The sequence below is a fragment of the Triturus cristatus genome, chromosome 3_2 (genome assembly GCF_964204655.1).
Source record: "Triturus cristatus chromosome 3_2, aTriCri1.1, whole genome shotgun sequence".
Classification (NCBI taxonomy): domain Eukaryota; kingdom Metazoa; phylum Chordata; class Amphibia; order Caudata; family Salamandridae; genus Triturus; species Triturus cristatus.
In genome coordinates, this window is record NC_140584.1 from 432366333 (window position 1) to 432438421 (window position 72089).

The following is a 72089-nucleotide window of genomic DNA, read 5'->3' on the forward strand; positions in this document are numbered from 1 at the left end:
TGAGCTTCAACTCGGGCACCTGCTTTATTTATATCTGTAAGTGCTTCCTGTTGAGGTTTAATTTTTGTGACAGGAGCATCGTGCCAGAATGAATCCTGCCCTGCATATTTACCCACGAAGATGCCACCACCGTTTTGTGCAATACCTCTACTCAACTGGAGTACTTTCTACTGGCTAATCAGTAAGTGCTACCTCGTTGGGTAAATGTATAGTGCTTTTCCTACACTGTAACTGCGTAAAGGGCCAGAAGAGTTGTCTACAGTGACCATGTGTGTCTTTAACGTTGCCACAGCGCCGACGGGCCCCGGGGTTCCTCGAGTCAGCTGTCCATCATAGTGGGGGAAAGGGCGGGAAGACGATGCCCACCGCTGGTGTGTGGGGCGGGGCCAAACGGGCGGGGCTTCCATGTAGTTCACATGCCTCTTGTTTATAAAGGTCCAGAGACCGATCAGAGTAGCAGATGAGGAGACAGAACCTCCTGGTGTCAGGAACTACACGGGGATTGCGCTCGAGAAAGTCATGGATGCACAGAGCTCTATCTAGGATCACAGCTAATTTTTGACGGTAGATATGGGGAGAAAAGCACACCTGATGAGCCTCGACCTAGCTCCCGAATGTTTTGTGCTGATTAATGCAAGTGCTTCCTGTTGAGGTTTAATTTTTGTGACAGGAAAGGACTAGTCAAGGCGACAATTTCCGTTCCCTCGCGGATCGCGGAAATTTCGACATTTTCGCGTTCCACGCGGAAAGCGAAAATGTCGAATTGTCGCAATTTCCGCGAGCGGAACGGAAATTGTCGCCCACCCCTACAAAGCAAATATCATCACTACTAAAGGAAAGACCACAGACAGTTTGGATGATAGGCCATTCATATGTAAGGCGTCTGTCTAACCTTTTCTCTACAGGTGATTATAGGGACAGAGCACGGCAGGAAGGTTTTGAAATAGCATGCCATGGGAAAGGGGGGCTATGTTTTAATCAGTTCAGGGGTATCATACTGGACTTGTTAAAGAAAGGTGGTCCGCCCCCCAATATAATCATACTACACTTGGGGGGGAATGACCTAGCAAGACTGGGAAGAAGAGGGTTGGTGGAAACTATCGTCATTGAAATAGGCTGATTAGCCAAGACTTGTCAGGGCTGCACTATCGGGTGGTCTCAGATGATACCCCGATGGAGAGGGGGGGAATCTGTAAAGGCTTTGAATCACTCCGCAAGGAGAATAAATAACAAGATTGAGAGACTTTTCAGGGCTCCCCACTTACAGACCATCGCCCATGGATGCATTAGGGGTGAACCGTGCTTCCTAAAAGACGGCATTCACTTGTCCAAAGTAGGCAATGAGGTTTTCCTGGAGAATATGTTGGCATGGTTGGGGGGCCTTAGTCGCAGGGGATGACCTTTCTAGTGAGCACAGGGGGGGGCTAGATAGTCGGTCAACTATGCTAGCCTGTGGCGGTAAGGTCATGATTGGTGAGCAGTAAATTTAAGGTCCTTAGAGGGCAGCGCCATTCCCGAATGGTGTCGCCCAAGTGGGAGGGACAAGTGGTCTCTCCTAGAACTCCAGGGGCAGTTGGGTGCTGGGGAGGAGGGAGTCATGCTTTCTCTAGGCTGAGTGGCCATCCCGCACGTGCACAGCGGCTGCAAGGGACCCTTTATGGAGATCAGGTACAGAGCGTACGGGGGTAACCGGGGGGGGAAGTACCCTCATGGTGAACGGGCCCTCTGCGCATGCGCACTCTGGCTGGAGGGCGTGGTTAGAAATTGATAAGGATCTGACACCAGTTAGTGACCTTGCCGTAGGCTCTATTAGGTACGCAGAAAATAAAGATTGTAAAGATTATTAAAGATATGTTTAGATATGGATAGGAAACCTTTGTATTAGAGTTATGTTAAGGTTAGCCATCTGATATCTGTACTTATCAATTGTAATCAGTGTAAAGTATATTTTCTGCTATATTTTGTAATTATTGTAATTTTGATTAATGTTTATTAATTTTGTATAATAAATACGGCCTGTGGGTGTCACGCCCTCCGCATCCAAAAACTTCTCTCCTGTCACGGGTCTTGAGTGGGGAGGAGGGCGTGTAGGTAGTACCTGGCCATATAGAACGGCGGGGCCGGCACTGGCCACGCCAAAGGTATGGCGGTCGAGCCGGCCCCCTCCGCTACAACAGGGGGCGTGCATCTTGCGCACCTAGGTGACGCGGCAGGCGCGCCCCCTACCCCCATAGGTCCCGATCTTGAGCATGACCCGAAAGTGATTGGAATCACTTCCGGATCGCGCGGATTGGCAAACGTCCGGCCAGTATGTCTGGCCGGACCATCCAGGGTATAAAGGGCTGGGGAGCCCAAGAATCTGTCTCTTGGTTCCTGGCTCCCCAGCTTGACCCCCACGCCTGGCTAGGAGGCGTTAACTTTTGCTTTTCCCACCCACCATCCCCTAGAAGCAAAAAGGTTGTAAGGGTTTTGTTCAAGAAATATTTAAGCTATTCTTAGTTTTGGGAGGATAAGATAATTGTCAAAGTTGTGTAGAAGTGCCAATTTGTTTATCCACAGGTCTTCTATTGTCGTATTTATGATTTATTTTGGTCAGGCGGTAAGGTCATGATTGGTGAGCAGTAAATTTAAGGTCCTTAGAGGGCGGCGCCATTCTCGAATGGTGTCGCCCAAGTGGGAGGGACAAGTGGTCTCTCCTAGAACTCCAGGGGCAGTTGGGTGCGGGGGAGGAGGGAGTCACGCTTTATCTAGGCTGATTGGCCATCCCGCACGTGCACAACGGCTGCAAGGGCCCCTTTATGGAGATCAGGTACAGAGCGTACGGGGGTAACCGGGGGGGGAAGTACCCTCACGGTGAACGGGTCCTCTGCGCATGTGCACTCTGGCTGGAGGGCGTGGTTAGAAATTGATAAGTATCTGACACCAGTTAGTGACCTTGCCGTAGGCTCTATTAGGTACGCAGAAAATAAAGATTGTAAAGATTATTAAAGATATGTTTAGATATGGATAGGAATCCTTTGTATTAGAGTTATGTTAAGGTTAGCCATCTGATATCTGTACTTATCAATTGTAATCAGTGTAAAGTATATTTTCTGCTATATTTTGTAAATATTGTAATCCACAAACTTCTCTCCTGTCACGAGTTTTGAGTGGGGAGGAGGGGGTGTAGATTGTACCTGGCCATACTGCAAGCCTGTGCTTCAATGGCTAGCAAGTTCAATACTGCCTGCCTGCTATGAAGTACTCACGTGCACGCGCACGATCACAGAACACTTTTAAATGAACAGGTTGCTGAAGGAGTTGCGAAATGGCTCCTATTTACACTGTTCTATAAAAATATGGAAATCCATGAATATATGCGTGTGTAATGGGAATATGGGGGACAACGAGAGGTAATGCAGAAGAAGCATGTGGTAGGACTGGCATGCCTCACTCACTTCCCCAGGCATTAGCATATCTCCCGGGGTTACTCTTCCTGGCTCTTTGTTCATTTGGTTTATATTGTGCTTTGCGCCCACAAGGCTGTGCATTAGCGCAGCTCATACGCTCACAGATAAAGCTCGTTTTAATTTGCAGCTATTATCTGAGAAGATTCCAATCTCATTGACGCACCTTTGGAGAATGCATGCAATTTTAGCTTGGCATACATGGTTGGATGGCCCTCTGGCAGGTCAGGGGAGGACATGCAACCGGGACAATGCGGTCACCCGTTTACACCTGCTCAACCCTTTATCTATTGTCCTTGGAGTGTGTATCTGCTGCCATGGATAATTTTAGAGATGGCGCCTTTTTGTATGCTGGGTTTGCCTGGTTATTGGCCTGGAACTGGAAGGTCGCCCTCAGAGCTGTTGCTCATAATGATGGCAATCAGCAGCATATTTAAAAATATATGCGTACTGAGAGGTTAATCGAAGTAAACACTAAGTATGTCATATTACGAAGCATTGGGGTCATTTCATCATTGGCTCCTGTGGCTGCAGCACAGAGCCAAGCGCCTGTTTCCTCTAGATGACTACAGTGCGTAAGGTCAGTGGAGCTTATTTATGAACCCCTGCGTCACTTGTGCACCGCCGTAGCGTCACTTATTGTGGCGCAGCGGTGGCATAAAAAATGCGTCACATTGTGCCCTATTTACAAAGTGACACATCTAAGCATATGCGTCACTTTGTAAAGCCCTGCGCTACATTATACCTGTGTCAGGTATAATGTATGGGTATAATGTATGCAGGGTGGGCATTCCACCGCAAAAAGCCTTGTAGAAGTGGCGCTGTGACATCTATGAGATTTCACTGCGTCACTTCTAGGACGCTACTGCGTCAATATCTTACTAAGACTGACACAGGCCCTTTCACATGGTTGCATCTGTTTTCTGACACACCCCAGCAATGCGTCACTTTTGTGCTGACAGATACGTAATTAATACTAACATATCTGTCATTCCTTGCGATATGATGCATCATACAGTAAAGATGACACATCCATCATGTCACAAGGATGGCACAGTGAAAATTGTCGCAACGCTGTTTTCTCGCAGCGATGCAACAGTTTTCATAAATGAGGCCAATATGCTTAACCCAATATTTCTTCCAATTAATATATTATTTTAGTCCGCACAGCTCTGAAAGAGGTAAACGTTGACTTCACGGTACATAGGTGCATAAAGAGACAAGGACTGAGGCAGATCACCCCACCATGATACAGCCCCCGGACTTAAAAGAAGGTATTTGGGTTACAATTGGAAATGGCATGCAAAGCCTTTTTTGACCTTTGTGAAGGTCTATTGAACACTGCGCCAATTTTAACATTCACAAAGTGTTTCGCTTTGTCAGATCTACTTACATTTTGTGAATTTTTGCACTTTTTTTTATAAATTCTGTTCTCAATTAGCATTAAACAAAAGATTATGCATAAATATATTTTGCAGAAAACAGCTAGAGTTCTTCTGCCATCTGATGTCATTACAGGCAGACAAAGCTCAGCAAAATGTATATTTTCAGAGAAAAAAATCTGCATACAATTTCCAGCTGGGCTGGGTTTGATTAAACTGAAAAATATCCGCCTTTGAAGAGAAAAAATTTGCATGGGCAAAGGTGAACCGAGTAACTTATCCACCTTCCCAAAATGCAACCATGAGGAACTTTGCCAAACTTGTCAATTATAAATAGGCTTTCCTGTTTTCAGTTTCTATTTTGGTGGGGTTTTTTCTGTGTTTTCAAGTGATTTCAATACCTTTATAAAACAGTTGTTATCAGTGGTTACACATTTTCGCACCACTGAAAACAACAGAAAAAGTGTTTTTCCGGTTTTTATGGAATGTTTTACTTTTATTATTGCTTGCTTTCTACGCTGATAGAACATGGTATATAGACAGTGTACGTATAGTGTATCTGAGGTCCAAATAGATTTTTGCAAATTAAACTTATTGTAGTACACCATAAAATACTTCTTCAGTGAGTCTTTGGTCATGTGTGCTCGCTCTTTCCTTTCCATGTAAACTTCTGTGAAAAGGCCCTCTCAACGTTGGCACTTGAGACAGGCAACGCCAAAACAGCCAGTACACAATCTGTTAACTCTGGCCACTGACATATCTTTCCATGCCAATACTGGCGCACTTGCAAATTGCGATTCTCAGGGCAGGTTCTGCAACAATTGCATTGACCTGGGCGCTTATGCCCTCACAGTTATTGAAGCGGTCAAAAATTACGAAAGATCCTCACACTTCGTGCCTTTGGCATCATCACTCAGCAAAAATTCTGTAAACGGTTGCCACATGGATAATATAGAATTTATAGCCCCTTGGACTGAGAACCATCAGCTAAGGGACACAGTTGGGATGACTCTTTCTTTGATGCCATGCAAAGCATGAAATTCTAAATATTTGCGTTTTAGTTCCTGTGCATAAGAAATCAGTGCACCAGAATGGACTAAAAAGTCCATAGCATCCCTCACTAACTCTGAAGATTGTAAAGATGCTTTCAGCATACCATCTAACAAGTGGCAAGGATCTCCTACCGGGAATCACTTCAGCTCGGGTATCAATTTTGACAGGTCAATACACAACTTTTTCATTACATAGCTGAATCACTGCAAATACAAACAATATCACTCCAATCTTTGTTGAATTTGGAAAGAACCTTTTTTGCAGAGCATTCCAAGTGACACTACGTTCCATGTTATCCAAATGTTTGGTGCCATGTTTTCACCACTATCCCAGATGCTTGGTGATAGCACTCTTTATACATATACTTGTCACTATACCTTGCATTGAATGTTTATGAAGCCTGAGGTGTTGGCAATTCACTTACTATCAATACAGACCCACTAGAAACTGTGGGCTGATGTATTAAGGGTGTTTACCCATTCTCTGTGGGTAAATGTGACGACACATATTAGGAAAGAATCTTATGAAACCAGCCCTTTTACCTATCAGTGCAAGAATCAAATGCAGCCAAAATATCAAATATGATTTTGATATTTCCTGATTCTCTACAGTTTATAAAATGATTAAACGAGACCTAAAACATGCTTCTAAACCCTGCATCTTTAGACCAAAGACCACAAAACTGAAAAAAGCAAAAGGAAGAAGAAACAATATTTTAGTAGCATCCCTAAAAAACAAAACTCAAGCAGAATGATGTTAGCCCAGTCTTTCTTACTGCTAGCTTGTAAAACAAAGTTACATTGTATTGGCCCCTTCAGGAAGAAATAAATGAATCTTTCACTCTCTATTTCCTTTCTTTGAATGGCATTTAGTTTGTGGTTGTGCAGGTGTTTTTTCAGTGTTTATATGTCTTCACTGGTGAGGGTATTCCTCTTTCAGTGGGGTTTTATCAGTTATTATAGGTTTAAACCTAAAACCCCACAGCCTAATTATAAATGACGCTTTGCAGAATTAAGGCATTTCAACAAAAAACTTTCGAATGAAGATTTTTTTTTACTGACCAGAATAGTTTTAACTACTGTGACCTGTATTCACGGTACGAGACTTTAATCTGGGGGTCGAAGGAGGCAGAGGGGTCGGATTGATGGTGCAATGTTAAAGATATTTCTCTTCAGCTTTTTAAATCACATCCCCTCCACCCACTTTCTCCCAGGTGAGAATAATATTTTTCAGCTCTCCGTCATCATGTTATTGCTTATAGATTTCGCCATCCATAAGGAAGATGGCAACCTAGACTGCCATTGTTAGGTCGAAGCCTACCAGACAGCGCAGCTGTCTGGTGGCTAAAGACGTCTTGGGGACATTCTGAAAGGTGAACTAAGAATACATTTCACCCATTGCTTACCAGTGACTATATGGTTTGTAACTCACATTTGCTTGCTTTCTATTTGCTGACTTTATTTGTTATAGACTGTCTAGCATGTCTTTGTCCCTCCTGTGGAGCGTTGCCTATTTCTGATATTCTTCAATGAGTGCTTGCTTTCTGTAAACAGGACTTTACATTTTATTCTTATCTTATCACATTTGCAGGGCATTCAAAGACAGATGTCAAGTGTCAGGCTCTGTCTAACAAGGGAGCTTGGTGTTTACTTTTATTTCTCTGACTTCAAAGTGAGGCGATTTGTCTGGCAATCTAGGAGAGTGAAAGGAAAGGCTTTTTTTCTAGCAAGGGAAAGGGGAGAGAGTTGCAGGATGCTGTCACAAGGGCTGCAGGAAGTCCTAAAGTGACTACCCGGTTCCAGAGGCGAGGGGTAGGTGGTCCATTCAAGTATCACGGATTTGAGGGCACAAATATTTCAGAATTAGGAGAGCACAAATGAAGCATATTTTTTTTAATTTTGAAGTGTGCTGGAACCAAATATTTTATTATGATCAAAACAAATCAGTGCACTAGGTGATGCCATCTCCACACTTTATTGTTTGTGCACTACATAGTTTTTTTAGTAAAACTGGATGTTTGTGCAAATGTAATTATTATTTTAATTGAAAATTGGTTGTTTGTAATGGCAGTGCACTACCACACCATGCATAATCCACTCTCCACCACTCCAATCTACGCAAGTCTACTCCATGCCACTCTATGCAACTTCACTCTACGACACTCTACACCACCCCACTTCATTGTATGGAACGCTACACCGCTCTACTGTATGCACTCTACTCCACTCTATGCCACTCTACTCCAGTCTACTCCACTGTATGCCACTTTACGCCACTCCACTTTATGCCACACCACTCCACTCTACGCCGCTCCACTCTTTGACACTCCACTCCATGGCACACTACTCTACTCCACTTTTTGACACTCTATGACCCTCCACTCTAAGCCACTCCACACCACTCTAGGCCACTCTATGACACTTTGTGACTCTCCACTCTAAGACACTCCACTCTATCCCACTCCACTCTTGGACAGTATAACGCTCTAATCCACTCTAGACCACTCTACTCTGGCACTCTACTGCACTGCACTCCAATCTACAACACTCCATGTCACTTCACTCTATCACTCTATGCCACTCTACTACACTCAACTCTACAAAACTCCACTCTGTACCACTCCACTTTATGCCACTCTACAACACTCCACTCTACGACACTCTATGCCACTCTACACCACTGCAGTCCACTCCGCTCTATGAAAATACACTCTATGACATTCTATGCCACTCTACGATACTGTATGCCACTACACAAGGCTTCACTCCATGCTACTTTACGCCACTCTATGACACTCCAATCTGCAACACTCTATGCCACTACATTCCACACCACTCTACAACAATCCATTTTTTACGACACTGTGTCATTCAACAACACTCTCTGCCATTCAGCAACATTCACTCCACTCTACTACACTCCATGCTACATTACTCCACTCTATAACACTACACAATATGCCACTACACTCTATGACACTTTACTCCAGTCTATGCCATCCCACTCCACTACATCTTACTCCACTCTACCCCACTCTAGTCTTTGACACTTTACTCCACTCTATGCTGTGCTGCTCTACTACCCTCACCTTTATGCCAATCTACTTTACACCTCTCCACTCCAAGTCACTCCACTCCACTTCACTTCACTCCATTACACTTCACTCTACGGCACTCTACTCCACTCTATGGGCCCCATTCACAGAACTAACTTAAGACAAAATCCTAAACTTACTACCATTTTCGTATTCACAGAAGGCACTTACTCATTTTGGTATTCACAGAAGACACTTACTCATTTCGGTATTCACAGATGTTAGGAGTCCTAAGTTTAGGACTCCTAAATGCCTTCTGTGAATACCGAAAGTCTTAAAATAAGGATTTTTCTCAATTTAGTAGTAGTAAAGTTAGGACTCCTAAGTTTAGGACTCCTAAATGCCTTCTGTGAATACTGAAAGCCTTAATATTAGGATTTTTCTCAATTTAGTAGTAGTAAAGTTAGGACTCCTAACTTTAGGACTCCTAAACTGAGAAAAATCCTAATTTTAAGACTTTCGGTATTCACAGAAGGCATTTAGGAGTCCTAAACTTAGGACTCCTAACATCTGTGAATACCGAAATGAGTAAGTGTCTTCTGTGAATACCAAAATGAGTAAGTGCCTTCTGTGAATACGAAAATGGTAGTAAGTTTAGGATTTTGTCTTAAGTTAGTTCTGTGAATCGGGCCCTATGTCACTCTATGCAAATCCACTCTATGACACTTGACACCACTCTATAGCAATCTATACCACTTAACTCTAGGACACTTTACACCACTCCACTCTATGCTATTCCACTCTATGCCATGACACTCTGACTCTACTCCACTCTATGCCACTAAACTTTAAAACTCCATTCTGACACTCCTCTTTGACACTTCACTCTGACACTCTGCTCTACAACACTCCACTCTACAACACTCCACTCTACGACACTCTATGCAACTCCACTCTACACTACTTTACACTACTCTACACCACTCTAATCCACTCTAATCGACTCTATGACACTTTACTCCACTCTACATTATGCCATTCCCCTCTACTCTACAACACGTTACTCCATTCTACTCCCCTCCTATCTACAAGCCTCCGCTCTATGATAGTTCAATCTGTGCCACTTCATGCCACTCTATGACATCCTAAACCACTCTATACTTCTTCACTCTATTTCCCTCCATTCTACCCCCAGGCAATCTACGACACTCCACTCTATGCCCCTCCACTCTATTTATTTATTTATTTATGGAGCTTATAGAGCGCGCAGCTACCTCCAAAGGAGGTGTCCCGGCGCTAAGATTACATAACTGTCCCCATGAGGAGTAACCAAGATCAAATCTCACCGAGAAAATGGAAAACGGTGAGGAGTTGACAGTTCCAAGTCCTACCGCCTAGTGAACAGCCAGGTCTTGAGTTTGCGGCGAAAGGCTGGCTCAGATTCGCAGAACCTGAGGTCAAGGGGGAGGCTATTCCAGAGCTTGGCGGCAGTGACGGTGAAAGATCTGCCGCCAGTCCGAGAAAGCCTGAATCTAGGAACCAACAGAAGACGAAGGTTATTGGATCTGAGATGTCTGGCTGAAACAGAGATCTTGAGACGCTTTTTCAGATAAAGTGGGCCAGTACCATGGATAGCCCGAAATGTCAGGATCAGAATTTTAAAGTCTATGCGTCGTGAAATGGGAAGCCAATGAAGTTCTTCTCGGTAGGCTCTGACTGAAGTACGGGCAGGGATGTTACCGATAAGCCGGGCTGCCGCATTTTGGACTATTTGCAGGCGGTCAATAAGATAGTGCGGGGCACCTGCATATAGACTATTACCATAGTCTAGATGGGTGATGATAAGGGCCTGGACTACGGTTTTGCGTGAGGATAGAGGGAGGAAGGGGAAGATTTTTCTGATCATGCGAAGTTTAGAGAAACAGGCCCCTACCACTTTGTTAACTTGGGCATTTCCGGACAAAGAGTTGTCAAAAATGAAGCCCAGGTTACGAGCTGCCTTCACGGGAGAGGGTGGGGGATTCAGAATGGTAGGCCACCAGAGGGTTGCAGGGGGGGGGATTTTTTACTGAAAAAGAGAACCTCGGTTTTGTCGGTGTTAAGGGCAAGGTGATTGGCTGACATCCAGGAGCATATGTTACCAAGGCAGTTTCTAAAGTTGGAGAAGAGGGAGTCAGAATGGTCTCGGAAGGAGAAGATAAGCTGAGTATCGTCAGCGTAGGAGACCACCCTGACGCCCCAGGATTCAACTACCTTGGCCAGAGGAGCCACATAAGCATTAAACAGTAGAGGGCTCAAGGCAGAGCCCTGGGGCACTCCACACAGGAGGGGTTTGTCTTCGGATTCAAAAGGGTACATCGTGACCCTTTGGGAACGGCTAGACAGGAAAGAAATAATCCAGGCCAGCACTGTCCCACCGACCCCTAGCTGCTGTAGGCGGGAGGTAAGTATTTTGTGGGAGACAGTATCAAAAGCAGCGGATAGGTCGAGGAGGACCAACATGGCCTCCTCGCCCCTATCCACTGATTCCCTGATAATTTCAGAGACTTCAAGCAGCGCAGTCTCGGTGCTATAGCCGGATCTAAAACCGGACTGAGAGTCGTGTAGCAGCTGATTAGACTCTAAGTACAGTGCCACTTGTTTCTGTACCACCTTCTCCAGTATCTTGGCAGGTTTAGGCAGGAGAGAAATAGGTCGATAGTTGCCAAAAAGCAGAGGGTCTGCACCAGGTTTTTTTCAGTATGGGGACCAGCCTGGCCTGTTTCCAAACTGAGGGGAATAGACCTTGCGACAAAGAGGCATTCCAGATGGAAAGAAACGGGTTCACAAGGATAGGGGCGAGTTTACCCATGATTTTGGCAGGAACTGGGTCCAGGGGGGAACCAGACTTAACGTTGCGTAATAAAGCTAACGCGAGATCAGGAGTTAGCTCGCTAAAAGAGTTGAAAGAACAAGAGGGGAGGCCAGGGCAATCATCAGGGAAATCCGGAGCCATTGCTGCAAAGGAGGAGGAGAGTTTAACTATCTTCTCTTGAAAAAAATCAGACAATCCATTGCAGAGATCTTGAGTGGGAGTAAAGAGGGATTTCAAAGCAGGAGGATATACGAAGTCATTCACTATGGAAAAAAGAGTTTTGGAGGAATTCTGCGCCTGTTGAATCAAATTAAAAAAGTAAGCTCTTATGGACGAGCGTGTTAGTTTGTGGAGCTTACTCAGGGCAGATTTGTAGGCCAATTTGGCTACAGGATCATAGTTCAATCTCCATTTACGTTCCAACTGCTTACACTTGCTCTTTTCCTCACGTAACAGAGGGGAGAACCAAGGGGCAGAAGGACGGGATCTGGAGGAAGTGACGGGGACCAGAGGGGAAACCGAGTCAAGTGCATCCGAGAGGGCCGAATTGAATCTCAATGTTTCTAAATTGAGGTCATTTAGCTGGTTAAAATGAAAATGTAGATGAGCTTCCAGGGAGTTACATGTAACTTTGGACCATTTACGACCTTTAACTCGATTAAGGGGGATAGGGGGAGGAGGGGAGGGGGCTGTGAAAGAAAAAGGGATAAGATAATGATCGGTCCATGTCAAAGGAGTGGGGGGGAGAGTGGAGAGGGAAGGAAGATTGGAAAAAATGAGGTCAAGGGTATGGCCTGCTATATGGGTAGGACCTGTCACTAGTTGAGGCAAGGTGAGTCCTTGTAAGGTTTCTAACAGAGAGGAGGCTAGTGTGCAGGAGGGATTATCAATATGAATATTAAAATCTCCTAAAACAGTAAAATGGGAGTGTTTGAGAGAAAAATCGGCGATGGAGTGAATCAGAGTGATAAGGGAGGAAGAGGTGACGGCCGGGGGATTATAGACCAGTATGCCTGCACAGATGGAACAAGCAGGGTCCTCCACTCTACGCCCCTCCACTTTATGCCCTTCCACTCTATGCACCTCCACTCTGTGACCCTCCACTCTATGACACTACACCACTCCACTCCACTCTGACGTTTTATTCCACTCTTTGCCACCTTAAGCCACTCTATGCCCCTCTAAGACACTCTGATCCAGGCTACACCACTCTCTGTCACTCTACACCCACTCTATGCCCCTCTACTTGACTCCACTCTATGACACTTGACTCCACTCTACTCAATACCACTCGACTCGACTCAACTTTATGCTATGCCACTCCACTCTACGATGTTCTAGTCTGCTCTGCGACATCCACCCCACTCTATCTCACTCCACTCAACTCTATGCCACTACACTCTGCGGCACTCCAGTTCACTCCATAACACTCTGCTCTACCCAACTCTACTCCATTCTACCCCACTCCCCTCTATGCCACTCTACTGGACTCTGACACTCAACCCTACAACACTCAACTCTATGGCTCTCCACTCTATGGCACTCCATTCTACACTCTCCGCTCTACATCACTCCACTCTACCCCACTCCACTCTGTCCCATGCCAATCTTCCCCTCTCCACTCTATGACATTCCAGTCTATGACACTCTACAATACTATACTCTACGACACTCTACTCCATTCCACGAGACTGTACTCTACTCTACCCAACTCTCCTCCACTTTACGAGTTTACGTCACTCCAATCTATGCCACTGTACTCCACTTAACGACACACCACACCACTCATGCCACTCCACTCTACCACACTCTACTCCACTACATGCTACTCTATGCCACTATACCCTATGCTACTCTATTCTGACAATTTACAACACTCCACGCCACTCCATTCAATGATACTCTACTCCACTTCACTCCAGGCCACTCTACTCCACTCTACACCACTCCACTCTATGCCACTCAACTCTAAGGCACTCTACTCTACAATGCTCTATGGCACTTTACACCACTCCACTCTAGTACACTGTACTCCACTGCCTTTTTGGCCACTCTACTCCACTCTATCCCATTCCACTCTACGACACTCTATGCCACTCTACTCCACTCCAGTCTACACCACTCCAAGTTATAATAAGACACTCAAGTCTATGACACTCTATGCCACTCCACTCCACACCAGTCTACAACACTACACTCTACGACACTGTATGCCACTACATGATTGCCTATTTATGATACTCCACTCTATGACACTCTGCTCTATGATATTCTATACCACTCCACACCACTCTTTGACACTCTACTCCATGCCACTTTAGTAAACTCCACCCCACTTTACCCCACTCCACACAATGCCACTCCACTCTATGACACTTTTCTCCACACTACGGCACTATACGGCACTCTACTCCCAAGCCTGTCCTCTCTATGCCCCTCCACTCTGCATCACTACACTCTATAACACTCTACTCCACTCCACACCACTACACTCTAAGACACTGTACTTCACTCTATGCCACTCTATAGTACTCCACTCTTTGCCACTCTACAGCACTCAACGCCACTCTATGTCACTTAAATCTAGGACACTGTACTCCACTCTTCACCACTCCACACTATGCCATGTCAGCTCTACGACTCTGTACCACAAGTTTTGAAGCAACACAACTTGATGGTTAATGCGGGGAATGCACTGTCTTTGCTGAGGAAGATATATTATAGGTCCATTTGCAACTTTTCTATTGAGGCATAATTTTATTGCCAGTCTTGGCATGAAGGCGTGAACAAGGCTGTGCACTTGCATGAAAAATTATAATGAATTTACCCTACCTACAGCGCTCTGTTTATTCACTTAGCCATTTAGGCTTTCTTTGCTGTTTTAGGGGGATTTGGTGTGATGTTCTATGAATTGAATGAGCCTTGAAGATGCAGATTTTCCTTGAAACATGTGTTAGCAATTTCAGTGTTATGGCTACTCTCAATGTTGTATTTAACAACTTAACTTGTTGGGTTTTCAAAATTCATCAATGATTTATTATTCTCAAATGAAGAGTTTCCGTAAATTGAAATAGCCTTAAACTAAGGCATCTCGTCCAATATGTGAAACCTTTCAATGACTATGATGTAGGTTTTTAAATTCGTAAATACAACAATATTAGATTAATAATGTATTAGTGTTTCAAAATATTTGCATTCTGAATATTACTCCAGTACTCCCCATGATCCACTATTAAGTCTAGGCCACTTAACTCTATGCCACTTCACTCTATGCTACTACACTCTATGCCACTCCACTCTATGACAATGGACTTTGACACTCCACTCTGACACTCCACTCTGACATTCAACTCTGTGACACTCCACTCTACGATACTTTACTCCACTTCAATCTTTGCCCATTCAATTTATGCCCCCCTACTCTAGGCCCTTCCATTCCACTCAACTCTACAACACTCTGCTATATCCTATTGTACTCTATCCCACTCCACTCTAACCCACTCCACTCTTCAGCACTTGCATCTATGCCATTCAACTCTATGCCACTCTACTCTACGACTCTCCATGACAGCCAATGACACTTAACTCTACCCCACTCCAATCGATGCCACTTCACTCTACCCCACTCTGCTCTACCCTACTCCACTCTACTCCACTCCTTTCTATGCCACTCCACGACACTCCACTCCACTCTATGACACACTACAATACTCCACTCTGACACTCTGTTTCAGTCTACAACAGTCTACTCCACTCAACTCGACTCCACTCTATGCCACTCTAGTCCCCTCAATGTCCCTCTACTCTACAACACTTTACTCCACTCTACTCTATACCCCTCCACTCTATGCCCCTTCATTATACACTTCTACACACTACACCTGCCATGCTATGCTCCTCCACTGTACACCCCTCCAATCTACGCCCCTCTACTCTATGCCAATCTATATCACCTTACACCTCTCTACCTTACTCCACTCTATGGCACTCCACGTCACTCTCTCCACTCCACTCTATGCCACTCTACTCCTCGATATGCATCTCTACTCCACTGTACAACAATTTGCTATTCTCTACCCCACTTTACTCCTATCTACAACACTTTACTCTAATCTATGCTACGTCACTGCACTCCACTACGTGCCACTCCACTCTACACCTCTCTACTCTATGGCATGCTGCTCTATGCCACTTCACTCTACTACACTTCTCTTTATGACACTCTACTCTATGACACTCTACAAACATCTGCACCCTTCCACTCTACCACATTCCACTCCACAACATTCCACTCTCTAACACTGTATGACACTCTACAGCACTCCATGCTATTCTACAACACTATGACATTCTACACCCCTCCACGCCACTCTCATCTACTCGACTTTACTGCACTTCACAGCACTTTACTCTACTCTATGCTTTGCCACTCCACTCTACTCTACTTCACTCCACGATACTCCAATCTTCGCCAATTCACTCTATGCCACTCCACTCTGCGACACTCCATGACACTCCACTCTATCCCAGTCCACTATGTCCCAATCCACCCTACATCACTCAACTCTATGTCACTCCATTCTGATACTCCACTCTATTTCACCCCACTCTACATCACTCTACACCACTCCCCTCTATGCCATTCCACTCTATGCCACTCTGCAATGCTCCTCTCTATAACACTCTACTCCTCTCTACTCAACTGTACTCAACTCTATTCCACTCTACCACCCTCTACCTAACTTTATGCCACTTCACTCTACATCACATTACTCCACTTTACTCTATGCCCCATTCACTCTATGCCCCTCTACTCTACAGTCCTCTACTTTATGCCCCCCCACTCTATGTCACTCCACTCCACGCCACTCTCCAACACTCTATGTCACTCTGCTTTAATCCAGTCAACTCCACTCTATGCTACTCTACTGTACTCTATTCCACTCTAGGACACTCCACTCCACTTTATTTCACTCTACTCCATTCTACTGTACTCCACACTATGTCACTTCAATCTACGACCCTCCACTCTATGACACTCCACTCTACAACCCTCCGATCTATGACACTCCACTCTATTCTACGACACTCCACTTTACGACACTCCACAACACTGTATTCCACTCCATTTTACTCTAGGTCACTCTACTTTACCCTAAATCACTGTACTCCACTCTGTGCCACTCCACTCTATGACATTCTACTCCACTCTATGCCACTCCATGCCACTCCATTCTGCGACACTCTACTCCACTATATACAACTCCACTCTAAGACACTGGCTAAAAACATAGACAAAGTCAATAGTTCTACCATATGCCAGACCTATTGGCTTTGCCAATGCTTGTATTAAATGGAGTGACTGTTTAGACAAATGTTCAATCTGTCCCCAAATCATTAATCCCCAGTCTTCAGCTTTTCAGGTACAAACAGTAACACCAGTTCTTACTGCTTACACCTGAGTTAGGAGCCCATTCTCGCTCCTATGATTGTCCTTGTAAAAGTGTGGTGTTACTTTCTTGAAGCTACTGCTTTATATTGGTTTCTGGTACCACTAATTTGGAGCGCTCACGACAGTGAGAGATACAGAGGCCATATAATGCTGGAAAGTTCATTGCTGCTAGCAGTGCCTAAACCTGTACAACACCAACACCACCAATTATTAAAAGAAAGAGTGAACAGCATTACATGTGGGACTTAAATAAAATACCAAATCAGGCAAACTAAAATAACAAAAACAATCTCGTTTTTATGTTTTTACAGATTTGATAATGGTATTTTCTTTTACTATTTCTTTCTAGTTTTCTCTACCCACGTTGCTTGCTGTATATGTTTCCAATAGGACTTTGGCGCTGCCAACAACTACTATGAAATGGTCACTAAATGAATAAAAGCTTTGTGCCCTGGTAGGCTTAACCGAGACTCAGTAATCGCCTCATCCTCAACAGTATCATAATAAGATATTGCTTATAAACAGTAATCCTCTATAGGAGTCACACTCGAACCTTAATCATCTTTAGGCAAAATGCTTATTTTGACATTCCTCCTGACATGTTTGTGGAGTGTGGCTGTAGGGCACTGCTCTGAATTACCCCAATCCTCTAGTGTTTCACCACGCCAACATGCACAGAAAAACATTTCTTTACTTAGCCCCTGCTTGGCACTTGATAGGTGAATGATGATGCAGCCTAATATAGCGCACACCACGAACTGTATATTGTCTAGGCACTTGTACAATATGTGACAGAAAATCAATATAAATGCTTCTGTATTTCACTTTGCTGTAGTTGTGCTGTGATATCACAATTCATCATTCATGCTATTAGCACTAAGTTGTGCTTGTATGAAGCCACTGATATGCTGCTTCAAACTTCACAGAAGTAAGGTAGAAAATCCTTATAATGTACGGTTGGTGGTAGATTCGTCTGCATATTATTCCCCAGCTCATGTTCATTTTATAGATCATGTCAGGCTGAGATAGCATTTCCAAGAGTTTACTCTCCAGCTTCCAGGAGCTGGAATGCATAGTTTATACTGCACCCAGTCAATTTGAAAACCAACATTTCCAGATTATAAGGATTGCAGGAGTGCTGGTGAATTGCTGTGCAAAACGCCCTCTGTCATTTGTATTGTTTTCTGATTGGAAAGTGGTCTAGTAACTCGGTCCTATTTCTCTGCGAAAGCTCTTAGCTTGCTTAATATGTTTACTACACCGTATTTCCAGATACAGCCTTAGAGCAGTGGCCAGTAACAATAATACAGATTTTATGCACGTGATGTTATGAAATGATTATAATGCTGACACGTGTAAGGTCAAAGCTTGTGGTACATTCACTGCGAAATAGTGATCTAAACGGGGGAGCATTTGTCAGGAAGCCCCATTACCTCCGTTTTCATTGAGAAGCAGCCACATTTTTTCTTTAACGATTCTAGACAAAATCAGAAAGCTCCGGTGTGATTTCAGTGAAAATCTGCATATCTGCACCTGATTGTGTCTTCGTCTAGGAAAATGATATTACTTCCAATTGATTTGTTTCCCTTTCTTGTACCTGCTATATCATTAAATTGAATGGTATTTTCTGTTAAAAGGGTGAAAAGAATCAAAAATGCAAATTGCTTGTTTATCACCACAAACGGGGATTAGGCATCTCAGATTTGCCGGAATCATCTGTCCCTGCAAATGTTGATAAATGTATTACATGTCAAGGTTTCCAGTGATGATCGACTCAACATCAACCGAGGCAAGTTTTGATGTGTGTCATCGAAGTATTAGTTAACATCCCTTATTAGAAAGCATTTTCATTCACACATAGGGGGATATTCTCAAGAACGTGTGTTAATTATCGCAAAATTCGCTTAACGCAACTTAGTACATCGCAGCATATCGTGGGAAAATAACCCCGTGTTAACGATGTATTCTCAATCTGGCAGCACGTTGCGATAGTCTCACGATAACGTGCCAAATGCCCATGTTAAAATTAACGCGACACCGAAAAAACGCGAAACACGAACACGAAAAAAGTTGCGATGTGGCCAATCGCGATACAAAAATCAGCGATAACCAGTGACAGGCCTGCAATTCCCATGCGTCATGCGGGAAAATGCAATATAAAAGCAGAACAAAAAAAAAAGGCAAAAATAAATAAAGTACGTAGCACCATGGATGCACCTGGACCGAGTGCAGAGGACAACGCGAACCCCACAAGCCCCACAGACGATCAGCAAGGAACCTCGGGGTCGGGGAAGGCCAAGGACAAGAGGAAGAGGAAGAGGAAGACACGGTTCAGTCTGCAGGAAAACAGGATCATTGTTACGGAGGTGATAGAACACTACCAACAACTGTTCGTCATCGCCAACGTGTCATTGGCAACAAAGACGCAAATATTGCAGACTATCTTGGACCATGTGAATGCAGTTGCAGCATTGAGGAGGACAATGGAAGAGGTCAAAAGGCGCTGGAATGATGTGAAGGGCAAAACCAAGAAGAAATTTGATGGCAACATGAAAGCAGCAATGCTTATTGAAGGTGGGGGTCCAGCGGCACATCAGAAGCTGGATGACATGGAGATAAGGGTGGCCATAGTCATCAGTCGGGATACGGTGCCAGGAGTGGTGGATCCAGACACTGCTCAACATGACCTGACACTACATCAACAGGGACTGGGGGGACGGGGGTAGATGGGCACAATGGCACACATGCACAATTAAGTAGAGCACACTGCACACCCACAATGTCCCTGGATCATGTCCCTGATCCCCGTGGCACACTGCAGCACACATACAAACACCAAGTAGGCCCTCGTACCCCATGTCCCCAAAGGGGTCCCACACCACACATCGTCAATCTCACCACCAACACTTGCATATGTGCGAACCCCAGCAAAGATGCGTATTTGTGAGCCACACTGACAATGCAGGTGACAATACTTGACGATTAGCATGGCTGCAGTACAATCATCATGACATTATGCACGCCACGACACTGAGGTGGCTGAGTGTGGACCACATCCGGAAAGGAGCAGGTCACACTCTGACACATCCACATGCACAAACAACCCCTGACGTCAACAACACATCTGCGGACAAACCATGCCCAAGAGTCACAACTAAACCAAGAGTCCAATTCACCCAAGTCCGCTACATCTCAGCACTGTGGAAGCACAGAATTCAAAGGCACACCACCTGAAAGGGATATGGGGCAGCCAAATCAGAGCTGCAGGGTGACTCACCCACAATGCAGCACACTCACATAAGAATAAGAACACCTCAACATTGACAACAATGTGGTACAAACTGCAACACTTTCACAACACAGGACACAACTGGTGCTGCATATGTGTCCAAAATGGCCAATCACATCTGGCATAGAAGGAAACTGAGATGGCAATGTACGAGTACAAACTCACATCCCTGATGTCCACTGTCCCGCATCAAATAGGCATCTCCCCACAAACAGTCTCAATGTACATTGTCATGCAGTCTGTATGTAAACTTCGCCAATGTGTCAACATACATGGAACGCACTGTGAAACTGCATCTCCCCTTTACATTGCAGAGGGGCAATCAACACCTCCTGCAGAGCAGACCCTACATCACATCGGTGATGATGGAGACGACCCTCAGGACATCGACCTAGACGAACTCCAACAGTTCATGGACACCCTCTGCATCCCACCTCCACTAGCAGGTCAGCCCAGCACCATCGAGGTGCGCCCACCACCTGCACAGACCACACAGTACGAAGCACCCACCACCACGTCTGGCTCCCAGCACCTCACCGAAGAACACATGGAATTCTAATGTCGTTTGTTCGACTGACAGAAGCAGCTGGCTGAACAGGTGCGGGTGGGGTTCGAACTCATGGCAGCCAAACTAGATGTCATATGTGGGTGTCTAAGTCCCATCAGGGACCACTTACACTCCCTAATGGACGCCCACAGTCTGCCCCATGCCCTCCAACAATCCATGGCTGGTGTAGCTGGAGTCATTACATGGAGACAACAACAACTGTCTAGTCAGAGTGACTACAGCGATGTCATCCGTGATTTGGGAAACATAAGGAGGGTCATGGAGAACATGGAGCGGATGCAGGCGCAAAGAATGGCTACCACGGCTGCACACGAGAAAGCTGTAGATGGGATCTTCCATGCCCCGCAGATCCTCATCATGGGAATGATGCCACTAGACATTGCGCAAATGAATGCTGCTGCTACTTCTACATCCATATCTCCGGCCCCTGATGTGTCAGTGTCACACAGTGCTGCCGACTAAACACCCCCACCCGCATGTGAGGCCCATGAAATGTCAGAGACCAAAGATGAGGATGAATCTGTCTTAGTGGTAAGAAGGAAGCAGTAGTATGCATGAATGTGATAAGAGAAGAACAATAGGGGTGTTCCACAAGATTGATTGAATCAGCACAAGGGGGACGATAGTTTCTTCCCCTATTCCACACATTACATAGCAGCAGGCCTACTACTGTATTTATTTAATGTACTACGCGGTCTGCTTTAACTATAGCAGCTGCACTTATTCACTTATTTAATTTACGACGCGGTCCTCTTTCAGTTTAGCATCCACGCTTTTTTAATTAAATATTTTACAGGCAGCTGCTTGCATATTAGCGGCCGCGCTTATTTATTTTATTAATTAATAGCGCAGGCCACTTTCAGTTCCGCGGCAGCTCACAACGTTTCTTAATTAATGTATGTTTACTTTGTGTCAAAGCACACCATATGCGCTTTCACTTTAATATTGTCCGTGCCCCTTTGCTTAGACGCTGCTCACTGTAACCTGAATACTGGGAGCAGCATCTAAATGAATGGGCATGGCCAACGTTAAAGTGCTCTCGCATTTGCGAGAGTTTGAGCCATTAGCATTAAAAATAACAATGCCTTTTATATATGTGTTTGGTTTAAAACACATAATTAAAGGCATTGACATTTACAATGCCAATCGCTTAAACGCTCGCAAAAGCGAGACTTATTTAATTGAAAATGCTTGTTTATGAACGGGGCCAGTGTCTGCAATGCTGCAGGTCCCAGCAGAGACCGTTCTTCATAAATGTCAGCACAATACAGTGCCTAGAAGTGGGCAGCTCCCATACAGAGGCACCAGGGCCGGACGGAGACCAGCAACCAGCCCGGGGTGGGCAGCAGCTACGACACTCTGATAACATGGGGCCTAACACTGGACTGTGCCCTCTGACCTCGGACCGCCCTCCGGCCACGCCCACTTGAGACATCCCAGGAGGCCTCATCTGTCACCAGACTCCGGGCCAGGACCTTGAGCCTCAGAAACGAGTCTGAAATGGATTTCTTGCCCCCTGAGGCTCTGAGAAAGCATCGCAGTAGAAGAAGGACTCGCCCTCCACAGCAAGGGGGTGCTGTCCCAGTGACAGGGGTGGGGACTACTGGGCACCTATAGGACCCGTCACCCTTGTTCAGAGCTCTTCACCTGTGACTTGTCCTCCTGTAGAGCCACAAAGCACATTGCGCTGCAGGGCAGCTGGACTCTTAGCTTTGCTGCACTGATCCCCTCTCGTCGATCTTGACCTCTGACCCTTCAGCCTCACAAATAACTTGCTTCCTTAGATATTTACCTTTTTTACCGTTTCTCCGATCAGCCTCATCTTCCTCAGTACAATGATGCACGGGGTCGGCCCTGCACTGCAATGATCCACACACAGCTTATGTATTGCTCCTGGTATGCAGGGCTCGAGTCGGGGTACCACGCGGGTGGACGGCGTCCCCCCACTTATTTTACCAGGTTTTTCCGGGTGGACGCCGTCCCCCCTGCCCAAAAGCTGGACAGCATTGTGTGAGCAGAGAGCCCGGGTGGGAGGGAAGTTTCCCGTAAATTGCCAAAGATATGCTAATATTTGTAATTGGAGACTTTAAGAGGCACCGGTGGTGTGTGCAGGCTGGAGTGATTGGGAGGCGGAGCGAGCAGGCGTTGGCGGTTAACGCTTGGAATGTGTGTCCTTCTGTATCGATTCTTGTGCACTTTTGAGCACTTCGTTGTGCAACTGGGGCACCCCCTCGGGGGAGTGGGGGGAGGGGGGGTTGCAAAGGACATCGAGGAACAGACCAGGGGTAGCAGTGCTGTGAAATGCCCCGTCATCTAAAGGCATATGAATACTCATGAGATTCCTGTTGTGACGTCACTTCCGGTGACAGCGTCCCCCCACTTCTTTTCATGAGATTCCTGTTGTGACGTCACTTCCGGTGACAGCGTCCCCCCACTTCTTTTCATGAGATTCCTGTTGTGACGTCACTTCCGGTGACAGCGTCCCCCCACTTCTTTTTTTAGGACTTGTGCCCTGCTGGTATGGAAAGTGCTTTGATATCGACGATGGCATGTCCAGCGCTTTATAAAATATGTAAATACATATCTTCACAGAAGGCACATTCACCCACTGTGCTATCTCACCCCAAGGCCTCCTTGCACTCCCCAGAAGGAGGAGTATAGGCCTCGCCCTCTTCGGCCCAGTCATGCTTTTATGGTTTCTCGCTGGCAGACCGGTCACTGATCTCTGCCACGTTAACCCACTGTACTATCCTAGCACAAGCCCCAGTGCAGTGGATCAGAGGTGGAGAGGGAGTGCAGGAGGGTGGGAGCACTCAGAGGAGCCCCCAACCCTACAGACCAGAGAGAGTCCAGGCACTTAGGGCGTGCCCTCTGACCCCCCTCAACACAACCCACTCAAGACAGAGAGACCCCTTTCCTGCACAGGAGGGGTGGGGGTACCTGGAGGAATCATCTAAAGCGCCCCGCACGTACCCAAGGGAGGGCACTGAATCCCTGTAAGTGTGCTCTATGACCCCTCTCAGCACAGATCACATGGTGTTGGGCCTGGGCAGTGGTGGCCTTTGCTGTGATGGGGGGTAGTGGAGGACACAGGTCCTGGCTCGTAGAACAGGCTTAAGGTATCAGAGACCTGTCACTTGCCAAAGTGATGCATTCTGGGAATTGTAGTCTTGAGTCAGTCAGTCAAAAGCTATTATTCGGCTGGAGCCATAAAAAGATTTAAAAAAACACAACATCGAAATAACAAAAAATACAAATTCAAATGGTCAATAGTCCTGAAGAAAAGGCAAGAAACATACATCTATCAAAAGTACAAATATACATCATACATAGCCTTATCGCATTTCGTCACGACAACCAAAAAAATCAATAAAAAAGCATATAAAAAATAGAAACAGTAAACAAAAGAACTACCAGTAATACGAAGCTAAAGGATCGTAAGCTCTACAGAGTCTAAACATATCTTTTCATCCTAAGAGCTTTAGGACATAACTAACAACAGATAAGCTGTGCATCAAGGCACTGAAGGCACACCCAGCACAAAGCAGAGGGGCGCCCTTAGTCGCGGTACGGGCAGGAGCTGCCAAGGGTGGAGAGTGCTTCTTTGGTGTCGCCACAACGGAGGGGTCGCGCCCAAGACGTCATCGGTGTCTGCCCAAGGGGGCAGCAGCTTTATAAGGCCCCGCAAGGCGAAGGATCGGCCTCTTTTTCCCTTCGCTGAGCACCGGGATCCATCACACCGGATTCGTACAACAAAAGGTGAGCCCGGTAGTTGGTGGGGGGCACAGCGGGGGGGGGGACCAATAGCGTAGCCACGGAGAGGGACTTGTGATAGTTCAGTGGGTAGAGCGTGAGACTCGTCATCCCTAGGTCGTGAGTTCGGACCTCATGTCGTGCACTGTTTGTTTGCAATGTGTAATATAGCTTTAGTATATTATTTTGTTTTTCGGTAAAAAAAAATAGGTTGCAGAGAAATATGTAACTGTCTCACGACCGAGGATAATTCCTATGTTATCTTTGTTTCATGTCGGGACCACCTCGGGAGATGGAGAAAGCACGATTCCAGGAAGTGGACCTGCGGATCTGAAGGATGTCAGCCAGCAAGAAGCACGAGGCATGCGAGCTGAAGAGCGTCATGGCGGCCGGGAGACATGGTTAGACGCCGAGGTCTCTTTGGTATCAGTAGGTTTGTTGTGTGCCAAAATAGGGAGCACGCGTCCAGGGCTTAGGCAGGGACATAATGGAAATTATGATTTATTGAGCAGCGTTCACTCGTGAGTTTAGATATGTTAAGGGAAATTACTGGTAGAAGTTTACATACATGGAACGACTGCGGGCGTTGTGTGGAAGTAATGATACGCGTGGACTAAATAAACCTACCCCTCGGCGGCACTAAGGATTCTCTTCACCAGCAAAATCCAAGATAGCAGAGCAATTGCTCAATTCTATCAGATTACAGTGCTTTAGGGCAGTGCGGGGGGACGAGACCGGTGATGTTAATGTATACGTTTACTAATCAGGTTACACTTTTATGTGTTAAAAGCGCCATCGCGCCGCATAGAAGCAGTATTAAAAGTTGTGTATGGCTAGAGGCTCCGCCGCAGTAGGCGGGGGACGCGCCCGCGTTCAAACTGCCGGAGCTGTGAATATATGCAAAGGGGGGGAGCGGGTTGCGGCCGCTGCCTTAGAAGTGGGGGCCCCTGCAATACATGCCAACATCTCAGAAGAGCAAAGAGGGAGATTCTTTAAAAAAGAATCGGGAGAAGGGGGCCTTGAATCAGGTTACTGTCATGTATGGGCCTTGGAAGCGTGCTGCTGCATGATCGGACATTTGAAACGCAAATGCACATTTTTGTCTAACCTTTCAGAAGCATGGAGCGCAATGTAGAGAGGGTGATGCAAGAGTTCTGAACTCACTGGCCTGGCAGGTTGCTGGCAGTGCAGGAATCGGGAGGCGGGAGACTAGCCTTTCAATCGGTAGTCTCCCGCCTGAATCGGGAGGGTCGGCATGTCTGGCCCCTGCCCATAGCAAGCTCAGACGCAGGAAAGAGTGCGGCAGGAGACGCGTGACCGTGTTATATGGTCTTGCTGATGCTTACCCCTCTGGGCATCGGAAACAGCTTGCCGCTGGCACTTCTTTGTGTACAATGGCTGAGGCGAGGTAAAGCGCCTCATGACTACGGTCTTCCCACTTTTACACTGGTGGGGCCAAGCAGCCCGCAAAGTCCTGCTCGCCTTAACAAGGAGACGTTAGCTCACGATTTTGGAGGGGACGGCGAAGCAGATGAAATGTGGCTCGCTGTGTGAGGCGCGGCTGTATGCAGGGGACATGCCTCAGTCGCAGGGGCGGCTTGGTCAGCAGTGCCCACATTGCACAACGTCAAGGCGGGCCCGCGTTGCAGCCGGCTTCTGCATTGTTATCCAGACCTGGGACGGCAGATAGGGATGGTCCCATTCCCAGACCCTAAGCGCGAGACCTACCAGTGTGTTTCACCCCAAACAACTTTCAAGGCACCATTAGAACTGTACCTTCTATTAATCGTCTTTATAATTTGCACTTAGTGTATCAGCGGACTGGTTACAATGACTTCCCTATGTCACAATGATTAGCGGAATGGGTATAGCGAATGTTGTGGTATCACATAGGTTCAACATCTTATGCTGCGCATTAGACCGTCTGCTGTTGGTATTTGGGGAACATCCATGTGTCCTCACGTATCCCTGTCTCTTCATGCCTTGCTAGACCTTGAGCGTCTAAAAAGGCAGAGGTATTACGTATATGCATTGTATTGGCATTTTAACACAGTCCGAGCCTTTGAATTACGTTAAACCGCGCGCTGGGCTCAGCTGAGCAGACGATCGTCAGACAATAGGAAAGCCATGTAACTACGTGCTGTTATAATCGGCCCGCAGAACCCGTTTTTGCTGACAGGGTAATCAACCTGTGTCACTTTTTGAAAACACTGGTCATTCATCCACACCCAGTCGGCATGCTCTGCACTCTGAAGTTCATTAGATGTCTTCAGCATGTGCTTAAACACACTTGGCCTACGTCTAACGTCATTTTACACGGTTAATGAGTCATGCCTTTCTTATTTACAATCCAAACTGACACCGGGAGTTATTGGTTTCACTCAAGCTGCCATGAATCCTCTTAACTTGCATTGTGTGAGGCACAATATGTCGCTAACACCATATTTTCTAGTTTTTTTCCGGCCTGCCAGGGAGGAAGGGCTTCTGGGGCTTGCGGCGGTTGCCAGTTACCATTCTAACTACCGAAGTGTCTTTGAAGGGGCTCCTAAAACAAGCTTTTTTGTACAATGACCCCCCTGCTGTCGTTCTTCGTGGCTGTATCTTTTAGTCCACGATATAACTCTTGCTTGCAGCTCAAGCAACAAGGACAGCGGTACTGTGTGGCGAAGTGGTTTGACAGTTACTGAGCCTCTTTTCTAAATTTGTAAAAGTTTTGGTAACCCAATCAACCGCAAATAGGTGATGTCGGAGCAATACACTTATTACAGGAAAGCGATGGCGACGCGATATTCATTTACTGTGATGGTGGAGGAAAACCTGGGCTCGTGTTTTGGTTAGGCCCGAACGTGTTTATTGGGATGTTACCAGGCTGTGTGATCCGACAAGGGACCACCGGTCCACAATATATGCTGGGATTTAATAGGGATGCAGTGAGCCACCACAAGCTTGTTTCCGAAATAAAAGAATGGCATTTTTAAGCCATCCAATGACATTTGGCGATATATTATGACAGAAATTCACAGCAGGCCTCCCCTCGAAATTCAGTTTCACAGTGGGGAAGTGTTAAGATTCAGTCAAGATAAAGGAGTTTGACTAATTTACCAAACAATAATAGGCAGAACCCCTTCTTTTCTTTTCTTTTAAGGTCTGCAGTCGTTAGTGAGGACTGACGGCGCGCAATATAATCACATAAAGGGCACTGTAGGGCTTCCATTGACTCGTGAGGATCGCTTCCTCCTCATCTCAGTTCCTATTCCCTAAGCGACAATGACCCCCCCCTTTTTAACCAACGGGGCGGTAAAGGAAGGTATAGATGAACGGACCTTGAGAGCTATGGGATGCTCCTTGACAACAACAAAGGTATTACCAGCAGCTTTACAAGAGGAAAAGATTCCTGGGAGCTGCTGGTACGACGGTAGTGAGGTGGTTATGCCTAGGGGTCGCTGCACGTAAACAGAATATGCAGGGGGTCTTGGTCAGGGTCTCACATTTGGAGCGGCAGAGCAGGACAGGGGATAGTCGCTGTCCTCGGATCTGCTTCCCTGTAGAGTAAGAAATTCACTCTATCTGTAATTAGAGAGACAGGGAAGGTCATTGGGAGACAGTCAACATTCGACCCCTATTTCAGAAAAAGAAAGTTGGGTGGTGCCTCATTGGTGACAGGGGTTGCTGGTGGAGCTTACCAACACCATTTATCTTAGCGGCAGTACGAGATGAATAAGTGGGGGGGACCGATGGGCACAAACAGGGTTTTATCTGAAGGCAGGGTTATGCACCCATGATTTTAAATATACTTCGGATTCATTATATTGGCGGGCGCTTCTGGGAAAACAGAGTCCCATGACTGGTTTTCTTCACAGCAAAAGCCTGCTCCTGAGTAGAGAGGTGACACAATTGGAGGGCATTGGTTCTCAACACAGAAGTTAAATCTTCGTGGGGCCACAGGAGATAATTTACGATGGCCCCAGGGCCAGGCTCTCTCAAGCACTCGCTGGGCCCCAGTCAGGGGGGCAATCGGGCCTTACGGTGGACATCTAGATCAGCGGCCAACAGGTTGTTTCCAGCATTTTAGTGGGACGGGAGTCTTATTGACCTTTAACGATATGGGCGACTAATGCATCCCAGCTCTTTGCAAGGGAGGGACACAGGTCATTCAGTGGTCTTACTAGATATAGTAGGTGAGGTTTTGATACTAACTACGGTCGACCCTCGCTGGTCAGGGAAGTTGGAGCAGGGGGGTCTAAAACAGAGGATAGCATAGGGTGGCCGGGGCTCTGGTTTTTACTTTACTCACCTGACACTGGTGAGCACTTTAGGCAACGTGGGAGCTCAGTTACAGTAAGGGATTGGCATGTTTCATCATGGGGACCCAGCGCTGGTCTTAGTGTCTACATCTTGCGGACATCTAGGGATGAAGCCAGAGGCGCTTGGAGTTGGAATAGGGAGGAGGAGGGTTCCTCACTTCCTTATTGAGCACTAAGCAGGCTGGCCCACAATCCTCCTGTAAAGGAAAGGTGGTACTAACTTCCTTTCTGCAGCGCTCCGTTGGGGTCAAAGGTCATTGGTATGCCCGGAAGGGGAACCACTAAGGACCAAGGGGTGGAGCCATTGACTCTGGGGGAGGAAAAGGGTGCTACTGAGGCACTAAGGAAATGTGGTGAATTAACCCCTGATATGTAAGTGTTAGCACCTGGATCAGTTTTTTCATGAGATTCCGGACGCAAGTGCGATGTCACTCAAGCTCCCTTCTCACAACTCACAGGCCCACCTGTGTCTGCAGCTAGTTTTCCGTCAGGCAAGGTATGGACTCCAGGGCCAGGTAAGCTGAGCATAGCAGCCAGTGGCGGGGACTCATCTGTAGGGTATGAAATCTTAGGTAAGCTACGAGGATGGCATGAGGACGCAGAAGAGTATATCTACCCATAGACCCCAGGGGCTCAGCAGGTGTAGATTTGTATTAGCCCCCTAGTTTGGAGGAAGCTGAGCTTGGGGGGAGGAATTCTTTCAATAGCGCTATGGAGCGAACTACGCGGCTAGGAGGGTCCGTAGCCAGACATTAAGGTCGATATGGCTTCCAGTTTATAAGGTGCAGGAGTAACCAAGTAGTAAATGGGTACCCATTGGAAAATATGAGGCAGAAACATATCTTCAAGCACCCATAGTGTGTGGGTGTGGGGGGTGGAGAGAAGCCCCTTAGAGAGGGGGCGCTTTTGGCCACACGAGGACCAGCAGCTCCGTTTTGGGCAACAGTACAATCGTAGTGGTGTTAAAGAGGCCCATCAGGGGTAGCGGGGGAGGGCGAGTTCGGCAGTGACCGACTCGCCCTGTGGCGGAATTTCTTGCAGCAGAAATGGGGGCTACCCCAAATGTGGACTGATTTACTGGACTTTCCTCTTGGAAGGGGATTGATTAATGTGGGCACTGGGCAGGCAGGAGGGGGGACTGACCTGCTGGTGGTCCTGGACCTTTCTGCCCTACCCCGGGATGCCAGAAATTGAACATTTTGGGGGATTTGCCTAGTGGTATGGTAGGTATCCCCTGGCAGGGATGGCCCGCGATGGTGCCCTGGAAGTTACTAATAAAGGGATGCCCTTGGTTGAAGGTGAGGGCGATGAATAGGTTAACGGGGCCTGCTGGCACTTGACATTAACCTTTCTGAAATGTTTCTTTGTAAAGGAAGGTCAAGATACTGATGTGTTGCTTGCACAATCTATGAGCTGTTCATCTGCCCTATGTCCTGCTTCTCAAAACAATTATGTATAATCTGGTTGATCTTATGAACGGTGTTCTCATAACAATGTTTGCTTAACTATGACGAAGGTTGTCACTTATCATTTCACAATGAGTGGTGTCTATGTGATTAAAAGGCTACGCCCTTGGTTAAACCACAGTAATGACTATTGTCCATCTACTTGGGAGTGATGCAGTGGGGTGCAGCGAGTGGCACGTGTGAGCGCACTATGTAGGTATTGGTAAGTTGATACATCAGATCTGTGGCCGGATGAGCACAAACAGGATGTTAAACCTGACACCTCAGTCTGATATGAAAGCCACAAAAAAACATAAATGGTGCAAGAGATCATATGGACAGCAGGTAATCAAGAAAACCAGGTACCCTGCCGGGGAAGGTTGCTAGAAAGTGCCCAGTACCAAATGTGAAACGGGTTCGAGAAAAATCTATGGGCCATATTATCAAGAAACGGCGATAACATTTTCGCCGCTTTAGGCAACTGCCGCTAAAGCGGCGATAATGGGCTTGATAATATGCCCTTGTGAATTCCCATAGAAGCACAGGGTCACACCAGAACCTGGGCTTCTATGGGAATTCACAAGAGCATATTATCAAGCCCATTATCGCCGCTTTACGGGCAGTTTCCTGTCGCTAAAGCAGCGATAATGTTATCGCTGTTCCTTGATAATATGGCCCTTTGTTCATGGTTTGGGTGTGGCTTAGTGGACTAATGCGCCCACTGTGAGCGCCTGTGTTTGACCTCATGGTCACAGGTCCAAATGCCGGTGGGTCCACTCAGCCATTCATCCTTCTGAGGTCGATAAAATGAGTACCTTGGGCCATGAAATATTGACTCTTATGCCTACCTGAAAATAATAGCCGATCGGCTAGATTAAATACGGTTTGCAGGTCAACCCCTGTTATCCCCAACCTCATCTCCCAGCGGTGCTCATATAAAGCAAGGTCATCCTGTTGACATGCAGTCATAATTTTGACAAGTTGAGAGACCTTACATCTCCCTTTTACACATTCAAGTATCGAGTTCTTTTCCAGGCTAATCTGTCCTTTTAACTCTAAATTGGCTAAAAAGCTGCGAATTTGGAGGTATTTAAAGAAGTCTGTATGTGGCAGCCCAAATCTTTCTTGGAGTTCTGCAAATGAGATTAATTGTTTTCCTATATAAAAGTCACCAATGGATCTGACACCCTGAGCGCTCCACCTCCTCATTATATAATCAGAAAAAATTGTAGGAAGTTTGCCTGATATTCCCACAGGCATATATCGATTATATTCCTTAAAAGAAAAATGTTTACAAATTTTTGACCAGATTGCTACAGCTGCAGCTAGAATCTTGAAACGTGTCTTTTTGTAATAGCTGGGCTCAATAAACTTAAAGAACATATAGTTAGCTTCTGGGCCAAAAACAAGTTCATAAATAGATGGGGAATTAGCTGGATCCTTGTAAGACTGTACACCAAAAAACAGAGTTCCCATGTGTTGTAACATAGCCATCCAATAATAGTGTTGGAATTGAGGGATATTTAATCCCCCCCTATCCCTGGCTGAACTTAGTTTTTTATAGGTTCTCCTTGTTCTTTTATACCCCCATAAAAAGCGGGAGCATATTCTTTCGATTTTCATAAAGATTGAATTAGGGACCAGAAGTGGGATCGTGCGGAATAAATAGAGAAATTTCGGGAAGACTACCATCTTAATAACATTACACCTGCCATATAATGATAGATGCAAGTAATCCAGATTCTCTAGCATTTTATTTGTTAAGGTTAGGGTGGGATCAAAATTTAAACTGACTATAGACTGTACATTGGCCGCAATTTTCACCCCAAGGTAAGTCGTCTCTGTAACTATATTAACGCCAGATAATACATCAGAGCCAGTATAAAGAATTTGGGTTTTGTGTAGGTTCAACTTATAGCCAGACACGGCACCAAATTCCCCGTTATCTCCCCTTGGCTTAAGGAGATACAAAACTTCTTGAATATAAGTCTAGGCATCTCAGTTAATCTGTCACCTCAACTAGTCTTGTTTGGTGTCGAGTTTGATGCAAATGTTAGAACCCGCTCTGCTCCTGAGAAAGGATTTCTGTTTCTATGTATGGTAATTCTCCGATTATGTATCACTTCCCAATGGATAAACCCCGATCCACCGTCTTTTAGTATGTGGATGACTAAATTACTCTCTCTGTATAAGTTGGAAACCGCTTTGTACAAACTTAAAGGCAGGGAGAAAAAGAAATTTGGACTATCACTATGGGCTCCAATTAAGAACTGGATATGATTAAATTTGTTATCCTTTACGCTGAATTTCCACTGTTTGCAGCTATGACCGACTGTCTTTTCTTTGGGTTAAAGTCTCTTTTCTATGTATCATGTAACAAATGTTAATATTATGAAACTGTTATATCACCAATGCTGATTCTTTAAAAATTCAAAAATAAAAATTAAAAAAAAAAAAAAAAAAAATGAGTACCTTGGGTAACAATAAACGTCTGTTATTCAGTGCCAAGATACCTTTCTTCAGTGAACATGCGCTTTACAAATACAAGTTATGTTATGTTATGCATAATACATATGGTTCCATCTCTTCTTCAGGTTTAATTTTGAGGTATCGCAGACCAAATTCATAGATTGACTATTTTAAACCTAACATCATTCCTAAGTTTGTAATCGAGGCCTTCATCGATTTCTTTGAACAATTATTGATCTCATTCGGGAAATGAAACAAATGTGAGATGTCAAGATGGGTGAAAAGTCTCTGAACCTAAAGTAACCAGGGGGTGGAGTCCACTCCATCTAACCCCCTACAGTCTTCGAGAACTGGTCTGGAGAATGTAGTATGGAAAGACAGTGACATTTTAAGCCATAAAAGAAGGGATGCAACCTTACTGTATCCTCCAAACAAGCATTTGCAATGCAATAGGTATCACATTTACGTGAGTTTAACCTATTAGCATTGTAAATAACAATACCTTTTATTTATGTTTTGGTTTTTAAAGCATAAATAAAAGGCATTGTCATTTACAATGCCAATAACTTAAACTTGCGTAAATGCGGGACCTGATGCATTGCAAATCCTTGTTTTGGTTTTCAAACTAGCTTGAAGCAGCCCTGTCGACCTGCTTGGCACTATACTTCTAGGTAACTTTAGTCTGGTAAATAATTTAGGGAGTAGATGCGGTTTAAATGGGCTAATTTGTCAGTAAAGGGTATGTGTAATAATCTCAGTTTCCCCTTAGATTACAGCAGTGGCATCCCGGACAAAGCTGGTATTGCCCTGCACACCGGTTAACTCATCTGCAAAAATTCAAGTGCAAATTTAGCAAAAAGTTACGTCACTGCAAAGTCGCACAGAGCTATGCAAAAGAGCACAAAGTCTTAAAAGGGTGTTTTCTTTCCAGCGCAATTTTTTAATTTTTTTTTTCACCGGAAAAGTGCCTTTTTCAGTGCAAATTTCCATTTGCGCTGCTTTTTTGCCCCTTTGCATTAGGGGTGCATAATAGGATGATCAGCACAAACACCCATGTATTTGACGCAAAGCCTTTACTAAAATTGTAAAATTGCGTCAAAAATAATGCATGGTTGAGCCATGTGCAAATTTCTAAAATATCTATTTATTTTTCCAAACAATTCACTGTACAGTACACATTCAATGAGCAAAAATGTTTTCAAATGTGTTTAAGCATAGGATTTTGTACTGGAGAGGTATATTTGCAGCACAAATTCTGTGCTGGACATCATGCACACACCTATGCACCACTGTGCAAAGCTGTGTGCATGGCACAAGGCAGCCTTTTTGTGTGCTAGCTGGGAAAGAGAGCAGCATTCAGGCCATATTTTCGTCAGCATGGCTCTGCGCCGCTCTCCTCCCCTTGCACAATGCAGCGCAGTAACTTTGTGTGCGGCGCTGCATGGCGCTATACTTCGCACCATGCTTTAATAAAACTACCGCAGAGGTGCATCAAAGACACTATATGACGATATTAAATATTACATCCTTTGGGGCAGATTTACAAAAAGTATGTATCTGTAAAGATGCATCACTTTCCCTGCGCCACCCTGAGAAACCCTTGCGCCACTATGTATGCGCCGTATTTATAATATGGCGCACCATGGAGCAAGGATTGACAGATGGGTCAGAAATTATGTCGCATCTGTTGATGTAAAAGTCACGCATTGCTGGAGTCGCAAGCAAGCACGACGCAACTCCAGCAATGCAGAGGGAGGCCTATTGTGCTGCGTCACTCCTTACGCCTGCTTCAAGCAGGAATAAGGGTTTTGATGCAGTGGCGTCCTAGAAGTGGTGCAAAGAAATCTTGTAGATTTCACTGCATCATTTTTACGAGGCTTTTCTGCGCGGGAACGCCCACCCTGCATACATTATACCTGACGCAGGTATAATGTGACGCAGGGCTTTACAACGTGACGCATCTCCCTAGATGCCTCACGTTGTCAATGGGCCGCATTTTTAGCTACTGCAGCGTCACAAAAAGTGACACAACGGCGGCGCAAAAATGACACAAGGGGCTTGTAAATGCCCCTTTGTTTTTCTATTTCCATCCCTCAGCCCTTTGTATTCGCAGTCAGTTAAATAAACAGCTGCTCTTGCGCTAAAAGCGGCCTTCAAAATAATCATCTTGTGTATGTGGCAAGATATAATAATAAAAAAAAAGACAATGAAGAGGAAATTGCAGAAGGTGACCGTGGCTTCGTACCTGCTCGTCCCTCAGCAGGCGGGTGACGCCACTCCGAAACCACCCTGACCTGAGATTTTCTCAGCCTGTCATTACAGCCCCTTCCGCTGCCACCAGAGATGTCTTTCGCTTTGCAAACGGAGCTCTGCTCGGCTGTTGTCATGGCGATGATTTATGCCAGAGTTGGGTAACGCTGGCACCTCACAATAAGCCAGGCAATGGCTGATAAAAGGTAACATTTAAAGCCCTTGTGATACAGCAGGCCGATCAAATTCGCAGCCCCCGGGAGAGTATCCTGGTGACATTTGCATGGCTCCGGGGAAAGCGGGCTTTCAATCGCAGGCTCGACGAGCAGTAATCTGACAGAGGACCAAACAGCACGCTAAGCCTTGTCAGGCGCTGATATGCCGCTTCCTGCGTCGCCCTTCCGCCGGGCTGAACCTCAGGCAGCGAAAGATGACAGGGAGGGAAGTGACATGTCTATCCCACGTGCAAGGGCCACTGGAATTAAGCGGCAATTGGGAACCAAAGCATTCAGCTGGAATGATTAAATGTGGCAAGAAAAGGAAAGTTATTCGGCTTAACGTGGCACATGCTGTGGCAGTAATACTTCCCTAGTCCATCATCTTAACACACTTTAATAACATATGGGCAACAGTTTCAAGGCTTTAGTACCAGTTAATAGGCCAGTTCACCAATTCCCAATTGACAGGCATGGCCAGACTGGTCTAGAGGACAATCTGGATGGATGTGGCGTTCAGAGGCGTAGCTAGAACTTCTGGCGCCCGGGGCTATCCCTCAGATGGCCGCCCATGGCAGGTGGGGGGGTGGGGGCGGGGAGAGGAAGGCGAGCACTTTCAAGAGGTCCGAGCGACACTAGTATCGCTGCTAATAGTTACCTGGATCATGCAAGTTACATGCACATACAGGACATGGTCCAAGGCCACACAGTAGGTAGGGAGGCACATCTTTTATACCTTTCACTAGCTCCCTCTGTGTTTTTCAATTTTCAAAGAAAGCAGGGGATGCAGTTGACACTCAGAACCACTGCTGCTGTTGCCCTACATGAGGCAATACATCAGGGGTGCCCGCCTCCATTCTGTTGTAATCGATCGCACTGGGGTGCCTGCTCCCATCCTGCTGTGGCCGCGGGTGGTTCTTGGCGATCACTCAGGCTTTTGGGCCTTAGATGAGACTGACAGCGTCTGCATCATCGCAGATGCCCGGCGCAGATTGATGAGTGAGCCCTACCCTGCGCCTGTCAACAGTGGGTGCTCTGGGGGTTCTGGCGAGGAATCGATTCTTCCCTGACATGGCATCGCCACCGGTGGATTACTTCTTTAATTATGTATTATCTTGCACGGTCCTGGTGAACTTGTGAGGAAAGTGTTTCTTCTGGTTTGAAAAGTTTACTAATCTTCAATGATTTCATTCATATATTTTGCAATACATTTTAGTGTTGACAACCTACAACACACTTTTTTCCAGCAAACATTATTATGAACAAATTTGTTTTAGAGCATACCACATTTAGTTTAAGTAGGGTGACCAGGCATCCCTGATTTGCCGGGACAGTCCCAGTTGTCCACCAGCTGTCCCGGCAGATTTCAATACATTTGGCTCCTATCCCGGTTTTTAGTGAGGGACCACTAAAAACAGTGGAAGGCAGATTCTTATGTGCTACAAAGCAGGACTAGTTAGGGAATGTTACACCAAAGAAATTTAATTAACAGGTATCTTACTGGGTTTAAAAATTTCATTTGATATATTTTCTTCGTACCTGTTCTGCAAATTCTATGTTGATGAGCACTGGCATTCCGTGGAGCTCGGATAATGTAAAATTGTAGTCCTTGTTTTCTTTTTGGGAAATGTCCCATTTTTTGTTTTTCAAAATCTGGTCACTCTAAGTTTAAAGCTTTTATGATAGATTAGAAAACGGTGAATATGTGCAGTATAATTTTGTACCAACACTCCCGCTGATCAACTCATTAAGAAAATAGATATATCCACCCACTGCCACTACTGTGTTTGGTTCTTGGAATGCTGGGGGCATATTATCAACGATATGCGATGATTATCGCAAAGTGCGCTTAGCACTGTTTATTTTATCGTCAGCTATCGCTGGATTTCCTCACCGTGATAGCACGGTATTATCATCGCGTATCGCAAAGGAGATAGGAAATCCAGCGATAGCGTGTAAAACTAGCAATAGCGTGAGAATTACAGCGCTAAATTCACTGTGCTAAAGAAAAGCTTGCTAAAAGGCAAGTGTGTCCTTAACCTAACAGTCCACCCCCATTGAAAAGATTGTTAAATCAATTATTTTTCAGGTGTTAAATTCCAGCGATAAGCGGGGTTAGAGTGACTTTTCTTATCACTTCGCGGGCATTGATAATAGAGGGAAGTTGTGTTTGAGACTGTTTCTATGGAGTTTAAGTCAGGAACGCCTACTTTGCATGTCATTAGCGATATATATCGCTGACATGCAAAGTGGAGATAAGACTGCTGCTAACTCAAGGAAACACGCGTTAGTGTGTCCTTGATAATAGTGCAATATTTAAATCGCCGCTTTTCGGCTGAAAACGGCCGCTAAAGCGGCGAAATTGGGCTTGATAATATGCCCCTTAGTGCTGCAGCCCCCGTGCCGGATTCTGGGGCTGCCTGGCTGGCGCTCTTGGTCCCTGGCAGCGCCGGATGGGATGAGCATGGCCCACAGCTGCTTGGTGCCACCTTGACTGTGTTTCGCCTTCAGGTCGGTCCGCGCGCATGTCCCCTCCCCGTTGATGTTGGGCCTCTGACTCCTGATGTAGTTGAGGCCCGGTGGATCCCTATGTGAGACAGACGTCACATGCCTGCTACCCAAGTTCACCCAGCTGGTTAAGACTCTGCCCGAGTGGCCCTGCACTGTCCAGGACACCCTGCACAGACTTCACCCTCAGACATTGTCAATGTGGTTTCCTCACCCCCTTTCTCCCCCCCAGATTCCTCGAGAGTGGTGCGCGCTTATTCCTCGTGGTCTCCTCTTCCTCTGTTTTTCTGCCTGGCCCTTTCGTGGGTCATGGGGGCTCACTCATGACCGCTTCCATCACTCTCACTGTCGGGACTCGGGGCGGAGGCCGCGCGGCACTGGTGGCCCGTGGCGGCGGCCTTTATAATTTATTTGGGGACACTGACACTACTGTCAGTGATTGACAGTAGTGTCAGTGAGTGTCCCCAAATAAATGATAAAGGCCACCACCACGGGCCACCAGTGCTGCACGGCGTCCGCTCACAAACTAGTGCTGCCTGGGGCGGACCGCCCCCACCGCCCCCCCAGCTACATCACTGGTGGCGTTATGACCAGAGCTGCTGAATTTGGAACTGGGGAACCACGTTCCGGGGTCAACATCGGCTCAACATCTTGTGGTTCTGGTAAAATACCAAATTTCCCTCAGCCTCAAAGATGAATGTGTACTTGTGTGATGTAACTAGTGTTCCTGTAAATCGCTCCAACACCTTCAGGTCGAGTTTGTGCTTTGTAATACTGCAAGTTTTTTTTTTTAAACGGGCAGTTCCAGAGGAGCTCATCTGAATGAACAACGTGTGGGCCTATTTTTTTTTTGTTTTGTTTTCTGGGCTTCTTGCATGTTGTAGTAGGTAATTTGCAACACACCTGTGGCAACATGTCTTAACAAGTTCAAATCTGCTACGATGTTCAAATGAGGGCCATTTTTTAGCTATCTGGCTCGCTAATGGGGGTCATTTTTATTTGGTGCCCTGGACTATTTTCTGTCTAAGTCTGATCCTGTTAAAAGGTGACTAGATAGCCCTTGAAAAGGGTTATATACTCATCATGCTTTAGTACCTTTTGATCTGTTAGAGCTAAAAACACTTTTTTAAAAAGAAATCTGCAAATTATGCAGCAGGCGGTGGAATATTTAGCAAGTATGCTAAATCCATATTATGTGGAAAAAAGCTGCTGCCACAGCATTGCATAATGTCAATGACCTTAAAAAAGGTCATAATAAAAACAAATTCTACAGCACTCAAGACACTAGGGCATATTTACAAGCCCCTTATGCTGCTGGTGCGTCACTTTTAACATGGGATAAAGTGACGTACGTGCGGGGCAAGGGACTTGTAAGTAAGTCCCCAAGTTGTATGTGTATACTTTTAAAATCACATGCTAACATTGCCCAACACAACACTTACCTTACTCAATTTAGTTGAATATAAAAGGTTAGGTGTTTCTTCTAGGGGTTCAAATACTTGAAATTCGGACTGCACACAATTTTCCATATCACATTTTCAACGGTTCTCATTACCAGTCACGGCTCGGACAGGTAAGCATAGTGAGGCGGGGCGGGGTGGGGGTAGTGGAATTGGACATACAACGGGATAGTGAAGCGTAAATAAATAAAACCACTTACCTTGCACATGCCTCACCGCCAAGTCGGAGATGTGGCGAGTGCAAGGTAAGTGGTTTTATTTATTTATTCACTCTTCACTATCCCGTTGTATGTCGAATCCCACTACCCCCACCCTGCCCTGTCCTGCCCCGCCCCGACCTGCCTCACCACCCACTGCGTTTACCTGTGCGAGCCGCCACTGCTCAACACAGTCTCTGCCTTGAAAATTAAGTCCTCCACACTTGATATTAAATTAGGTCTACAAAAGGGCTACCGGATCATTGGTAACACAATTACAGTTGTTCCCAGGTCAAACAGTATCAGAAGGCATAGATGGTCTCCATATTTGTCAATATGTGATGCAGCGAATTGAGCAATTCTGCTACACTTTCCAAGTAATCGTATATATGCCACTATTGTCACATAGCCATCATCTACTGCACAATTTGCAGAATTCAACAGTAGTAAATGTTTCTGGCTTAAATGTGCAAAAAGTTCATAAAGTGGTGCACATGGACTGCAATTAAGCTAACAACATTGACGCGTACTGCATTGAAGCATTACATGGGTGGGTCTTTTGCGAGGAGGTGTTTAATGTACCTCACTGATTCGATTTGGGAAAAGGCTTTTGCTTGCAACAGGAAACCAAAACTCTGCATATTTTAATTAAAACAAGCTGCATAAATTATTCCTACTTTGTCATAAAAATGTTTTTTGTAGCTATTGATTCCTTTTTTTCATGACAAATGCTCTAATATCAGACTTTATTTGAGGACAGGGCAATACACCTGAAATTGTAGGTAGTCAGATGAAGTGACACATGGCAGAGACAGAGGAGTTATACGTATGTGACGGGAGGTAGTTCGTAGAGTTTTGTGGTTATGATTTGTTTATTGAGACTTTCATCCACACTAAATACACTGCAATGAGTATTAGTGCAGATATCTGCTGTTAATATATTCCTCTCTAGACAGGGAGGTATCGTTTCTTTCATGATAATTTTTCAAGTACGATTATTTGCTATATGTGGAAACTGTTGAGACTACATTGCACTGTTACTCTACAAGATTGTACTGTATTGGGATTCTGTCAAATCTGTATAGTTTTTATGATTCTGGATGATGTAAACTCTTAATAAAAAAGGTTTTTTTAAAAACATCAGTCATTATTTACGTATTTTTTACTCATGCACTAGAGATGTGTCTTCTCTTCATGATGTCAGGTTATGTCATTGTTAGGAGTTCACTACAGGCTCCTCCACAGCAGGAGAGCAGAGTGAAAAGAATACTGAGTGGTGTCACAAAGGTTCCAAAGACCATACTTCATGCAAATACAACGGGCAATGATGCTGGTTAGGTAGTACAAAACAGTCCACATTGGAGTACAGCTCCCACTATGTACCTCTGGGCCTGGTCTCAATGCATGTAATGTACTAATGAGATTGTGAGTGGGGACATCTCACAAAAAGTAACGGACTGGTCTCACACACCACCTGGTGTCATGCTTCATCATTGACCAGTCCTCGCCCTTGGTTTGATAGAGAGGGCGGAATCCTACACCGGGGAGGAACGGGAGCAGTCGCCTAGGATCCACGCAGGAAACTTTCCTTGAGGCAGTTCTGACAAACAGGGGTTTCCCCTCCCCTCCTCCCATGGGGTCAGTAGCTTTGGTTTTTAGGGCTTGAATCTAGGAGCCATCCAATTGTGGAGTGTGACAGTGATCACACCCAGACAGTGGTACACTCTAGCCACTTTTGGTAAGAACGGACCCCCCATTTACATATTTAGGTCCTGATGAATGCCCTGGACCCTCCTGGGCCATGACGGCAGAAACATGCCGACCTCTAAACACAACGGTTAGGGGACACTAATTCCCCCACATACCGTCACCTGCTTTTAAACATCATATAGTTACCTTTCACATTAAAAAACACAATGAGGATAACTATAATGATTTTTAATCTCACTCACTCATACACGGGCCCCCACTTAGTTTAGAAGTGCATCCCTGTCGCAAGGTGTATGCCCGCCCTCTATCAAACCAAGGTTTAGAGGGCGAGGACTGGTCAATGATGAAGCATGACACCAGGTGGTGTGTGAGACCAGTCCGTTACTTTTTGTGAGATGTCCCCACTCACAATATAACTCAAACCTTATAGTGGTTATCACTTTAGGAGCAGCTCTTTTGTGGTAAAACATTCATAGTTGGAGGCTGCTAGCTCCTAAAACCCTGTGCCTCTTGTTCCCTCCTCCACACACTGTGGAGCTCATGTGTTTTTGATGTACTAATGAGAACCACACAACTTAAGGAATCTCTTTGTTGGTAGTGAGCAGTTCAAGATGGTGGGAGAGCAAGAAGCAGAAGAAAGTGATGTGGAAGTTGTAGCCCCTACCTATTGGAGGGACTTTAACAAAGAGTGGGCTGAACAAGGAAACTAGATAAAAGAAGCTAGGTTAAACGGGGTGGGTAATTTGTACACACAAACTGCTGAATCTGTTGACCCTGTGATTTTGTCTCAAATATTTTCTTTGAGTTAGAGGGAACTGCAGACACGCTGAGCTTACTCTAACACGATCAGCATACACTGAATACCCTCAACAATGCGTGTACAAAAACATTTTCTATAGCTTTATGGTTATTCTCTGCATTTAACGACACAAAATGCAACACACATGGACTTAAAGCGAGGTCACTGCTTGGAGAATCAGAACAGTGGTTACCGAGGATACAAGATGGGTTATTTTTGTAACACAGGGCAGTGGCGTCACTGGGGTTGGTGTCACCCGGTGCGGGTAACTCATGGTGTCACCCCCTCACGACTTACCGCATGGACCTCCTCCACTCCAAATCCGCCAGTGGACACAGTTTGCAAATAACGGGACCATACAGAATCCTTAGTAACGTTTGTAAGTGTAGGTCCTATATTTACAAAATGTGCCTGTTAACAACAGTGTGATAATGACTCATTAATCAGGTTGTACAGTGGGCTACCTGCTAGTCACCAGTTTATTGGAATTTATAATATCATAGGTATGGTACTTTTTACTGGTGTGGTGTTCCCACTATCCAGCAACACGATATATCAGTGGTCGAAGTGGGGGAAAAAAAGTCGGGGAACTGTGGGCAGAGAATCAGAGGGCGGGAATAACCCAAGGATTGGATTAGTGGACAGAGCCAGAGGCGTGGCCAGAATGCGCAAACATCCCAATTTTTTGTATTTGTTTGGTTTCACTGCCCAGTTTTATCAACCAATGGATACACATGATTATTTAAGGTTATAATGAGTTATTGACAGTAAAATGTATTCACAAAGTGGGATATGCTCCTAATCACAGAATGTCCCCAAATACGATAAACTGTGGAAGCACAAGCCATTTGTCTCCGAGCCATGGAGTTTCTGTCATCAGCACTTCTCCCTTTTTCAAAACAGCAGTTCAAACATGAATGGCTAAAAATCCTAGTTTGCATATGTTTTCTAAATAATAATGGCTCTGCCATATTTGACTCATAATGCAAGATCTGCAGCATGATCTGACCATTTAAACTAATAAATTGTTTGTAGCTCAAACATATCAAAAGTTAATAAAAAATGTGACTTGTGTTGCTGCGGAGTAGATGACAGTTAATAGCTCACTGTTCTATGTTAGGATTTTAACTTATAAACTGCAAGTAACAAAAGGATCTCTCTGACAAAAGCAGTAGCCCACTGGCCTATTTACATTATGTGCACTTTGTGATCTGCATGGTACATGTTCTTTGCAGCAGGTACATTAACCCTCTGAGCTACCTTTCCATGAGTCAAATCTTCCATTAGACAAAAATCAGAGTCATCATGACATTTTTATTGTTACCGAAAATTACTGAAGGCCAGGAAGGAGGCAGCAAGTGCTTTTAAAACCATAATATACTTGCAAAAATGATACCTCCACCTAAAGTCAGCACCTGGTGCGGTCACACCGGTTGCACCACCCTAGAGCTGGCCCTTCTCAAGGGCCCTGTGATCTCAGTGACAGGGTCACTGTTGTTCTAGGGTGTACTGCTTCATAGGCCTGCCCGCAAGACTGGAGGTGAACTTCAGTATGAATAGTGGTGGACAAGCCTTGAAGGTTAACCTAGCTAGCATGAGATAGTGCTCTCTCAGGAGAGTGGTCTGGCGGACTGGTTATTAAGGCTGAACCTGGTTCCCCAGTTCCAAATTCAGCAGCTCTGGCCATAGTGCCACATCCTCTCCCCCACTTAACACCATACTGCCCCACTGAGAAAAACTCAGACTGCCTTCAACTACAACCCAATTGTTGCCGGCTATAAACACCTGGATGCGGCTCAATTTAAGTTACGCACTGGGCAAGAGCAATATGTGGCCTACAAAAAAAGTGACAGCATCCTGGAAAAAGCAAACAATCATAGGGAATGCAAAATTTTGCAAACCATGTGAAATGTAAGCAGGAACAACATGCTTACCTTAACACTTTTACACTCACTGTTCAGAAATCAGTGAGTGCTTTTGCCTGAAAAGTTAAGGACATGACAACAGGGCCCTGAATGGACCCATTTCAATGGCCATTGCTTATATCCTTACAAAACGTAAGCAGTATGGTAAAAAAAAAGACAACATTCCTAGATACAGAGCAGCAGTACAAATTTTGTTTTTCAATCCTAACATTGCAGTACCTCCAGGATTGGTGCACTAGTTCCAAGCCCAGGGAAAACAAAGCCAAGACAACAAAAATAGCGCTTCACTGGCAAACTCTGTAAAAGTGGAGCTAATGTGTTTGGGTGTGAATAAAATCAATCTGGCCAGTTTGCTACCACGCTGTCTTACTTTATTTAGTTATTTATTTTTCATATTTTTAAACTTTTATTCCAGATGCTGCACTTTGGAATTAAATGTCAGAAAAATACGACATTGATTTCCGGCAAAAGTGATTTTCTTTTTTGGATCCATTTCACAGGAAAGCAAATAAAAGAAAGGAGAGGAGACAGTGCACGCTGTGCACAGGCATCTCCTCCTCCTGAAAGGTTAGGTTGCTAGGCGCACACCGGCCCTATTGGTGTCACCCTATGTGAGGGTGTCACCCGGTGCGGTCCGCACCCCCCGCACCTCCATAGTGACGCCGCCGACACAGGGGCATATTATCAAGCCAGGCGATAAAATTATCGCCGCTTTAGCGGCAAAAAACTGCCGCTAAAACGGCGATAATGGGCTTGATAATATGCTCTATGGAATTCCAATTGAAGCCCATGTTAGATGCCCTTCACATCTAACATGGGCTTCAATTGGATTTGCTAAAGCGGCTATAATTTTATCGCCTGACTTGATAATATGCCCCTAATTTTGCTGAATGGAACTAACGTTCCCAAGATACACATCCGAGTTGTTTTGCACTACATTAGAGCATGGCAAGGTCCAGTGATGTATCCACCTTTTAAAATGTGCTATTTCATGGTGGTTTTTAAAGCAAACACAGAAAGGCCAAACAGAATTTAAATAATATATTTAAAAATATTTATATACTTCATCCTCTACGGACTGGGTTATCCCATCCACTGTTTTACAAGTGCTGTAGGATATAATGGACTTGTAATACGGCAGACAAGTTGTCTGTCATGTTTGTGATGGAGTATCTCATCTGCCAAACTCTAAATCAGACACTGTGTTTCTTCCATCCGTTATTCAAAATCACACACTTCCTTGAACATGCTCACTGAAAAACATAGTATGCCTCCTTGCTGTAATGCATGTATCTGTTTCAGTTGTACTATGACTGCCAAAGCAACTATGTGGTCTTGGAAGCTAGTACTGCATGTTGCTTTTGTTAAAAAATTGCACAAATTGTATCTAGTCAGTTGTGAATTTCAAAGAGTCTTAAAGGTAGAGAACATGAATTACAGTTGCAGATTGATCCCGATTGTTCCAGTCGTGCACCTTTTCATGTTATCATTGACCTTCCACCACATCTAACAAAGTTTAAGGCCCAGTAGCTTTTGAACTGCGCTTGCTAAGAGCGCGAGCGACATCTTTCCTTGTGACTATTTATCGCCAGCCTACAGAAGTCTATGTTCATCCACGTCCACCAAGCACTGGTGTACTTTTAGAGCTGATACACCAGGTTCCCGCTGTTTTCATAGTGATGGAATGCATGCATTCGAACTCTCACTGTGTGAGGAGGGGGCGGGGCCTCGTGCCAGAAGCACCTTTTGAACCCCACTTTTGAACTCCACCCTGCCACCAAGCCCCCCCCCCCCAAAAAAAAAGCTCACCGAGTCTTGTGACAATGTCCTCGGGGTCTTTCACACCCCTCAATGGACGTCTGCAGTTCAAAGCCTTGAAAAAAAAACACTATTTACTATGGTTTTCAGTTCGTTTTCCCTGCCACAGTGAGATATCGGTTCCTCACCAGTGACCGTGTGATGGGAGCCGATATCATGTGTCACACTGTGGCACCGTGTGAGTTGGCAAGCGTGGAAATAGCTGTTAAAGCATGGCCACTGAATGTCAGAGGACGAGTGCCCTTTCTACCCCCTTTGCTCTACTATGATGTATTTCTGAAGCACAACGATTCTGCAAGTGGTTGCACATATATTTGCAAAGTATCAGAAGAGTGGAATTGCAGGTTTGGTTTGAGAGCTCTCTGGTATTCGATGAACTGTCTCAACGCTGCCACTACAGCCACCCAGCCCTGTCTGAAGGGGTGTCCTCATAGGCCAATGAATTGCGAGCTTCTTACGATTTGAATTGATAAATTTGTTTGAGTGTGGCCTTATGATCTGCCTAGCCATCATACAACAGAGAAATACATAAAATGAAGTGAGGCCCAGTGCTTGGACGTTGCTGCTGAAACCAACCAGCTTTTGAAACTGAAGTCTGCACTGCTCCAATCAGCGATCTAAACAACAAGCATTGGCACAGCCAATAAGTCTCGCTTTTGGTACATGTTGGTTTTACCAATTGCTTTTGCAGTGCTTTCTAGCATCGGAACAGTGTTCAACATTGTGACAAATATTTAATAAAAGGCACAAAGTAGGTCATACAATTGCACTGATGCGTGCATGCGTCAGACTGCATGCTCACGTCAGTGGAATGATGTGGACACCATTTGTATTTTTTTATTTTATTTATTATATATATATTTTTTTATTTACTGCTTTCAATAGGCCTTTTGCAAACAGTAAGTTTGACCTAAAAAGGGGGATATTGCTGCACAACTAAACAGGGAGAGCTGTGTTATAAATGTCAACCTCTGAACCTAATCATCACAGAACCCCACACGTTTTAAGTGGCCTTTGCAAATACTTATACAAAAAAGTTTAGGTTTCTTACTTAGAGGTGCCTCTGAAATACCTCACAGGGTTATAGTGCTCCCCATTCTCAAACCAACCCCACTAATTTGGAATAAGCAGATTCCTGTCTTTGGCTGTACCTCTGCAGTGTCTAGGAAACACACAGGGAAGGTTGAGCCATGCAATGTCTCATTCTCTTCAAACACCTGTATACATGTGCTCTTCAAAACTGAGGTGGGCAACTGATAGATATGGAAACCTTGACCATAGACATTCAAAATGCGGGAGGAAAGGTGTCAGAAACCTTAGAGATGAGTGTGCTATTCCTTATATGCTACCCGTCTTCTGCATATGTATAGAAAAAGGAACACTACCTCCATACATAGTTATTAAAAACCGAAGTGCAAGAAAACAGCCCATTTTTTTGGTACTCCTTATGAAGGACCTAAGTCAGGCAGTATTCGAGCCATCATGGGTGAACTCGGGTTTGTGGTGGCAGTGCTCGTACAGCCATCTTACCACCTACTTTGATTTTTCCCATGAGGTAGAAGTAATTGCATTGTTTTACGGATTGCATCGGGTTACTGGGTTGGACGTGGATTTGGATTTGTATTGGGAAGCTTTGATTTGGATCTAATTGCCATTCATTATATTGGATTGAATAGCTCTGGGTTGCATGGGATTTCATTGCACTGGAATGTAAGGAATTGCACTTCATTGCGTTTGACCGGATTAAATTGCAATGTACTGGATTACATTGCAGCGAATTGTATTTCATTGCTCTGGAATGTATTGCATTTGCTCGGTGTGCATTGCATTGTGTCGAGTTGCATTGCATTGACTTTCATTGCGGTGAATCGCATTGGATTGGACTGTTCTGCACTTGGATGGCGGAAGTGCCTGAAATAAATGCCACTAGCTCGTTGCAACAATTAGGAGATGGTCCTGGTGGCTGGGCTGTTGGTTGTGAAGAGCGGAGACCTGCTGTGGCCCTGGCGTTCATTCTAATTTGGACATTAAAAGGTATTGTAATCAGAGGCAAAACACTTTTTTCTTTCTTTGTGCTTTATTTTTTGTATTCTCCCAAACAGGATGTGTTCAGAAAAGCAAACGTGGCACTCAGGGTTGTGTTAGAAGAAGCTCTGATATTAGAAGAAGCTTAGACAAAGCAAAGAATTTCGTTTTTTTTAAAGAATTCCCCAAGCATAACTAACTTTTATAAAACAAGGACAGCATGGGCAGTCGCAAAGCAAACTTCAGTAATATAAAAAAACAAGCATTGGCAAAGCCTATAAGTCTGGCTTTATTGTGATAACCTATGCAAACCTAGGAGGGAAACAGCTGTTACAACGTGGCTGTTTCCCCGCATGTTATTACTTCACATGCGTTACAACACATGTGATGTAACAACGCGTAGCCATTACTATGCATGCCTATACCTCCCATGCGCTTTTACAACGCATGCGATATAATGGCGATCCACATAATTGTGAGGAAACTGAGGCTGTTCCGTTTCCTCACAAGGACGTGCACCATGCACCGCCCCTCAGATGCAGGAACCAGGAGAGAGGAACCACGAGGAGAGAGAGGTAAGGGGGATTGGGCTAGGGTGGGGGTTAATTTTTAGGGTTTAGGGTAGTGTCGGGGAAGTGTTGTAATTTTTGTGTAGTGTAGGGTTGTGTTTTAGGATTTAGGGTAGTGTCGGGGTCATGCAGGGTAGTGTTTGAGTGTAGGGACTGGACTGGGGGAAGGTGGCAGGTCGTGCTGAGGGTAGTGTTTAGGGTAGTGTTGTGGTGTTTGTGTAGTGTAGGGTAGTGGTTTAGAGTAGTGTTGGGGGGTCATGCAGGGTAGTGTAGTGTTATTGTAGGGAGAGGACTGGGGGTCGGGGGAGCTGTGTGCAGGGGTACCACATTAGGGTTTAGGGTCGGGTAGGGAAGAGTCCCTTACCTTGAAAACGTTTACCATGAGTAAACCTTTACCAAGCATGACTTTGCGTTGTGATGGCATGCATGGTAAAGGCATAGTCGTGGTAAAATTTTGCGATGTAATGGCATGGCGTTGTCATTGACATTGCGTAGTAATACCCGTGTTGTAATGGCACACGTGGTATTGGTATGCGATGTAATGAGACATATTCACACAGGACTGCACAAATGATGCTTGAATGTGCTGCATGCAATAAGCATATTACAGCCAGAGCCACAGGCAACGCGAATACTGGGAGAAATGAAGCACATGGGACTGTTTTCTGAATAAAAAAGCATGTAAGAAATGAAGAAATGAATGTGTCAAAACTGCTTGCCACAACTGAATGTGACGAACAGTGTGACAGACACCTGAGTGTGACAAACAGAAATAAAGAACTGAGGGGCATATTTACAAGCTGGCGATAAAAAATTTATCGCCACTTTTGCGGCCGTTTTCGGCCAAAAAGCAGCGATAATTTTATCCCCTAATTAGCAAGGCCACGCTAACGCGTGAAACCTTGCTTTAGCGTGGGGATTTCTAACGCTCAGCTTTGCATCTCTAATGAGATGCAAAGTGGGTGTTCCTGACCTAACATGACAGGAGAAATGTCGCTAAGCGACATTTCTCCTATCATCAAGCCCCACGCTATGAAGCATAGCGTCAGGAAAGGTAGCGATAACCCCTGTTATCGCTGCTTTCCTTACATCTGCTTCAGGACTGACTTAGTCATGATATCCTACGGAAGGTGGATATCATGGCTAAGTTTGTGAGTCCCTATCAGCAAGCTAACGCCACACTATGTGAGATTATCGCTGAGTTTTCAGCAATAATCTGTTAGGCAGTTAGCGTGAGGATTTTTATCGCTGAGGAGATAAGCGTTGCTAATAGCACGCTATCTCAGCGATAAAAATCCACGTTACCCGGCGATAATTATCCTCACGCTAAGAGCGCTGAGCGATAATTATCGCCGGGTGTTGCTGATATGCCCCTAGATGTGACAAACAAGGAGCCTATCGCAGATGTAAAATAGTCTCTCGTGCATTCCAAATAAAGCACTTGTTAGAAAGTGCAATAATACAATAAACAGCCAAATACTTCTCTCAGTGGAGCGAAACGCACGGTATCAGTATTATCAAGCATTGGTAATAACAATAGTTCTTTCCAATAGTATTAGCTAGCAAGCTATGACTATACAACAAGGGAGATGAGCTAGAATTAAGAGTCGCTGGTGAGACACGTAGCTTTCTCACCAGCAGCGCCCATCTAAATCTCAGCGTTTACTTAAATGTGGACAAAGTTGAAACTTAATGGAAAACCAGCCAAGTTGCCTCTGTTTGTGGCACTCGGAATCCAGCAAGAAATTGCATTTTTTCTTTCAGCGGCCATTAAGTGGAATATGGGCTTTGCAATCGCCGCGGTGTCTGGAATTGCTCATAAACCAGGTGTTCACAATTGAAGCTGCTGTTGCCAAAATCCGGAGAAGCTTCTAAAGAGTGGCCAGAGCAACTACAAAACACGCTGTTTCAATTTTATGCCTGCGCCTTCCGTCAAAAAAAGAAAAACTCACCGACCGGAACAAGGAAAAGAGTGATCCGCAGCATTGCTGACAAAACTTTGTCAAGTTCTGGCGATCAAGCAGCAGCTAATTAGCTTCAATCAAAGGCTTTGCGTTCTCGCTTGTTCTAGAATTGTTCCAGGGGGTGCAATAACGCATTATTCCATGCATCGCGAGGGAACGCGCCCCTGGCACGAGGAGAGCTGCGCAGCTGGCGGAGGAGGCGCTGGGTACAAGATGCTGCATTCAGGTGGGAGGGACAGCGTCGTTTTCTGTTCATTCTCATTGCGCTTTTTTGGCATCTCTCTCCTTCTCTCCCCCCATCCTGTCTCGACCTCTCTCTCCCTGTCTTTGTCACATCTCCCACCTCCTGTTCAGCATGTATCTCAACCCTAAAGGAGATTATTACCCTAGTGAGAGCAGAGCCCCTGTTGCTGGGCTTGAAAATGACCCAAAGGACGAATCTTCATTTGGGGTCACGCTCAGAGGTGACACAAAATTGAGGATATACAATACTGTTTGTTACTCTGGCCTGCAGTCAAGGAGAAGAATTGCGTTATGACTGAGCGAAGGCCTGGTGGGGATCTTGAAAGCGAAGGAAGACCCTTTCCTGTCCATATATCCTTCATAGAGGAGTTTGTACTAGAGACGTGTGAAATTCATGCATTTTGCTTTAGAGTAATTATGCAAAGTTAAAAAAAGTGCACCTAATTGTCAAAAATCCGAATCCATTATTTAGTATTATACTTTAGTATAAAATGCTTCCTTACATCATTTTTTGACATGAGAACGAATTTTTTACAAGAAAACTTGGGCAAAAACAAACAAAAGTACAGCAAACAACAGCCACTCACAATCTGTTGTTCCAATGCATTCACCGTACATTTTTATAGCTAATGGCATATTCATGGAAACAATTTACCACGTATAGCATGTCATTACGCGAAGTGTCATAATGTTTTTATTTCGAGAATTCCACATAATAATCAAAATTACAATAATTACTTCAGCAAAATGTAAATTGCGCCCATGCCTAGTTTCTGCAAAATAATTTTGCTATCTTTTTTTTTGGGGGGGGGGGGGGGGGGTAAGCAAAGTAGCTTCCTTTGCTGGTCTAATGTAAATTGTGGATGTTCCCTCTAGCAATCTATTACTAGATATGTGCAGAATGACAAAAGTTTTCCACACATGTAATATGCATCATTTTTTGCTAAAAGTACCCATTGTTGTGAATTGTGCTTGTCTGTGTGAGAGGTGTATGTGAGATATGCCCTGACATGCACAATTCAGGTGAGATACCTGGTCAGCTTTCTGCATGAAACGGTACCCGCACTATGCCCTCTGGCACAAAAATCATATAAGAGACCTGCCCAACATATTGTGCAGTCGTCAGCACAACCTTTCCTGCTCCAACAAGTTTCCTATGTGCAAAAATAACACAAAAATAATATAAGCATAAAAAGAACAAAATGATGCAAAGTACTTGATCTTCAAAATTTGGTATTCATGCAGACGGTATGCAAGAATATATTTGCATACAAAAGTTTGTGTGAGCAAGCTTATTACCTATCTTTTCCACGGTCCGAAGACACTGTTTAATATTTTTCTGTTGCACTTCTCCATGGACTTTGTTCAGCTGTAATTAGACTTTTCACTTAGGCAATCCTCATGCACAAGTGCTCGAAACACACTTTTTTATAATGCTTGTACAATTTATATCTTTTAGCATAAGCCAATTTTTTGTATTAAGCCATTTTTATATGTATGTTTACGTAAAAAGGCCATAGGCTCAAATACGCAAAAAAAATCCATTCATTTTTTAAACCTTAGCCCACCATCACATCATTCGTTCTTCTGTCAGTGTCCTGTTTCATTTGTAAACCGATGATACATGCTTATTAGTAAAAAATGTCCATGCTCTGGAACTTTTTCGTCCAATGATTTGATGAAGTTTAGGCAACAACACAGCAGGGTCCACTAAGCTTCCCAGACTTCCAGGATATGTGGGTTGCAGCATCTCATCTCAGATGTTACTTGAGCCAGCTTTCCTGAGCCACACACAGAATGTACGTTTCAGAATCTGATTCTGATATTGTATTTGGCACTCAGAACTTCTGCCACCCTGTCAGTAGTTTCCTTGTAGCTTTGACTACTGTTAATCAGGCATGTTTAATGCAGAGATTCTGGAAGTCCCTCATGCCCAGAAGATTTAGAGGTTCTGGCTGCTGTTTTCTTAACACATGCTTTTTTTATGGGACAGCGTTGTTAGCCTTTTGCCCAATCCCCAGCCTGGAGGACTAGGGGATCATGCTTCATCTGGCTTGTACCCTTTAACCTGACACATCAAGAGTTTGGTAGTTCACAACTTTCTTTTGAAAAACAGAGGCAGAGGCAGGTTCCAACCACAGCAGTAGGAAGATGGGAAAGCCCACATAGCTATTCTCTGTGGAATACATCACCTTATCTATATCTCCTGCAGCTCTACTCATCCAGTAATTCACCCTCTTCTACTGTAGCCCATCTCAGCCAAGCTTTTCCTTCTGTTTCAACCTGTACTGTACAATATACCTGGTATCGAGGTCCCCCACCCCACCGGAAACCCCCATCTGCTCCACTGCATGACATAAAAGGAATAATAGAGAGCCATTGCTTTAAAGATTATGTGGTATTCGAGAAGCAGAATGTAATGGATTTGTACTTTACATTAATACCCACAGCATCACAGAGTGAACATGAGGAGGAGGAAGCCAAATTCTTATGATTTTGGGAGATATTTGATGATGTTATTGATGATGATGAACCAAATGATGGAGATCATGAGGTCAATTAACTTCTAGAAGAGAAAGAGCAGAATGAGGATGCCAGAATAATGATGAAGACTGAGTATTAAAACTAGATGACCTGCACCCACTGAAGAAAAGCTGCAACATGCTCCATTCATAAACACCTGAGTAACCAATGATGAGCAATTCAAAAGTGACACGAACAGTCAGAGTGCTGATACAACTTTCAACACACATCACAGTAACAACATCATCATGCATGCACAACACTGTGGGAGAAAACTAACAGGCACATGCTAAGGTAATCATACTGATAGGTACTCTGGATTTCATGTGCAGTAATAGTATTCCAAGAATTGATTCTGAGGCACAATCAGCAGCATGGGCATTCTTTTGTCAGAATGTAAATGTCAAACATATAGCCTCCGTTGTGCTTGGATAAAATATGCTAGAAAATGGATAAAATTAGCAAACCTTTGTCCAGAATTACTAACATGTTGACATACATCATTTTACAAAAAAAGTAAAACTTGAGGGTTTTAGTTAGATGAGGTTGGAAAACACTAGCCTCACTGAACCTTGAGTGAGAGTGTCAAATTGATTGCCATCAAAGAAAGGCTTAAAAAGTCCAAAGAAGTCCATGGAATTGTTGAAATTGTAAGGGAACAATCAGATATTTCAAGAAATTCAACATATGTTTTTAGCATTAGGCCTTGATTACGAGTTTGGAGGTCTGACCGCTGCGTCCGTGTCCTCAAGACACCGCTGCGCCGGCGATCTACCTCCTGCCGTATTATGAGTTCTGGTGTCTGAAACGCCGACCATGGCTACTGCAATCTTCATGCAGGGTCCACTGCGGTCTGCAATCTTGTTGGTGCATCCTCCGATGCCCTCAGGTTTGTGCTCCACCCGCTTAGCATATTACGACTACACAGCCAGACTCACAGTCTCCCAGCAGCGGTTAACAAACTACAGTTACCCAACAGAGGAAGACAGCTGCTGCACATACAAAAAAAACACAACAGTGACCATTGGATAGATTTACTACACATCAGCACACATGGAAACTACACAGCTGATGTTCTTTGGCAAGTGGACACATCTGCAAATCACACTATAAAATACACCCCAATTGTGGACCAGATTCCTTTCTTCCCAACTGCAGCCCACAAGACAGGCAGCCCTTTTCTCAGCAACCGATTTTAAATTTCCAATTTAGCACTCTACACCACTTGTAATTTTTGGTTTGCACCTTTTTCCCATTTTTTCCCTGTATAACTTATTTGTTTTTCCTTCCATATACTCATTCACATTTATTTTTCTCATCATGCCTGGCAAAAAAAGCATGCTTCAGTGAGCAAAAGTTGAAAGTCATGGTGGAGGAAATCATTAGAGTAGAGGCCCAAGTTTTGGTTCCCAAGTCCAGCAAACTTGCCTCAGGTAGAGGGTGCATACCAGGTACCACAACCACCACCTGAAGTCTCAGAGGACTGGAGGCAGCCCTCCCAGCACACCATTAAAATTCTTTCCTTGGGAGAAGAAGGTCTTGGCCATTCTAAATTCTGAGGGATTTACAGGAATAGATTGTGGAGTGGACTAATGCTAGTTACACTTCAATTTCAGAATACCACAATGTCCTCTTTGCTCTCTTCTCTGCTTTTGGTGTTGTGTTCTCTCCCACAAGGCCCTGTCACTGCCATTCTAAACAAGATGCTAGACTCCTTTTGCCCCTTCTTCCTTGTCTGCCATGTTAAAACTGATCTTTTCTCATCATGCAGGTCACCATTTGTCAATTCTTGGTAAGTTGGGATAAAAAAGCTACCACTTCTACACCGAGGCCCCGTGACTGCAACTCTAATCAAGATGCTAGATTCCTTTCTCCCTTTCTCACTTGTCTGCCATGTTACAACTGTTCTTTACTCATCATGCAGGTCACCATTTGTCAATTCTTGGTAAGTTGAGATAGAAAAGCTACCACTACCACATTGAGGCCCTGTGACTGCTACTCTAACCAAGATGCTAAACAACCTTTGCCCTTTCTCTCTTGTCTGCCATGTTACTACTGATTTTCACTTATCATGGACTGTGCAATGTACATACACTGCTCCACTCAGATATGCATCTAAATATTTTGCTTGATGGTGTCCTTGTCTCATCAACTAAAACTATTGTTGGCATGAGTGACACTATAACATCTGTGTACCCTAACATATTTTAGCCTTAAAGGAAATTCGGCTCATTAGCAGTGCCAGGTGACCCCTTGACTCTGCACTCCTCACACGATGAACAGTGCTAAAAATATACCAAACTTGGTATTTTCCTGTATTAGACACAATTAGGCCTTGAAATGGGCAAATACACGTTATGACTACACTGTGTTTGTAGCAGAGTTTTGGAGATGTCACGTATATCCCTAAAGCGAAAATGCCACATATCTGCATAGCTAACGAGCTTATGAAATCTACTACATCTATTGAATGTCTACAAATGTCTAGTAACCAACTTCAACTCCACGTAATTAGATGACAAGGCTAATCCCTATCTTTTTTGTTCCATTCTAGGGCCCTATTTACTTTGAAACAAACAACATGGATGTAGATTTCTCACTTTCACTATTAGCAATGTTTTCTATTTCTCAACAGCTCGATCTGCCACTGCACCTGCACAGAGGTTGAAAACTGAACAGAGTTCCTTTCTACCAGAGGCCCTCAGTGATGACAATGCTCCTGAAGAGGTGGATGACGGCACAAGCCTATCTGCTCATCCAGGGAAGATGTCAACATTTGGGCTCACAGTGCCCAAACAAAATCTCCCACCACAGCTGCAACACAGCCAACTGCCCCCCGAACCTGTGCATCAAGCGCAGTCAGTGCCATCCTGTGTCCCCCATGCCTGAATTCTGTACTGCCAATCACCACCCCAGTCATGGAGGAAACAGGACCCAGCAGGATGGTGTAGCCTGTGCCAAGGGCACAGGCCAGTGGGAGTTGGTGTAGTGGGAGGGTAACTGTGGATCCGCAGAGTGAGCCTACTGGGGACACCAACACCCAGGCTGCCATTATCCAAGTACTGGGAGTCTACGAGGGCTCCCAAAGTGTCATAGGCCATGCATTGACTGAAATCCAGGAAATCAAGGAGCTGCAGAGGGACACATACCAGGAGGTGGCCAGCATCCACACCGACGTGGCCGGCATCCACATCAAGGTGGCTGGCATGAACACCAACATGTTCTCCCAGGTTGGGGTTCTGTGGGACATCAACACCACTCTCTGCAAGGCTATTCCACCTGCATCTACCCCTTCCTTTGCTCCAAGTACATCCAGACCATCAACATATGTTGCAGTCACAGGAAGGGGGGCCCTGTCAGAGGAGGACATGCCTGCATGCTTTCCTGTCTCATCAGCTTTCAATGCCCCCTCTCTCAGAAAGAGGGGACATCCAACCAAAATTCCAGGAGCTCAGAATGGCAAAACACTCACCACTGCCAGGAAGAAACCTTGCCCCGATGTCATCCTGTGTGAGCCAGACAATGACTTTGTGGACTATTCCTGCCCACTGATAGGAGGAGTATGTTGGACTTTGGATGGGATCGAATGGGGGTGAAATAAATAGAAGAATGCCATCAGCATAAGCTGCAATTTTAATCTGCTGTTATCTCCAAGAGAAGCCTTTTATATTTGATGGTTCCTGATTCTGTAAATGAAAGTTTCTAATGCTAGATTAAAGAGAAAGGTAGAAAGAGGACAACCTGAACAAACTCTTCTACCCAAAGTGAAGTAACGGGAAGTAAGTCTATTGGCAAAAATCGCAGCCTGAGGGGCAATATATAAAAGAGAGATGAGTTTGATGATTTTAGGTCTGAAACCAAACCAGTGAAGAATATGAAAAGTTAAGGACCAATCATCCCGGTCAAAAGCCTTCTCTGCATCTATTGTAATTGCCGCTAAAGGCTCAGTCAATAATGTGAATTTAGATAAAACGTGAAACATTAGACAACTGTTGTCAGAGATGTATCTTCCTTTCACAAAACAAGGTTGTTCTTTTTCTAGAAGCTTAGGTGAAAAGAGTTCTAAGCCAAGGGCAAGAGCTTTGGAAAAAATCTTATAATAGACTTTAACAAGAGAAATGGGTCTATAGTTTTTGCAAAGTTGTGGGTCTTTCCTATCTTTTCGAATAAGGCTTATAAGTGTCTGTAGAAATGATTCAGCTGTATCAATTCTTTAGAAAAAGAAGCAAGGATAAAAATAATGTAGGAAGGAGCAATTTAGAACAATAAAAAAAAAATCCGTAATAAAGCCATCAGGGCCCGGGGCTTTATCAGACAAGATAAAGAATTTTGCAGTTCTGCAAGAGTAAAGTCCACCTCAAGATCCTGGAAGTCCAAGTGAGTATCAGAAGGTTTTTGTGTTGATGAAAGAAAATTCAAGACGTCAGAGAAGGTACATGCTCTGAGGTGTACAATGTCTCATAAAATGAGGCAAATTCTTCTAAGATGTCCGCATCTTTGTGTAACAGATTTGAGTGACTATCTGTGATAGGTTCAATTTTATTCCTGTTCTTCTTAATTTTAAGATAATTCGCTAGCATTGTCCCCAATTTATTTTTACCACCATAGTACTTGGTGCTGAATTTAAAAAGGAATAAAGATGCAATATTTGTCGAAAATGTATTAAACTGAAATTTAACCTCGACAAATTCTTGGACACAAACTTTATATTTGGGGATATAATAGTTGTATACCAATTGTTTAATTTGTGCAAAACCGTCTTCATTAGTTTTAAAGGCATAAGCTTTCTTTTTATTGGGGAAAAACCTCTTAATAAAATCATAAGCTGATGCTTTAAAAGCATCGCTTATGGTGTGAAAAACAAGTTTGTCTGTATGATTAAGCTGTAAAAATTCTTGGAAACAAGAGATAAAAGCAAATGTGAAGGAAGTGTCCGATAGGAGTACATTGTTTAATCTCCATCTAGTAGGATTAAAAGTGTTAGGCAGAATGTCCAATCGAATTTGAGCAGGTGTATCATCAGATATTAAAATAGAACCTATATCAGCAGAGTGAAGGGTCTGCGATAAGGTATGTGAAACAAATATTTGTGATTTAGTGTGGTGGCCTGGGGAAAAGTAATTATATTCATATCAAGTTGGGTTAGAAATGCTCCATGCATCAATCAGTGCACGTTGCTTGACAGTGTGGGCAAACATGTTCTGGAGCTTATTAGGCACAAAAGGTGATGCAGAATTATTCTCAAGAAATGAGTCAACAATCTGATTTCAATCCACTGCAAGAATGAAATTATCCTCTCAACATTGTGCTGTTTTTCTGCAAAAATCTAACCAAAATTGACAATCTGCATTTGTCGGCCGTTAAAGTTAAAAATAGAAATTGGTACATTATCTGTCAATAAATTAGTAACCAACCAACTACCCTCAGGACCTGTTTCCTGTGAAATCTACTGAACATTGAGAGACTTATGACATAGAGTTACAACCCCATTTCTTTTACCATTACGAGGTGAAAAGAAAACATTGCCAACCCACCCTCTTTTCAATTTCATGGATTCTGTTTCAGCAAGACTCTTGTGAAAGAACAATATCAGCATTAAGTTGTGAGAGATTTGTCAAAACACGTTGCTGCTTAATTGGTTAGCCTAAACCCTTAACGTTCCAAGATATACATTTTATAAATATATAGATGGAATACAGGGAAAAATATCCAATGGCATGAAATACACAAGTAACGTAGACCAAGTATGGATAGGTAAGCGAGGAAAAGGAGGAGCGAAAAGAAAAAGGCTGCAATGTTAAGAAAACTACAGAGGAGAGAGGAAATAAAGAAAAGAAGTAGCCCCGGACATCAAAGAAAGTGAAGTTTAAAACCATAATGTAAAACACATGAGTGAAGGAAAACTAGTTAAGGATAATATCAAAGAAGAATGGGGATTGTGAGGCCACTTGGAAGAGGTCACATTGTCAGGCTTCATGGACAGGATAACAGGGATACTTGTAGAACAAGGGTAAATGACAGACGGCACTGTTCAAACAGGATAAAATACAACCTGTGGATGGAAAAATAATATTATCATAAAAAGATAAAAAGAACATTTGATAACTGCTAAAACCAAGAGGTCAAGAAACCATTTTAGCACATGCAAACTAAATGCATTGCGTAATAAAAGAACATTATTAAATACTAAGCAATAAGTTCAGTCAATTCTTTTGTTAACTTTGACAGGTCTGGAGTTGTCCATAGTTTCAACTCTGCATTCTTGAAGAAATGTCTTCAGATGAGACAGATCCTCATAAGTGGTAGTCTTGTTCTTATAAGTAACTTTAAACAGACATGGGTGGAAAAGACCAAACTAGTACTGAGAGATCTAAGAGCTGGTCTCATGGATAAGAATTTATTTACATCTGTCTGCAGTGTTTTCGCATATGTCCGTGAAAAGTGAGATTTTTGAATGCCGTTACTTGAATTTTTAAGGAAATGGAGAATTGGCTTCTCAGAGGTGGAAGCAGCATTAGGTAGATTACCCAATCTATGAGCTCTCTGTATATTTAGAGAAGATGATTCAGTAGACAGAGCAGCTTAAGAGGAAATCATTTAAGCAATTAAATAGTCAAATCCTTCAGAACACTCTGGCAAACCGCAAAGTTGTAAAATATTCCTTCTATTAATTTTCCAAATCCTTGACTTGTTTTTGAAGGAAGGAAACATGGGAAGGAAGCTGGTTGACTGCAAGAGTCATGGTATTAAAATATGCTGTTCTGTTGTTAAAATCCGTTCCTCCATTCTGGAAAATAGGTAGTTTCCAAATAACCCACTTCATTTTACTCTCCTCAGTGCTACAAAGCGGTTGCTGAGGAAAATGGCGGTCGCAATGAGGGAGGAAAGCACAGTGCTCATTTGTGCAGAAATAGTGTCAGTTTATCTTAAAAACTATGTAGAACCAAACACGAGTGGTTCACATCATTGTCCGCAGAGAAAATAGTGAGGGGCAAAAGGAGGAGCTGCGACTGTAATTTGTAAGGCTCTGCTGCCCCCCGAAAAGCGACTCGCTAGCCGCAATCTTCTTTGGGTGTAAAGACATGACCCCCAGTGCTACCTTAGTTTAATGGGACAGTCAAGGGAGCCAACAAGGCTGCTGTGGTGCTGGAATTCTGTTCCTCTCCTTGTACCAAAAGACTGCCTGTCCATTCTGTCCTCCCCATGTTGGTATCTGTGCCCTGTCAGCAGGAGACAAACCCCGCAAAATACAACAGGACAGTGCTAGGTCACCTGCCCCACTTTTGAAATGTTGTTCTAGAAAGACCACTACTTCCAACGGGATGTCAGCATTGAGCCGGACTGTCTGAAGTGTTAATGATTGTGCTTCTTTGCTGTACACCACCATTCTGTAACTACAGTCCTGCTTTCTTGGGTGACTGTAAACAGATCTTACGCTATGGATCCTTTTAGTGTCGCCTCATCCTCTAATCCATTTTAACACAGTAAAATTAGCACCTATTGAAACTGGGAAATAATCAAATGAGTGGCGTGTTTGTGAATTGCTTGTGAATGTATCTCATTAATACAGAATCGTATGATGTAAATTCTGCATGATTGTAATTAGTGGTGTGATTCGCCTAATGGCAATCAGCTGCATTTCACTTCTTTTGAATAAATCCCATGCGCTGATACCGTGGGCTTGATGCCTTGGTGCGTTCGATGTTTTTGAATTTGAATAGCTGGTGACATTTAATGACAAGGCATCCCACAAACCAGTTTAGAGTGTCACACACCTTTTTCTGTGTGCCTGCAATTTACACCCACTGACCCAGGTGTTAAAAAAATACAGATTTTTCTCTGAGAGAATTAAACATATGCACTCTCCACTCCTATCCTAATTGCTGCTTACATTTCGTCTGGGTTCAAATATTGACCATAACTAATATTTTGGGCAATGTTATTGACACAGCAATGAATCCTAATCAGGGCACCGGGTTTTATAATAACTATTTTTGACATTTCTGTACTTATTCATATTTATTCTTTGCTAATTTGATCTGTGTCTGTCCATATTCACTTTGGATTTTGTGGTAAAAATGTAGATGAAACTATCAAAGACCCGCATTCATTTAACCAATCGATTGACTGACAGTTTTAAATTATGTAAATACCTATATATGATATAGGGTACCCCCTGCCATATATTATAAAGATATTGCAAGTCACTGAAGAGTTCCAGAACCATATACATAAAAGAGGCTGAAGGCCAAGTTCCTTTATAAGATTATGGAACTCCGAGGTGACTTGCAATATCCTTATCATGTACACCAGGGGGTACTTTATCACTTATAATATATTACCACACCATTATCTCTGCCACAAACCACTGAAAACCTTGGTGCATAGCTCTTTCATATAAAAGAGTGAGCATGATGAAAAAGATGAAGAACAAAAATGAAATCTCTAATGCAGAATTAAAAACATCAAAAACATGTTAGTTATTTGTTGCAAACAGATATTAGAAATATTTCAATATAAAGTCAGTTTAAAAAAAAACTCTACTTGCTCAGAATGTGTAGACACATGCAGAAAGATTCCAGCTTTTCTCTTAATATCTAAGGAGTGCAAAAAAATAAATGTTCTCTCTGCTTGTCATTGTATGCTAAATAAAATAGAGCTGAAAAAGAAAAGCAACATATTTTCAGTGCTAAACAGCTGCCTCAATTATGCTCTGTGACCTGACTTGCATTTCACATCAGCTGCCAGCTCTGGCAGCAGGCATTGTGAAGTCAGAACACTGTAATAACTTATAATAGTTGAGTTCTGATGTCTTTTCTTTCTAATCAGCATCTGGGAGCGTCACAAGTCGCTGATTGTGAAGAAATTAAAAACTGGCGTTTATACAGGTATTACAGAAACCCATGTATTATAGATCAATACTCTCAAATGAAAACCTGACATTTTAGTATCAACCTTAAGCACACCAACAGCTATATGACTAGGAAACATTTTCCTTAAAAAAAATCCATTACCTGACAATACTTACAGCCTGGCAGTCATAAATAAGTTGATCTAGAATCATTCAACCAACATAATAATTTCTCTTTTCACCGATATTTAGAATTCAATACAGATATGAAAAAAAAATGTATTCTGTGTATATCTGCACTAATAAGAAAAACCTGAAAATGGTGACCCTTTTAATTATATTCAGATCTAGTGGAATTAACCGGATTCTGAATCTACTGTATTTAATGCAAAATTGTGGATTTGCCACACTCACCTCTTACTCCAAGATCTGTTGCATAAACATATTTCCAGCTCAGTCTGTCTGTCTATCTATCTATCTATCTATCTATCTATCTATCTATCTATCTATCTATCTATCTATCTATCTATCTATCTATCTATCTATCTATCTATCTATCTATCTATCTATCTATCGCAAGGAGTACTATGTGCAAATTTGTATACTTTAAGATGGTGCCCAAGGGGCATATTATCAAGCACGGCGTTAAAATTATCGCCTCTTTAGCGGCAGAAAACTGCCGATAAAGCGGCGATAATGGGCTTGATAATATGCCACAGAGAATTCCAATAGAAGCCCATGTTGACACCAGAACATGGGCTTCTATTGGAGTTCTCAAGGGCATATTATCAAGCCCATTATCGCCGCTTTAGCGGCAGTTTTCTGCCGCTAAAGCAGCGATAATTTTAACGCCGTTTCTTGATAATATACCCCCAAGTAAATAGCAATATGCCTCACTTTGCATTGGGTAATGTCCTCTGTTTAGGCCGCTGAAAAACGTAGATGCCATCACTATATAAATAAATAATCGAGTGAAGAAGCCGTTGGAGTGCCGGTTCAATCTTTTTAAACCAAAGAGATTATTGTTTGGTATTTTATCACCTACTGGCTACCACCAGTAGGTGACATATATACAAAGTATCCCGTATGGGGAAATGATTAGGCTGAGAAGGAATTGCAGCAATGAGAAGGATTTGCAGGAAGCACAGCAAGCGAGCAAAGCCAGGTTCCTTGAGAGAGGATAATCCAACAAATGCATTAACACAGCTATCAATAAAGGCAAGGCAATGATTAGGGAGGACCTACTCCGGGACACCAAACACCAGGTACAGATCCAGACAGCCAGTATGACAAGCAAGGTGCAAGAGGTGGGGAGACACCTTCAAAATGATTTTAGATTATAGTAGACAAGAAAAGGCAATTAACCATACCATTTGAAGAAACTGGCCTATTGTTCTTAACAACCCTATCATAGGTGACCTGCTACCAACTAAATTGGCCATTACCTACAGCAAAGCTCAGTCTATGAAAGATTACCTGATACAAAACAATCTTGACAGCCAAATGGGAAGCACATAGCTGGTTCAACAAAAAGGTTTTTTTAAATGTAGACTATGCAAAGCCTGCCAGCACGATGTGAACAAAAAACGTATGTGACACCCTTTGGCATTCAAGAACATATTATCAGTAAAGCCCTAACCTGCAAGACAGATCATGTGACTTACGTGCTTGAGTGCTCGCGCGGCTTAAAATACATGGGCCGCATCAAACTCCAGGGCCACAAGAGGGTATTACAACACATCAGGGCCATTAAGAATCAAGATCAGACCTACCCAGTGGCTCGACACTTCGGGGAAACACATGTATCCAACCCGAAAGAGCTTAAATATTATCTGATAGATGCCGTACCAGGTAACAAAAGAGGAGGCAACAGAGAGCAAACCCTGTGCAAACAGGAGACCCGCTATATCCTGGAGTTAGATTTGAAACACCCAGGGGGACTCAACACCACTCAAGACTTCTACACATGCTTATAAACTTAATTACGGGGTTCACAGTACAATAAGCTATGGCCACCATTGATGAAATGACAAAATGTACTTATACAATGTATGCTTTCAGCCATAAAAAATCTAGAACTGGCCACCCTACCAATTGATATCACAGTCATTTTTAAATTCATTTTAGCTGTTTTTTACTTTGGGGCTTTTATTGCACATGCACTTTATAGAATGTTATCTCCCATTAGCACTTAAAACAGTCAGAATGTCTTTAACATGTACTGTATGAATATCCATTTGCACTAGCACTTTACGGAGTCATGAAGAGAACAACAATGACACCTGGTTCATAGTACTGTATTTGACAATATTTGCACAAGCTGTATTAGACAGGAATGTTGCAGGTGGTTTTAACAGTTTTCAGCGTCACCATGAATAGTATAAATTCAATGAAGGACAATCGCAACTGTTAATATGCCAATCCCATTCTAGAGAGTTGGTATTTATACCAGAATCTGAACAAACAGTATGATATTAGAGTCTACGCAAAATTTTATGTACAATTACATAGGTGGCTCTCAATATAAGGTTGGTGCAATATTAGGAAATTTGTAAACATGTAGTATGTTATTGAAGTTTATGACTACAACGTTAGGGTGCGCATGTCAATTTAAGAAATAGGCAAAAAAATTGTATAAAAAAAGCAATGGGGGCTGTGATGCGCGTCATGTGATCAAGGTCCTCCGGGACTGAAACGCGTTATGGCTGCTGTATGTTAACGGAATAAAGATAACTTACCAGCACTAACTCTGTGGTCCGTGCTCCATCGTTTGGAAAAGGTCATCAAGCAGCGGGTGGAGTGCTTTTGATATATATATATATACCAGGGGGCAAAAACCAAATAAAACAATGAAGTAATAGAAATTGTGGAGACTGTAAGATGTAAAGGCGGAACCTTTGATAAAGGTCGAAGACGACCGAAACGCATCAGGATTGCAGAGGAAATAATAAAATGTATTTACCTTCACTGTTGGGAGTGCGGCTCATTGCTTTACGTGAAGGAGATTGTTGGGATGATATATATATATATGCATATATATATATATATATATATATATTCCTTCCAAGTATGGCCCGATTTACCGACTTTCAGGCTCTCTCCGGCGGTGCGGTGAAGTACGGCAGAGCCTCGCCGTTACAATTCCAAACAACACTTTCCCATAGGGGGTCCTTCTCTCACTCACAGATTCCGTAATGATTTGGTCCACTCAATTGTGCTTTTTCATGGGGTGTTTATTTACAGCATGCCAGCAACCCCTAAGCGTTTCGGTCTCAGCCGAGACCTTGCTCATGGGGACAAAACAACACAAAGTTTTTCGATCTCTTCTAAACAGGCTGGCATCATATCCTGTATTCTGCCTCTTTGCATTGTGGTATTTGGTGTTTTCTAAATACGTTTCATTTGCTGTCATCATTAACCCAATTTGAAATGCTTAAAAATACTTTGTACTAACAATTTCATCTAGTCAATCCATATTTTTATACACAATAGTGTCACCCTATTTACATCTTGAAATCAGATATTCAATTTTCCATTCGATGGTCTTATATGCGATGCTACTACAATGAGTACAGTTCTAATATGGTGATTTATCTATCCATACGCCCCCCCCCCCCCCAGTGAGCCTATTTGACAAGGACTTTTGTGCTAACTGTTTGTTTAAGCTAGCCCTCCATTGGGCTTTAATAACATTTAGGATGTCTATGATCGAATTAACAAAGACTCGTGTGCTTACTGTCTCTGTGAGCCTGCCCTCCAATGGGCAGTCCTGCCTCATTATGGTTTCCAAGGACCAATCGGATAAATCTCATCAATTTAATTTTACTGGTTCTCATTCAACTAGTTGAGAGGGTACTTCGCATCACCATCGATAGTTATATTTGTATAACTAATGTTCCACAATTTCAAGACAACTCACAAATGTTTTATTTCATTAACCTATGATTAATTAGGGAAAGATTGAGAGAAAAAAAAGATGAGAAAATAAAGGAAAGACGGAAAAAAGGAGAGAAGCAAAGAAAGTGAAAGCATTTTTTTTATATATGTTCGTTACATTGAGTCCCAATTATTTTAAGATAAAGTTCAGCATCATTAGAAGTCTCGAACAACAGGTCATTACAGATGTGAATGTAATTCCTTGTCTTGGTTCAATCCCTTGGGGGTCAATGTACAGAAATTTAAAATATGTCGGGATTCCTTTTGGCTTAGAATCTTTTCTCTGTCACCGCCCCTTGCATTAAGTTCCACTTGTTCCACTGCGTAGAATTTTACCTCTTTCCAGTTGCTGCCATGTTCTTTTTCCATATGCTTAGCAATGGCGTTGCTTCTATCAGTATTGATCGTTGCCCTTACATGTTCAAGGATCCGCTTTTTTAAATCACATATTGTGCTACCCACGTATTTTGATGTACATGGGCATTCAACTACATAGATCACTAATTGACTCCTACATGTGATCAGTTGGTTTATTTTCCGCATTCTTTAATTAGCCATTTCGATTTCTTTGATGTTTTTGGCAATAGTGCAAACTTTGCAGTTCATTCATTTAAAAAATCCAGTCATTTTGAGACAATTTTTCTGTTTTGTGTTTTCAAAATGGCTATGCACTAATTGATCCTTTAAATTGTTTGCTCTTCGATATGTCAGGCTTGGGGAGTCGCCCACTATCCTTGCAACTGTAGGGTCTAACTGCAGTATGTTCCAATTCTTACGCAGTATTTTTCTGATTCGTTTGTTTTCTGTAGAGAATGTCATTATTGGGCACATTTCTTGATTATTCTCCTCTTGTTCCTGTTGTTGATTTTTTACTTTAATTAGTTCTGATCATGCTAACCTTTCTGTTTTTTGTCGGCAAGCACGTACCACTTTAGGATTATATTTTTGCTTCTCGAATCTTGCAGTAGTTGACAGGCTATTTTTCTGCCATTCTTGATCTTGAGAGCAGATTCTCCGTATCCTTAAGAATTCTCCAAATGGAATGCAGTTATTTGTGCTTAGTTGATGAAAACTTTCTGCATGTAAAATGGCATTTGATGCCGTACTTTTACGGTGTAGTGTGGTATGGACTTGATTTTCATGGATATAGGTTTCGGTGTCTAAGAAAATGACTCTTTCCTCACTTATATCGTAGGTGACTTTCAATTTGGTCTCTGTGTTGCTTAGGATCTCGAAGTACTCTGCAAACTCTTCTTTACTTCCATCCCATATGATGAGCAAGTCGTCAATGTAGCGCAGCCACATGACGATTTTGTTGACATAATGATCATTGTTTGAATTCCATGCCAGGTTACACTCCCACCATCCCATCGTGAGGCACGCGTAACTGGGACTGAACCAAAAATCCATCACCTGCCGATAGATTTCATCTCCAAACATGAATATGTTTTCTGTAAGGCAAATCCGCTTCATCTCCATTAACATTTTGTTATGATTGGTAAAATGGATATTACGTTCTTGCATGAAAAATTCACAGGCATTTAGACCAATCTCATTGTTTATATTTGTGTAAAGTGATATTACATCCATTGATACTAGTTTGTATGTAGTTGCCCATGGAACTTCCTGTATATGTCGTAACAGGTCCACAGTATCTTGTAAGTATGATGTTAACTTTTTTACATAGGGTAACAAATAGATATCCAAGTAATTGTCTATGGGTTCCAGTAGGGCTCCCTTTGCCAAGATGATCAGTCTCCTTGGCGGTCTATTGGGGTGTTTATGAATCTTTGGGAGGAAGTATATGGTGGCTATTTTAGGATGCTCTGTTGTCAAGTATTTTGCCTCATCCTCATCTAAGAGATTATTGTTTTCCCACGTAGTTATTTTTTGATCCAAATCCAATTTGAATTTCTTTGTCAGATTTTCCTTGAGTCTCTCATAAAATTCCCTGTTTCTTAATTTGAGAATATGCCTCTTGTAAATATTGTTCCTTATCCATGACAATGATATTGCCCCCCTTGTCTGCCATTTTAATCTCAATGCTGTCATCTTTTTGAGATCCAGTAGTGCTATTCGCTCCCCTTTAGACAGGTTGTATGTATATTTAGTATAGTTCATTTGGTATAGTTCTTTGATTACAGCCTCATGAAAGAGGTCAATTCTATTTCCATGTAGCAATTAGGGATAGAATTTTGATTTTGCCTTTTGACCACTGGTTCCTGCTCCCAACTGCGTGCAATATACTTCTAAGTCTGTATTTTGTGAATCGGGGTCCTTGTCCAATTCCATTATGTTATGTTATGTTAACCTCTTTTTATAGCGCGCACGGCTACTAGAAAGTGTCCCGGCGCGAAAGCCAGCTGACAAGAGAGGAAGGGGAACTGGAAATAACAGAAAGGGAAAGGACCTAACAAGAGATTACTTAAAAAGCAAGGTTTTTAATTGTTTTTTGAATAGACAAAGGCACCATAAAGGAGCACTTCCGATTTCTCCTCATTGCACTTTAGTTGGGCTTTTACTAACCATTTAAAGACCTCTGCGAGACAATTCTTGACAATGGTCGGAGAGAAGTCCGCTTTACTCCAAGTAAAGAGGAGCTGGGTATCATCAGCATACACTATGATCCTAGCACCCAGCTCCTCTGCTAAATAAACCGGGGGTGTCATATAAACATTAAAAAGAAGAGGGCTCAACGTAGAGCCCTGGGGGACGCCTGTATTCAGACTTCGAGGAGTAGAGGAAAAAGGCGGCAGCCAAACTTGCTACGATCGATTGGCGAGAAAGGATACAATCCACTTCCATACCTGCCCAGTGATGCCAATGTGGGACAACCGTGCCAAAAGTTGTTGATGTGGCACGGTGTCGAACGCAGCAGAGAGATCTAAAAGCACTAATGCTGCTCTGCCGCCAGCATCTAGACAGTCTCTAATTGCCGCAGCCACCTCGACCAAAGCCGCCTCGGTGCTGTGAGAAGCCCTAAAGCCCGACTGGGCAGAGTGGAGGGCGCCAGAGGTCTCAACAAACTCAGAGAGTTGTTTATGGGCAGCTTTCTCACAGACCTTTGCCACAGCCGGAAGGAGAGAAATAGGACAATAGCTGGCTAGGATTGCAGTATTAAATGAAGGCTTTTTCAGCAATGGAAGAAGTTTCGCTTGCTTCCACTCGAGTAGAATCATAGCAGTCTGCAGGGACATATTCAGCATATTGTTCACTTCTGGGTTAACTGTGTCCGCAACCACCGCCAGAAGCCTAGCTCGGCAGGGATCAATGGGAGAACCTGATTTAAGCGATTTAAGAATCGTCAAGGTGTCGGACAGAGTAATAATCGAAAATGTAGTCAAAGACGGGCTGACCATGCCAGTCTTTGCCCCATTGGAGTTAAGCTGCGTCACCAAAGACTGGCTGATGGGCCCCAAGCTATCCTGTATGGATTTAATTTTTTCGGAGAAAAAAACTGAAAGCTGTTCGCACCAATCATTGGATCCAGGAGAAGACCTTTGTTCAGCCCTGGGATCCAAGAAGCTCTGAACAATTGAAATGATTTCTTTAGAATTGTTTTTAGATTGGGCAATGCGCTCAGCAAAATAATCCCCCTTGGCAGCCTTCACCATAGAGTAGTAGTCCTTCTGAGCATTCCTAAGGGCTAATTTTGCTAGAGGGCTGTAAGCCTGTCTCCAAGTCCGTTCGAGCTTTTTACAGGCTGACTTTTGTATCTTTCGTTCATTAGAGAACCAAGGATGGGGCGGAGACTTTCTAGCTCTTTTATGACCAGGTGGACCAACGAAATTCTCCACTGCTCCGGTCAGCCATAACTTAAATCCATCCACAGCTTCTAGAAGGATCCCTGGCGTGCCTGGACGGGTATCAGCCAGGATCCTACCACATGCCGCCGGTTCAATACGCAGAGGAGGTCTAAGTCATTAGTACTACAAAACCTTCCGAATCTTTGGCTGATAGTTCCATGTTGGGTAGGGTGATCTTTTTCTTATAATTCGCCATTTTGGGATTTTCTGCCAAAATCTTTGCCAATTTGATTTTGCGGATATTTGTATAAGTCAACTCGGACTTGGGCCAAATCCATGTTGTTTGTTGGACAGAAATTTAAACCTCATTTTAATAGATTAATCTCTATCTCTGAAAGTGTTTTTTTGGAGAGATTGACTACCCCCAGGTCTTGTGAGAGTGATTCTGTAGAGGAGTTTAATTCCATTTCTGTTTCATACTCCTCGTTCTTGTTCCACCTCTGTCGCTGTCGGTTGAGCCACTTGCCTCTTCTCGTTGGTTTATTCGGGCGCGTCCGTGTCCCCTGCCTCTTCCTCGATTTCCTGCTGATTGTGCCCCTATGTTTTTCTCCCAGTTCTTTGTTGCAGCGCCAGTTTCATTTTCTCTAAAAAATTGCACGTGGGGCGTCTTTCATTGTTTTCTACTTCTCCTTTACTTGCATCCGTGGATGTTAGAGATGACAAGCTGTCCACCATATTTGTGGCCTCATCCAATTTATCCTGTTGTTTTAATCTGTCATATTTTCTGGCGTATGTAAAGATGCGCCCTTCCATGTACTCTTCCCTATCGCGCTAGAATTTGGTTTGTTTTCTTGTCCGGACTGTTTCCTCTTGTCTGTCTATATCGCTTTCCAGCTCTTCTTTAAATTTTGTGTATTCCAGGGTTAGTTGGATTACAGCTAGTTCCTTTACCATGTCTTTCAATTGTGTCGTTATTTTTACCAGTGCTATTTCTATATGTTTGATCAGGATTTCCATTAATCCTAATGATGATTTTATATATATGATGCTGGAGGCTTAAACTGCAATAAAGCACTTTCAGAAGATCAGCTCACCTTTGGTCCGTGCCTGATTCCATTGAAGGAGTGTATGTCAGGAGTTTTTTTAACATATATATATTTATATATTATCTACTGGCGGTCGCCAGTAGATAGTTATAGTTAGGACCGTGTTTCCATAGGAAATCCGCAACATTCTATTTGGAATAACTTTGGCACCGGTCGACGAATCCTCGCGAAATTTTCAAAACTAATGGGGCGCTACGCTCCGCTCCTACCCTGAAAGTCTCGGGGGGATTCGTCAAGCGGGGGCTGAGAAAAAAGGGGGGTCCCAAAACGCGTTTTCCCCATGCATTTTTCCATAGGACCTTTAGACACAGCTACAGCCCGAACGGCTGAACAGAATTACTTGAAATTTGGCAGAGAGGTAGTCCTCAGGTCAAGGATGTGCCTTTTGTAGGTCTGGTGTAAATCTGTTCAGTAGGTCCTGAGAAAATAGCATTTAAATCAATATATATATCTGTAAGCGCGCTCCGTGCGCTTACCGTAAGCTTACCGTACGCGTACGGTGCCGTGCGCGAGCTCAATTCTGATTGGTGGTTACATGACTGTAAACATTCGAATCGGTCGAAATCAGGAAGTGTCGGCCGCCATTTTCTGTCTCTCGCACTGAGAAACAAAGGTGGGGAACGTGAAACGGGGGCAACGAAGAGAGTTGCAGACCCCTAGTGTTTGTCAGGGGGTCCAAGAAGGACCCAAAAGTACGAAAAATAAATTTAATATTTTAAAAAAAAATCGCGGGGTACGCGTACGGTAAGCTTACCGTACGCGCACGGCAAAAAAAATTAAAAAAAATAAATAAAGAAGTAACAATCACATTTATTAAATAAATTAAAGGACCCACAAGGGAGACAAAAACAAATGTTACTGCGTAAAAAAAGGCGAGGCGCGCACGGCATGGACTGCGCAACGTGGGCGATCGGTGCGCGAAGCGCACCGAGCGCCCACAGCGCGCGCACAGTGCGCGAAGCGCACCTTGTGCACAGGGTGTGCGCATAGTGAAAAAACAGAAAAAAAATAAAAAATAAATAAATAACTTAGCATTTAAAAAACCTTGCAAATTCACTGAAAAAACCATAGGTTTCACACACGTTATAGTTAGGAATTATCATTTACAAAACCTTTCAAATTCACTTAAAAAACCATAGGTTTCACACATGTTATAGTTAGCTGTACATTTCACTCGTAAAAAACCAATGAAATT

At 43.8% G+C, this 72089-nt stretch overlaps 1 long non-coding RNA gene across 1 annotated transcript; it reads left to right on the top strand.

Annotated features, from left to right (window-relative positions):
- Window positions 1–24773: 24773 nt before the first annotated feature.
- LOC146857492 (uncharacterized) lies at window positions 24774–57244 on the top strand. Its single transcript, XR_014979912.1, has 3 exons — window positions 24774–24837; window positions 25124–25260; window positions 55891–57244. It is a non-coding gene; the product is annotated as an uncharacterized LOC146857492 (long non-coding RNA).
- The last annotated feature ends 14845 nt before the right edge of the window (window positions 57245–72089 follow it).